Raw genomic sequence first — 72,089 nt, 5'->3', positions numbered from 1 at the left:
TTTATTATCCTTTGAGACACTACTGAATTTTCCAATGCTTAGGATATGTTATGTGCTTACTTGACAACAAATTTGATTAGAAATAAGAAACATAGTTTATAAATGATGCGTATTACAATTACAAATTGCATGCAAGACACTACTAAGATAGCCGAAAAAACTAAATCTTAGCTGCGCGTATACAGTTGCTTTGAAATTTGATTCGAGCTGTTTGGAAATCATCAAGCATAACACATAAATCAAGTGGAAAGCAATAAAATCAGAATTAAAATATGGAAATGTTTAATTTAAAATTCCTGGCAAATGTTAAAAAACATCCAAAATTCTCTTCAAATTCCATATATCTTTTATTGTGAAATAAATTTCTTTGAATTTGGTGACCCCCCACAAATTCGTTCATTTTGTAAAAAAACAAGTTATCAGTTGCATTTTTAAAAAAATTATTTCAGGCTTATCTTCAACAGAACAGCATACAATAGAGTATTTTCAAATTTACGAGACAGTATGACTTATGTGAAAATTGATAAACATTTGCTGTCTAATGTGAAAAGTGAATTACGATTTAATATGTTATGTTCATAGCTTGTGTATTTTGATTATCTAACTAAATACAGAATGATCCGTTCTTGCAAACTTCTGCTGGAATAACTGGTAGAATATCTATCCCATTTGAGATGAACAGAAAGCAAGTGTTGTATTCTTATTCAACAATTACAATACTCTTGCATAATACTTACAAGGAATGAAATTGGTTATTTAACTAAAGTGCAGTCAATTTTATTTCTTATTTACATGAATGATGTTATCGCACAATGCTGTGTAGGCTGGTGACCTAGCGATGATGACTCAAAATGCATCTTTGCATTCAGGCATACACTCCTTATAATATAACCATGCACTGGAGTCCTAGCTTCAGGTACATTTTGTTGTGCTATGCAATCTCTCTTTCTAAATTCTAAAAACTTTTCCACTCCTAAATTCCAAAAATTTTGCTACTTGATATTTCTGTAAATTCCAAAATTTGCACACCTGCCATAACTGCACTGGCTGTGGCCTCAGTTATCCAATGTTCCAACAAAATCAAATATTGTAACGTTATTTTAGACCAGACTTTCTTAAACTGTAGATCGCAACCCTCATCTACAGCAGGGGGTCACAAAACATTTTAGTAGTTTTGGTATTTCTTAAACTTAATATAATAATTTTACAATTACCCAATATTTTTACACAATGTATTTGAAAATAGATAAAGATAAGACAATACAGACAAAGAGAAAAAAAAAATGTTTCAATGCATTCATTTTATAATATAAATGTTTATTTTACTTGCTTTGCACGTGACGCTGTCATTTCGTCTGTTACTTAATTAAAATTTTCACATTGTTCTATGTCTTAAAATGAGAAATTAAAGATAATGACCTAAAACTGCAATACTATCTTACAATACAAGTGGGAAAATTGACAGTTTCATTTGCGCGTGTGTCAGATTTTCGCAATGCTTATGGGGTCGCACAAAATTTTCATAAATATTTTGGGGTCGTGGAAAAAATCTATGATAAAAAAGGGTCACGACTGTAAAAAAGTTTAAGAAGCTCTGTTTTAGACCAATCAGTTTCCTGACGCCAACCCATTTTTTTTTTTTTTTTTTTTGCCTGTTTTGTTTCTCAGCCGAATTATGTTTCTGTGGGAATTTTTCTATATTTTTACTGTTTCAGCTAAATGGAAAAACACACTAAAATGTTTCAAATGACTAATTAGACTAAAATTACGGGAAGAGAATCAAATATCCCCCACATTATTATTATCTCTATTTATCTCCTGTTTTGATTCTGAGTTATGTTTTTTGATAGAAGTTTTCCATATTACATATTTCAGTTCAACAAAAAATCAACTTTTAAAATATTGAGGAAAAGCATGTACTAAAATGTTTCAAAATGAAAATTTGGGATAAATAAATATATAAATTAGATTTTTCTAGGAGTGTAGGAGTTCTTATATATAGTATATAAAGAAATTTAGAAACAACTTTTCACAAAGACTAAAAAATTGAAGTTCAAATGGTCTTCATAAAATCCTATAAATGTGGAACAAGAATAATTTAAAATGTAAAAATTAACACGTTGACTGCCGCATGCATTTTACGTGATTTGCGCATGACGCCAACTTGAAATTTTTATTATGCGATATATATTATGTTGAAATATTATCTACAGAACAAAATGTTATATAATTGTGCTTCATACTGGGGGGCACCAGCGACCTCCAAACATCTGTAGACCATTTTTGTGATTTATAATTTAAATTTTTATGATTTATTATTCTTCAAACCATTATAGTAACAATGGTACTATTTAAAAATTTATCAGTATCAATATTTATTTTAATTATGTATTTTACTATTGGTTACGTTGCCAGTGGCACCCACGGCGATGTAGCCAAGTCGAGTGCAGGTCACCGGTGACCCCCACAGCAGTCAACATGTTAAAATAAACCATCACACGAAAAACCTAAAAGTAGTATAAAAGAACAAGAAAGGTGAAGAATCCAACGAACTTTAACATAATATCGTCAAGATGATGTATGTCGAATTTAATTACATTTCCCCTTCTGAAACAAAATCCTTGCTTTTCTGTATCCAGAATTAGCTGATGAAACATTTCAATATATTTTTTATTTTAATAGTTCACGAAAAAATTCTAGTCCTCCTCAAAATGAAGGAAAATCATTGAAAATATCTTCTGATTTAAAAATATTTTTCTAATCTAAAAAGAATCTTAAAAAAAAAAAGAAAAGAAAAGAAAAAAGAAAGAAAGAAAACATGCCCTTAAAAACGTAGAAAAAATTAAAATCCTGCAGTGGAAAATCTTTGAAAGTTCAATATAATTTTAACACAAAACTTCACTAGAACCTCTTATCAAACAGCAGTAGCAAAGGAAAATGGGGTGTGGGGGGAAGTAAAATCATTAAAAATATCTTCCAATTTAAAAAAGATTTTACTAGTCTAAACATGATTTTATCAAGTTAATTTGAATTTCAATTTTTATTCTTTCTGAACAATTGGTTCTAATTTTCTTTCTTTATATATTTACTGATCAATTTTTAGCAGCATAATGCACAAAAATTTGTGGAAGGATTATAAATTTTTCTTTTAAAAAATTATTTGTATATAAAATGATATTTATTAAAAAATTATTTGTATATAAATTATTTTAAAAAATTATTTGTATAGTCCAAACACGTATACAGTGGAATACGTTAACGTGAAAACGCTTAAGGCGAAATATCGGTTAACACGAAATAATGCAACGGTCCCGACAAACTACTATGTATTTTCACGCATTTTGTTTCTCTTAACACGAAACAAAAATCCTTTCTGGATAGATATCCTTTCTGGAAATGAACAAAATACAGAAAACACTGCCATCGCTAGTGAGATTTCAGCGGGGGTGTGAAATGAAAGAGAGGTGGTTTCACATGTTTTGCAGAAAAGAGGCTAATTTGGCTTTGAAATACCCTCGAAATAGCCTGTGACACGAGCCAGTTTTGTTTATCTACGGTATTTTCGCCTTCCACTTCTACAAACGCCACACAAACATCTCATCTCTCATCAGTTAACTTTGGAATTCAGTGATGAGTACATGGCAGTGTGAGTAAAAATTAGTGAGTTTGGCTTATATGTTGCACTGCATAGAATTCAGCGACTCCAAGGATGAATGAAAATTATTTTCATTACACACAATTCTCAAAAGTATCAGATTCTTCGGCGCCGAAAGAAATGGAGAAGTAGGATATTGAAACTGAGCTGACACTTAATGAAATGTTTGAGAAAGTTTATTAATGAACTGTCCTACTGTACTATCGGAAGAACAGAAGCATGAAAATAACTACTAATGTATATCTGCCCTTGTTTAGCCATGTACAATGCTATTCTTGAAGATTTAAAATCACTGGACCCGGGCACTTTGAACGGGTGTCTACCCGGTGGCATTTGGTTGGCGGAACTGCCAACCAGATGGTCCAGGCGTTGGGTTTGGGCGCCTTGTGCAAGCCTCCCATGTGGCCTCTCTGGCTTTACTCTGTATAAGGGCGGACGTGGCCCTATATGCTAATTAACTTAATAGTAAAGGGGTGGTGGCCACGTCCTCCGTCACTATCACTATCACTGTACTATCGGAAGAATTCGTTGCAGTAGTTTATGATAATGTGTGTACAGCCCCAATTATGGCAGACAAAGTTATTTTGGAGTTTGTTCATAGCTAAAAAGATATCATTGATGCAGATTCTGATAACGAAAATAAAATGAATGCAGTTCCTGTTCCCACGTCATTCGAAATGAGGAATATCATAAAAAGTATGGACAGTTACTTAGAAGCACATTCCAATGGTGAAATGAATAACAAAATGTTTGACATTGAACAATTTGATGCTAAAAAAGACAATGCAAAGAAAAATATCAGATTATTTTCCCAAAACTCAATAAATGTTTTGTTTTTCAAAAACTTGAAAATTTTGTATTAAATTCCATTAAGTTCTTGTGGATGTTTTTTGTTTCATTGGTTTTTATTAAATACATGCATGTATACATATCTATGTAAATAAAATGTACTCTAATAAGCTTAATTTTGTTGAATATATGCTTTTTTTTTTCTTTTCAATATTCTTTAACACGAAAAAATATTTCAGTCCCCTCAGTTTTGTGTTAAATGATTTTCACTGTATATCTGTTGCACATAAATCCCTTTCTTGCATAAAATATAAATATATGTATAGAATAACTAAATAAATTGTAAAGGAAGTATAATTAGCAACTATGAAACCTTAAAAAAGTACATAGTATGAAATTTATAATGGCAAACATTAAAAATAGATGAAAGTAAATAAAATTTAAATTATAGAATGTACTTTATAAAATTAATAATAAGTGGTTAAAAATATTTTTTAATTACTTCAAACATGGAAGTTATTTGGCAAAGATTGTTGGATATAAAATTACTACTTCAAATTTTCAGATTACTATTGTTCATATTTAAAATCTCAACTTGCAGTCTTAATCCACATAACAACCATTGTAAAAATCACTCGTTATCATATTCCAAAGATCAGCAGCATACATTTTTTTTCAAAATTGTGCATAATATTAAATATTGGCTTTTGATAGTCAAGTTGATACAAATAAGATGAACTGTTTTTATGATTTTAGACTAGTAGTTATTCTTCCATTCACTAATTACAATATTTCATTTTTTATATGCTCGGCTATCCAAAATTTCAAGAGCTTTCCGAATATTTTTTTTTTTTTTTGTTGAGTTTTTACTATACACACATTTCAGTATTTACATCGTCACAATTGCACAGACACATATTTGAAGTGAATTTACTTTTACAGCTAAACACAGGAACTGGAAAACAAAAAAGTACTTATTCGGAGATTGTATTTCTTTTTCGTTCATGAAAATCGAAGTTCATTACATAAACATGCATTCACACTGCACAAGCATGTATGGAAATTATTAATACATTTAGTAATCCTGATAATTGATTACGCATTTAGTAAATAAATCAGAAAATATTTTAATGTATAACAAATGAATAAAGTAGTTAAGCTTTTATAAAACAGCATAATACTACAGTTATGAAGATATTTAATATTATAAAGTTAGGTAATTTAGTAAATTTCAGTTGTTCACCAAAGCAATGAATTATGAAGTTCCTTGTATATCTTTATAAATAAACTTTACTGCTGTTTTAAGCAATTAAACAACTGTTCAAGTTATTTTAATAATTTTGAAATATATACACTAAAAGAAACAATAAAATGTATTAATCTATTTGTCAACCTTGATTTTGGCACGAAAGTCTGCAGAATGCTTCGTAGTTTTTAAGGACATAGAGGCACTGCAATTCTTTCATGTTCCTTGATCTGAAGTTTTCTGCAACTTTATATATATATATATATATATTTAAATTGCTGTATTGGCACACATACAATTTTTGTATAGTGGCTTCAGATGTGGATAAGTTTTTCGAACACTTTCGTTCGTTTTACTGGCGTCGCTGAATTTTGTGATGAAATGCAGCACATTTATTGCCGAGTGTCACCTTCCAAATTTTTCATACTGTTAATGTATACATCAGCAGTGAATTATTCTCCTCTTTCCTCAAATACACTACGGCGATAAACAATAACCATTCACTAAAGATTTTGCGTAAATTCCACCTCATAATAATTTAAATTGTGAAAGTCTCACAATTAGCACCTAAACACACTATTCAGCAGCACAATTCTTTCGAAAGCGCGCCGTAGTAGTCAAAAGTGGGGTAGGCGTCTTGCCAGGTGAAAGTAGTCGATATTTCCGTGACGTCAAAAATTCGAAAAGTGGGGTAGGGTTTGGAAATACGCACCCCGGACCGAACTATTAGTGCTCAGCGACTTTACCGCTCGAGCTCTGGTGGGCTCTTTTTTTCTTTTCATTCGCTGTTTGAAAAACAGGTGTTCACTTTACGATAAAGTAAGCACCTGTTTACTTCAATTAAAATGGGTTAGACGATATGACTCTTCCTACTTTAATCTCACTTAGCTTTTGATTTCTAATATTGATTCAATGTTTTCTGTAGACAAAGTATTCTGATTAGAATAATAGATTTCAAACATGTTCAAAAGGTGTGTATCTGAATATAATTAGGTTTTTATAACATAGGGCACATTTTATTAGTTTCACATAGTTCTAAAGCAATTGAACCACAGCATCGCTGTTTTGAAAGAAAGTAAAAATGTGAGAAATGTATAATGAACATTAATATATACAGGCTTTATTAAAAGTAGTCAGCCTTTTAAAACGTGACCGTCTATGCTTTTAGAGGATTTTTGGAGCTCTGTGCATTTGCTCTGGCATCTTAAAAAAGTGATGTTCAATATCAACGTATGTTTATGTTCTCAAAAATACAGGTCTCTTTCAGAAAGCGACCTCTTAGAAGTCGTCAATAAATGATTCAGTATAGTTATTTTCTAATAGACCATCGAATAAATTTATTTTAACGTCAATTTAAAAATGGCTGCTTGTACTAAGAGTTAAGAGCAATAAGACTCTAATTTTTCTTTCGCAATTAGCTATCATGCCAGCTGAATTGTTTTCTGCATAACCTTTATTGTGTATAATTGAAATATTTAGCTATGCATTCAACAAATATACAACAAATGTAAGACAAATCATTAAAAAAATTAAAATTTTGAACAATAACGATATTTTTTTGTTATACATAAAATATTATTAATGAATGATGAATTTATATCATATTATATATAAATCAAAATTTAAACTCCTATTCCTTTATAATAAATTGAAGAAAAGCTATAAAGAGAATTAATTTTTAAAAACAAAAATTTAAAAAAAAATTTTTTTCGTACACCTAGAATCTAAAAGTGACGAATACTGAATTTTACGACTCATGTGTGTATGGGTGTATTTAATTATGGCAAGGCACACTATGGCTATTTGCCTAAGGGGGGATGTCTTCGTGGAGGACTTTCTAAGGGAAACTGGCTCGTATACACGTTACACATGAGGAAAACCACGAAAACACCCATGTAGCCGAACCGTTCGCGGGATTCGAACCTCGGACCGAACTACCAGTGTTCAGCGACTTTACCGCTCGGCCGCTGGTGGGCCGTTTTACGACTCATATAATAATAAATGCATATTCATATTGTAACAGAAATTTTGTTAGAAGTCTAGCATATGTATAGTTATTTGTGATCTTTTAAAATTGTCGTAACATGATGCACATTTATCATTATCGTGAATCAAAACAGTATGCTTTACATCCTTACAAATATACGTGATAGATTTTAATATTTATTTCTGCATATACTTACGTTTCCCAAAGACACGAAAGCAAGTCAAACAGATTTTTGTTGTATTAAGCAGACTTAAGTTCTCTGTTAGCTAGTGTAACATAATTTCGGATGTTAGTGTAACATAATTTCGGATTCTATGAGCCTTCCAGAACTATTAGCAAAATAGTGGAAACGTCTTTAAATTATGTTTTTATAAGCAAACAGCAGATGTACACTGAGCAGTGATCAACTGATATATTTCTTAAATGATTTGGTTTAGTTGATTATGACAAAACACACTGGGCTATGTCCCTAAAAGGAAAAATGTCTTCGTAGAGCACTTTCTTAGGAAAGCTGGCTCGTATGGTACGTGGTAAGCTGGCTTGTAAGCTGGTACGGGAAAAAAAACCACGAAACGCTTATGAAGCCAACTCGTTTGCCTGAGATCGAACTCAGGTCGGAACTACCAGCGTTCAGCGATTTTACCGCTCGACCGCTGGTGGGCCATTTCTTAAATGAATAAAGGTATACTCATAGCATTATGAAATAACACTGATTGAAATATTTAGTGCTTCACTATTATCTGTAATAAAGTAACATAAAACTTTCTTACCTTTTATAGATTTCTAAATTTCTTTCAAGTTCTTATTCGTACTTAACCTATACATTTGCGAATGTTTTTATCGATTTTATTGTTAAGTGTAAAAAGCAAGTTGACATTTATAATATAGCATTCCTTGTCTCAACAAATAACAGTCTCAACAAGGAGTTTTTGGAGAGGGGATGAATCGGGGAAATTTCACCCTTTCGTCATTAGCGGTTCTGATGAAGGGAATGGGGGAAGCAGCAAACGAAATAACGAATAACGGACAAATAACGAAAGCTAATCTTTAATGCGGTCTCCCAGTTTCTGTATTTGTATTTGGGAAAGTTTTATGGTCATTATGAAAAAGTGAAAATTTGATATGTATTCCGCATGACTGCCTTCTATGACTATTTAAATTATGCTTATTTTTTCTGCACTTCATTTAAACTTATTTCCTCGAATTATTCTAACTCAATTAAGCGATACCCAAAGGCAAGTTACAAATGGCATCAAACATTGCAAATTTTGAAACTAAATTTCCCGGTCAATCTTTGTCCTACGGGACTCAAACTTCTTGTATTTTTATTTTTTCATAACAAGTATAAAACTTTGCCAGATATAAATATAGAAACCAGAAGACGACATTAGAAGTTAGATTTCATAATTTGTCAAAAATTAATTCTTTTTTAAATTTGACATTGACAAAATATGAATATTTTCGTCATTTAAAATACTTCTGTATTTTTGTTGGACCGTATTTAAACTTGCTTCCTCGAGTTATTGACATTAAATTACATTAATTCCATTATCTATCGGAAAATAATTATAGCAAATCATCTATTTACGACATCTCTAAGAGGTCACCTTTTAAGAGATCTCTATTTTTGGGAACATAAACAAACATTGGTAGTGAACATCATCTTTTTAAGACCACCACATGTAAAATCCTCTAAAAGCATGAATGGTTGCATTTAATGAGGACCCATTACTTTTAATAAGGAATGTAACATTAATCTTAATTATACTCGTACATGTTTTTGATGTGTGTGCCAAAATAGTGATAACGTACTTCTGTTGCTTTAGAAATGTGTGAAATTTAAAAAATGGATACTATACAACAAAAATGTTATTATATTCAGATACACACCTTTTGAACACGTCTGAAATTCATTATTCTGCTCAACATAATTTGTCTGCATAAAATATTAAATAATAAAAAATCGAAAGCTAAGTCGAAGTAGAAAGAGTCATCTCTTCTAAACCATTTTAATTGAAGTAAACAGACGTTCGCCTTATCGTAAAGTAAACACCTATTTTTCAAACAGCGGATGAAACGGGAAAGAGGGAATTGGTGGGGGAAGGCAGCGAACGAAATAACACTTTTTCGAGCTGGGGATAAAATGAGATAGGACGAAACGATACTAAGCCAATAAGACAAGATCTGGTATTTTACTTTATTATTTAATTAGTCATCATAAATTAAAAAATTATTTTAATTTTTATTTGTTTTTACATTTTTATTAAATTGTACTTATATGTATTTTATATTTCAGTTGCTAATTATTATGTTACTTTAATTATTCATTATTTTAATCACTATTTTTTATTACTTTAATTATTAAATTTTTAATAAGTAATTTTTTGTTATTTTAATTACTAATTAATGTTATTATTGTAATATTTATTTCCTTTCTTTCTTTATTTTTTATTTTATATTTTCCTGTTTTCCTGACTGCCTACCATACACCCTTCTAACTTTAGAAACTAAGCCCTGACAGCAATAGAAAAATTAATAATGAATCCAATGTACCAAAAAATAATAGCCAAAATAAAGTGAATTATTTCTACCCAAAAATGCGACGCAAAACTCCCTATCGCAGCACTACCCAGTTCCAGTGGGGTAGAATAGCTCACGTGATTCAATGCAATGCGACGTTTCAAGGCCCTTTTTAGGGCCGCAGACCGATAAAAAAGAGTCAGGATACGGATACCGATCGATTTTACCGAAAGTAACGAGTAACGATACGATAGTAACGAGTACTGGTTCACCGAGTAACGAATACATACGGGTACACAATTTCTCGTTACTTCTTTTTCATTCATTCATTACAAATTAAGCCGAAATATTGCATTTGATGCAACGTGTCCGGCTCATGACAAGTACGCCCAAAGGGCACATGACATAAAAGTGTCTGGACCGAGTGATAGGAGGCAATAGGAATTGAAATAAAGAGGGGGTGACCACATGACGCCACAAGCAGAGAATCGAACTTAAAGCCCAAGACCAGGAGAGGCAGCAATGTGTGGAGTGTCAGAGTTAAAGTTGTTCATGATAGGTATGCTACGAAAAAACATGATATATTAGCAAAATACAATTTTATTACATAAGAAAAATACAATAAGTGAGCATATACAATACAAAATACAAAAGAATACGAGTTATAATACGAAAATTTATGTACCATATATACAAAAAAGATGAAGTTGCATGAAAGACTGTTTAAGTAGGAAAATTAGTGTCCCTGGTAAGGAAGGCCGCTAATGGTCTGATTTTGATATCTTCAGGAAACACGGTGTAGTCGAAAACTTTAAAGTAATTCATGTACGAGCAATTTCTCGCCTTATCAAAAAATTTCCGATTTGCATTATGGAGGAAATTCTCGATATTCTCTATTTTTAAATCTCTGTGTAGAGTTTCATTGGAAACATAAAAATGAGCATTCGTGATTTGCCTTAAAAATTTGTTTTGAGTGATCTGTAATTTCTTGATTTCATTTTTCGAATAAGTCGCCCAGGCTGGAGACGCGTAAGAAAAGATAGGCCGAATAATGGCAGTATAAATATGTCTTTTTCTTCGTAGGTCAAGTTTTGAATTTTTTCCGATTAATGGAATAAGATCTCTGATAGCCGCAACTGTTTTGCCTCTTACTTTTTGGATGTGGTCTTTCCATGTGAATTTATTGTTTAAAATAACTCCAAGATAAGTAGCTTTGTTCACAAGCGGAACTTCAACATCAAAGATTTTAATTTTGTTTATAAATGGACTTCTAGAGTGCCTTTTTCCAATAATTATAAGCTGGGATTTTTGTGCATTGATGGCTATGCGCCATTTCGTGCACCATTGCTCAATTTCTGGAATTTTATCCTGCAATTTAGAAATGGCAAGTTCTTGATTGTGAGACTTGTATGCAAGCGCCGTATCATTGGCGTAACATCCTAAATAAAAATTAGAGTCTGTGCAAATTTTAGGGAAATCAGCAACATAGAATATAAAAAGAATTGGTCCCAAAATTGATCCTTGAGCTACACCAGCATTGAGTCTTCTGGGATCAGAGTTGTCGTTACCAATATTGACGAAGAATTTTCTGTGTTTAATAAAAGAATAAATGAGTAAAATCAGATCTCTGTCAAAATCCAAGGATATAAGCTTGAGAATAAGCCCCTCATGCCAGACGCGGTCGAAAGCTTTCGCCACGTCTAGCATGAGTAAGGCGACACTCTGATGTTTGAAAAGTGCAGAACCGATGTATTCACATAGTCGGACAAGCTGCTTGGTCGTAGACAATTTCTTACGCCAAACTGTTCAGGAGGTATCTTATCCATGTAAGGCTCGATTCTCTTATAGATAACTCGTTCGTAGATTTTGCCCAGACCGGGCAGTAAGCTAATTGGTCTGTAACCCTCCGGGGAGGTAGCATTTTTACCAGGCTTGGCTAATAAAATTACTTTAGCAGTTTTCCATTTATCTGGGAAATAATTATTTTCAAGACAGGCATTTAAAATGCTGACATATTTCGTGATAACATTAATAGGCAAGTTTTTGATGGCGACGTTGGTGATGTTATCAAAACCGGGAGCTTTTCTATTTTTCATTCTTTTGACAATCTCCTTAACTTCATTAGGTGAAGTATAATTAGTCTTCTTTTTGGGTCCCGGGCCATTAATCCAGTCTTGAATAAAATATCTAGTGTCATATGAAAATAAAGGGTCGCTTGGATCTTGGTTAGGAACAAATTGTTTTTCTAAAATGTCAGCCATTACATTGGCTTTGTCTTTATTAGTGACAGCTATAATATTATCACGTAAATTGGTTTATTGTTCGTTTTTTTGCCTCGAAGATTCCTTGCAAAAGACCAGAATGCATTATTTGGCTCATTGAATGTTTCACTTTTTGCATTCCAAGACTCATCTCTGGTTTATAAATACTTTTCTTTATTTCTCTGTTCAGTTTATTTAACTCTTTTTTGATCCTAGGATCCCAGGCAATATGCCATCTTTTGCGCAGTTTGTTTCTTTGTGAAATCAGGTTTCTAATGTTACTAGGCAATCTAGCACTGTACTTATCAGCAGGAATTTTCTTAGTAGCCCTGTTATATGCACTAAGTATGCTATTATTGAGAACATCAATTGCATAGTCAATATCAAATTTTGTTTTAAGTTGCTTAATAGCCGGAGGGTTTTCAACGAGAAAATTATAATATTTATTCCAGTCCGTAGTGATTTTAAATCTTTCGTCAGTGTTTTTATTTGTACCAAGCGTAGCTAAAACCGGCACATGATCTGAAGTTAATTCAACTTTCACATCAAGATAAATCGGGATTGAAGTGGTGGTAAGAAGAACATCCAGGATGTCTCCTTTTCGAGGGTCATCAGGAAGATAGGAATATTCAGTAGGAGCATAAAAATAAATAGGATAATTATTAATAAATTCTAGTAAAATTTCTCCATTTCTGTTGGTGCGTCTGCAACCCCACTCTACATTCTTCGCGTTGAGATCGCCAGCTAAGATGATGTTCTGAATTAGGCAGCAATTGAGCGAGTTTATGCTCATCAATAGGAATGTGTGGAGGGTTATACAATGCAATGAAATAAATTATGCCATAATTTGTAATAAAACAGAAGCTGTAACAGCTTCGTAGCCGTTTCCTCTATCTTCGCTAATCAGGCATGATTGTAAGGAGTGCTTAACGTAAATAGCGGCCCCCCCCACCACGGTGACTCAGTCTGTCACACCTGTAACAGTTGTAATTTGCGATCTTAATATTCACACAAGGTGTCGCAAACGTTTCGGTGACAAGAGCAACATCAATATCGTAGGTTAGTAAGAAATTATGAAATTCCTGGATTCTATTTAAGATGCTATGAGCATTCCAAATCATGATTTGGATAGGAGCTCTATTAATTCTGCGCGGGCCCATTATCAGTATTGTTGGGTTGATTGCTTTCATGATGATTTCTGTTCAAGTCCTTAACTTGTTGTGTGAGCTGGAAAAAACCAGCGGATTTTATTGCTGAAACCAGTTCAGCGAGATCAGTGAAAACTTTTTTGGCCTCAGTAATTGTATCTGTGTAGATACCAGTCGAAAGAGCAGCTGCGAAAGATTTACCTTCAACTATTCTGTTAGAAAAAGTTTTAGGCTTTTCAGTTTTATTTTTTGGAAATTTTTCACATCCTTTGAAACTAGATGTGTGGTTGCCACCGCAATTTACACAAACTAAAGGAACATCTTTCTTATTTTTGTCCGGACAGTCTTTTACATAATGATTTTTACTACACCTGACACATTTCGGTTCATAGTTACAACCCGCCTGAGTGTGGCCAAAACCCTGGCATCGAAAACATTGCAATGGTCCCTGTCGGCCTCTGTATTCAACAATTTTGACTCTGAGGTCGCATAAATAGCGTTCATGATATATTTGTTTAGAGTTTTCATTTTTAGGTAGGGTAACAAGGAAAAGTGGAAGTTTCTGAACTTCACTGCCTCTACGTCGTGACATTTGCTTTATTTCAATTATTTGATAATTTAATTCAGTTAAACTTTCCTTAATTTCCTCAATTTCAGTCGTGAGAAGTAGTCCATTAATTACTACCTTGAAATTTTTATCCTCTGGCAAAATGTACGAATGATGCTCCACTTTCATCTCTTTTAAGATCCTAACAATTCCCTTATAACTGTCAGGATCAGAAGTAATAATTTTAACATCATCCTTAATATTCTGTCCGATGAATTTATATTTGTGTTGATGGAATAATCCTGTTAACGCTTTATATTTGAATTTGGTTTCTTTGAGAATTATCGGAGGGAGTTTTTTCTTTTTAGGTGTTTTGACCTGTGTGTTGTTATCATTTGTGGAATTTTGCTGATCATCAGCATTAGAAGTATCCATTTCAATGTTATCAGAGATAGTGTGTTGTTCAGGAATGACTGATTCTTGACTAGTATTCATTGAATTTTCCTGCGGTACGATCGTACCATTGTTATCTTTCTGAGTAATAACTGGTGAAATGATTTGCGTGAAATTATCTAATTTAATCTTTTTAAAACCCTGTCTGGGATTTCTTGTTCGGACTGTTTTGTCTCCAAAACGTTGTGGATAGTCTTCGTCAGAGCTAGAATCTTTATCTAATGTTTTTTCACCATCAGTAACAATTGTGTTATCATGAATACTAATTGGGCTACGTGCCCTCTCATTTTCTTCCTAATTTTTACTTGTGGTTGGAATTTGAGGTTGTGTCTTATCTTGACTTAAAACTGAGTCAGTTTTACTTTGAGTAAGTAGTGCATTGACAATTTCAAGTGAGCTTAACAAAAAATTTAAGAATTTTGTTTCAATTTCTGTGAGTTCACCTTTATCCAATTTGAGTTGTTCCAACTCATGTATTTGTAATTTGTAACTTTCTACGAGCCTCTCCATGGTCGCGCTAAGCCAAAGCAAAACGCAGAGAAATCCAGAAATCCAGCGCCCATAAGGCAGTAGTCCTACACCCCGGAATGGAGCCCTGGCTCGACAGCCTTCTCCACAGACGGATGTGTAGGCGGAAAACACACGAGGCCCCTGACAGTCACCTGAAGTGAAATCTTGGAGGTAACTACGTGCGTTATAAAATCCAAAAAATTCGCGCAGAACAGAGAAAATTTATCTGATTAATTTAAATCGCGCAGTAAAGCGAAATTTATCGTAATATGGCAAAAAACAAGTAACCAGCAATTAGGCTATTTGGCAAGACACGCGGTATTAAATTTCATAATTAAAACTCAAAAGGCCAAAAATAATCGAAAATAATAAATTAGTGAAAGCGTATCAGCATTTCACAAATCATACAAACCATAAATAGCATTAAAAAATGCTGATGCAGTCAGATAAGCAATTCACGTGTTCGCACAGGCAAACCACGTTGAACGGACGTACTCCAGAGACAGATATTTTTCACATAGACTATATCTGCAATAAAGCCAATGCCGCCTTTATGGCTATCTATCCGATTATTGGAAGGAAATCAAAACTTAATCTCAACACGAAAAGGACTCTTTTCCTTACTTTAATTAGACCGATTCTTCTGCTTGGGCTACGGCAAACAAAACAACTAGGAAAAAACTCAGCGTTCTCCAAAACAAAATCCTTCGGGCCATGACAAACGCCCCATGGTTCATTCGAAATAATCAACTCTACGAAGATCTCAACATACCAGAATTTCAGGATGCTATCCTGAGATCTGCACATAACTTCTTCGAAAGTATAGCAAATTCACAACATGAAAACATAAAATAACTTGTAAATTACGACCCTACGTAAGAAAATACGGTGAAAAGACCGCGAACGATCCACCATAATTCTAAATGGTGATTGTACATATTGTATATAAATTTTAATTTTCTCTTCTTCATTTTAATCAAGATTTTTTGCATTGCATCATATGATTGTTTCGAAGCAGCAGCATCGACGGTCAGTACTTGGGAGGGTGACCACCCAAGCACGCCGCGTTCTGTTTTTTTACTTCAAAGACGGACTTTCTTCAAAGCCAGGACTTTGATTTACTTAGCCGTTGGACTTTGCTAAATAATATTTTTCATTCTGAATTATGTGCTTTTTACACTAAAAACTACTCTTTCGATGTTCGTGTGTCATTTCAATCCTACAGCTTAGTGTCACGTGAGGACACGCCCCTCTATGAAGAATGAAATTCGCCTGTTATTCTACAGTGTGTTTTCTTATTTTGCATTTAATTTTCTATGAAGATGAATGTATTTTATCTGAAGTACCTGTTTATTAGCCTCATAGACTCCTGAACAATCTTTAAAAAATGCTTTATCGAATGCTTTTGCAATTCACATCCCACAAATCAGAATCAAGACTTCTGATCACGTGACTTTAACTACTCCCATGTATCTCTGCTAGTGCTGTAGAAGTAACGTACGTTAAGCACTCCTTGCAATCATGCCTGATTAGCGAAGATAGAGGAAACGGCTACGAAGCTGTTACAGCTTCTGTTTTATTACCAAATTATGGCATAATTTATTTCATTGCATTGTATAACCCTCCACACATTCCTATTGATGAGCATAAACTCGCTCAATTGCTGCCTAATTCAGAACATATCATCTTAGCTGGCGATCTCAACGCGAAGAATGTAGAGTGGGGTTGCAGACGCACCAACAGAAATGGAGAACTTTTACTAGAATTTATTAATAATTATCCTATTTATTTTTATGCTCCTACTGAATATTCCTATCTTCCTGATGACCCTCGAAAAGGAGACATCCTGGATGTTCTTCTTACCACCACTTCAATCCCGATTTATCTTGATGTGAAAGTTGAATTAACTTCAGATCATGTGCCGGTTTTAGCTACGCTTGGTACAAATAAAAACACTGACGAAAGATTTAAAATCACTACGGACTGGAATAAATATTATAATTTTCTCGTTGAAAACCCTCCGGCTATTAAGCAACTTAAAACAAAATTTGATATTGACTATGCAATTGATGTTCTCAATAATAGCATACTTAGTGCATATAACAGGGCTACTAAGAAAATTCCTGCTGATAAGTACAGTGCTAGATTGCCTAGTAACATTAGAAACCTGATTTCACAAAGAAACAAACTGCGCAAAAGATGGCATATTGCCTGGGATCCTAGGATCAAAAAAGAGTTAAATAAACTGAACAGAGAAATAAAGAAAAGTATTTATAAACCAGAGATGAGTCTTGGAATGCAAAAAGTGAAACATTCAATGAGCCAAATAATGCATTCTGGTCTTTTGCAAGGAATCTTCGAGGCAAAAAAACGAACAATAAACCAATTTACGTGATAATATTATAGCTGTCACTAATAAAGACAAAGCCAATGTAATGGCTGACATTTTAGAAAAACAATTTGTTCCTAACCAAGATCCAAGCGACCCTTTATTTTCATATGACACTAGATATTTTATTCAAGACTGGATTAATGGCCCGGGACCCAAAAAGAAGACTAATTATACTTCACCTAATGAAGTTAAGGAGATTGTCAAAAGAATGAAAAATAGAAAAGCTCCCGGTTTTGATAACATCACCAACGTCGCCATCAAAAACTTGCCTATTAATGTTATCACGAAATATGTCAGCATTTTAAATGCCTGTCTTGAAAATAATTATTTCCCAGATAAATGGAAAACTGCTAAAGTAATTTTATTAGCCAAGCCTGGTAAAAATGCTACCTCCCCGGAGGGTTACAGACCAATTAGCTTACTGCCCGGTCTGGGCAAAATCTACGAACGAGTTATCTATAAGAGAATCGAGCCTTACATGGATAAGATACCTCCTGAACAGTTTGGCGTAAGAAATTGTCTACGACCAAGCAGCTTGTCCGACTATGTGAATACATCGGTTCTGCACTTTTCAAACATCAGAGTGTCGCCTTACTCATGCTAGACGTGGCGAAAGCTTTCGACCGCGTCTGGCATGAGGGGCTTATTCTCAAGCTTATATCCTTGGATTTTGACAGAGATCTGATTTTACTCATTTATTCTTTTATTAAACACAGAAAATTCTTCGTCAATATTGGTAACGACAACTCTGATCCCAGAAGACTCAATGCTGGTGTAGCTCAAGGATCAATTTTGGGACCAATTCTTTTTATATTCTATGTTGCTGATTTCCCTAAAATTTGCACAGACTCTAATTTTTATTTAGGATGTTACGCCAATGATACGGCGCTTGCATACAAGTCTCACAATCAAGAACTTGCCATTTCTAAATTGCAGGATAAAATTCCAGAAATTGAGCAATGGTGCACGAAATGGCGCATAGCCATCAATGCACAAAAATCCCAGCTTATAATTATTGGAAAAAGGCACTCTAGAAGTCCATTTATAAACAAAATTAAAATCTTTGATGTTGAAGTTCCGCTTGTGAACAAAGCTACTTATCTTGGAGTTATTTTAAACAATAAATTCACATGGAAAGACCACATCCAAAAAGTAAGAGGCAAAACAGTTGCGGCTATCAAAGATCTTATTCCATTAATCGGAAAAAATTCAAAACTTGACCTACGAAGAAAAAGACATATTTATACTGCCATTATTCGGCCTATCTTTTCTTACGCGTCTCCAGCCTGGGCGACTTATTCGAAAAATGAAATCAAGAAGTTACAGATCACTCAAAACAAATTTTTAAGGCAAATCACGAATGCTCATTTTTATGTTTCCAATGAAACTCTGCACAGAGACTTAAAAATAGAGAATATCGAGAATTTTCTCCATAATGCAAATCGGAAATTTTTTGATAAGGCGAGAAATTGCTCGTACATGAATCATTTTAAGGTTTTCGACTACACCGTGTTTCCAGAAGATATTAAATTCAGACCATTAGCGGCCTTCCTTACCAGGAACACTAATTTTCCTACTTAAACTATCTTTCATGCAACTTCATCTTTTGTATATATTGTACATAAATTGTCGTATTGTAACTCGTATTCTATTGTATTTTGTATTGTATTTGCTCACTTATTGTATTTATCGTATGTAATAAAAAATTGTTTTTTGCTAATTTATCATGATTTATCGTAACATACCTATCAGGAAGAACTTTAACCCTGACACTCCACACATTGCTGCCTCTCCTGGTCTTGGGCTTTAAGTTCGATTCTCTGCTTGTGGCGTCATGTAGTCACCCCCTCTTTTTTCATTTCCTATTGCCTTCTATCACTCGGTCCAGACACTTTTTATGTCATGTGCCCTATGGGCGTACTTGTCATGAGCCGGACACGTTGCATCACATGCAATATTTCGGTATAATTTGTAATGAATGAATGAATGAATCGGGTTATTGTCCATTTTTATATTCAGATTGATGGGATAGTTTTTCTTATAACGGCGGTATAAGACAATGCAGCATTTGGATGGATTAAGGTTAATCTTCCAGAATTTGCACCAGTTGGAGATACATTGAACATGGGAATCAAGTTTGTCTATGGCATATTGTGGGTTTATGGAATTAGAAAGAATGACTGTATCGTCGGCGTATTTGAGAATCTTGGCTGAAATGGGATTAGGCATATCATATGCATAAATATTAAAGTTAGTTGGTGAGAGAACAGATCCTTGTGGAAGTCCCCTGTAGATATTTTTGATATTAGAGAGAGCATCTCCACATCTTACTTGAAACGTTCTGTCATCTAAGTAGGAGATAATGATTTTAATGAGATTTATAGGAACTTGCAGTTTGGAAAGCTTATAGATAAGGCCAGCATGCCACACTCGATCGGAAGCTTTCTCGAAATCAAGGTAGCATGCTGCCACAGTATTTTTCTTTTGAAATTCGACGGCAACATATTCAATTAAGTTGAGAATCTGATGCGAAGTAGAATGACCTTTTTTGAAACCGAATTGTTGGTTGTCTATTTGATTTAAATTATTTGTTTGATCATTAAGTCTTCTCAGGATAATCCTTTCGAAGATTTTGCTTATGGCAGGGAGTAGACTAATTGGCCTATAACTTGTTACTTCTTTTGGATTTTCCCCAGGTTTTAGTAGCATAATTACAAGAGAGTGTTTCCAAATTTTTGGAAAATAGGAGAGTCGAATACAGGCGTTGAAAATATTACAAAGCAAAGTGATGCAGTTAAAAGGAAGAGCTTGAATTGCTTCATTATTAATATTGTCGAAGCCCCGCGCTTTTTTCTTTTTAAGTTTTTTGATGATTCCTATGATTTCATCAATGGAGGTGAAATTAATAAAGATCCTGGTACGTTGAAGTTTAATTTCTTCAGCTTTATTATTAATGGTGTAGTCTTGAGGAGTATCTTCCGTATGTTGTTCAAAGATTTTACTAAGGTTATCTGCCATAACTTCGGCTATTTCTGCTTCCGAATATGCCATATTTCCTTGGTAATTAATGGGATATCTATAATTAGAATTTTTATTACGGAGAGAGTTTGCGATTTTCCAAACTGTATTAGGTTGGATGTCAATATTTTCAAGAAGTGAATCCCATTTTTCAGATCTGTGGTTTTTGATTTCTTGGGAAATCCTGCGGGTAAGATAATTGACTTCTCTTTTATCGCGAGGGTCTCTAGAGAGATGCCAAAATTTCCTTTTTCTATTTCTTAGCTTGATAAGGTATATTATATTTTGTGGAAGGTTGAAATAGCTATTATTTCTTTGAATATAGGCAGCAGAGTTCATTGCATGCTGGATATTGTCAGTCAGGTCTTCGATGCAGTTATCAATTTCTTCTGAGGTATTCATAATATTGCTATTTGAGATATTTATGAGCTTGTTTTTAAAAATATTCGAATTAATATTAAATCTAGGCTTTATGAGAGGTGGGTAAAATCCATAGAAGTCGAAATTAATAGGCAGATGGTCCGAAGAGAGCTCCTCAGTCACTTCAAGATAAGGAGTAGATTGAATATTTTTGAGGATGAGGATATCAAGGATATCCGCACGACCATCAAAGTGATATCTCGTAGGTAAATCAGGAGCTATAATCCGGATGTCATGGTTGAGAGCATAATTTTTAAGCGTAGAACCATTGCGATTATTTACATTACAGTTCCAGCTGCGATCTTTGGAGTTCAGGTCACCCGCTATGAGAGTGGGGTACCTAAAATCTGTCAGTCGGTCCAGATCTGCAGGGAGGAGGTTGTTGCTTGGTGAATTATAAGCCGAGATGAATAGGTATGGTTCGTTAAAGCCAGAATAAACAAGTGCAGCTGTGTTTTCAATATTTTGCATACTGATTTTAAGAGGAGTGAATTTAATATGGTTTTTTATGATGATGGCAGTGCCTCTTTTCTATTAGTGATTTTGCTGCTTTGAATTTAGTGAAATAATTTTTTGCTTGTTGCATTTGAATTTTTATCCAAGAAAAGAAACTTGGAGCTTCCTGATTTTCATTGTTGGAGCTATTGTTATTGCTATTGCTTGAACTATTGTTATTATTATTAGGAATGGGTGAGATTTGTGGTTTCTCCGGTAATTTGGGGAATTCATTCTCATTTAGTTGGAATGTATGCAGATTATTCCTTTTTTCTTTTTCGGCCTTTTCGGCAGCTATCTTTTTCTTTATATTGTCTGGATTTTTAACACAACCACGGTAGGAAGAGACATGTTCTTGTCCGCAAAGGACGCAGGTAGGCTTTTCTGTTTCTTTATTTTGTTTGCAGAGGTATGTCTCATGCATTTGTGCGCATTTTAAGCATCTAGGTGTGTAATGACACAGATCCCGTGTGTGTCCGTAGCGTTGGCATTTGTGACATTGCACGGGACCTGACCGTGCTTTGTATCTCGCCATTTGGATGTTGAGTCCTCTAAGTTTCTGTATATCAAAGATTTTCTTGCCTTCTTCGCATCTTTTCACATCTACGAGGAAAACCGGGAGTTTGACTAACTCTCCGTTTCTAACAGACGTGATTTGTCTTATTTTTTCAATGGGGATATTCATATCAAGAATTTCTTTCTTTAAAATTTCAATATCTGTGTTTGCCGGTAGTCGTTTTATGACTGCTTTTATTGGTCGTTTTGAATTGAGTTTGAAAGTATGAAAAGGAATTGCTTTTTCCTTTAGATATTCAGTTATTCTATAATGATCTGGGGTGAAGACACGAATGGTGAGCCTTCCTCCTTTTAGGTCTCCTGTGTAGTTTTTGATAAGAATTCAGATTTTATTCTATCCCAATTTCCAGTGAAATCTGCTAGGACAATTGGTGGGATATGTCCTGCCGTCTTTTTTGGCGCATCATTTGTGTTGTCTTCTTCCATGTTAGTTTCTAGATTGAGAATTTCAAATTTGTTTTCCTGAGGGGGGTAAACAACTTCAGGTTTATTTAGCTTTTGGGTTTTTCTCGGTGACGTGAAACCTTCACTGTCAATTTCCATTTTCTTTTTACGATTTTTTCCGCTAAGGGTGCGTTTATGTCTGTTCACGTCGTCGTCCTTCTTGGATTTTGACGGGGTTTTAAGAAAGTTTGCTTGATTAGATGTTTCGTTTGGTTGTTTAGCAGAGCCGTTCTCTGATTTAGTATTTTTTAACTCATCCATGGGTGTTTCATTTATGTAGGTAAGATATTCTATTTGTTCGTGGAGCTGGTTAATTCGGGGGTCAGCTTTAGGAATATTCGCATTAGTTAAACTTTCAGCCTCTAGAACTAAAGAATTGATTCTTAATGTGAGATTGTCATAATCTATTTCACCGCAGTTACTCCCACGTATCTGCTCTAAGTATCTGTGCAGTTTGTTCTCCTCAATATTGCTCATCTCGGGCAGCTATTAACCTAACCAATGGCTCGGTAATGCATGCTCTAGATCAACAAGAGAGAAAAGAAAACTTACCAAACATTCAGCGTGAGCAGGTAATCCAAAAGTAATCCAAAATTGGTAATCCGATACAAGAGCGATCCCGAAAGAAAGCAGAGCGCAGAGAAATCCGACGACTGAATGACTGACATTACCAGCGGAAAAGCGTCCAAACGAGTATGCTTGCGAAGAGTACGTTTAACCAATAGAATTATTTTGTGCAAAAATCACATGGCGCTGTAATATAGCGTCAACGGAGCTGTATCTTGTTACTTCGCTGTGCTTCTATATGTTTGCAGCAAGTTGCCCAAATCAGATGGTTTTTTGATAGCTGAAACTTTACTTCATTAAGCAGAGGCAAAACCACAAAAAAAAAAAAAAAAAAAAAAAAAAAAAAAATAACGAGAATGGTTCCGAAAGATTTATTTAGAGTGACCTGTTCAAAGAGATTTTTTTTTCTTTACTGTCTCGTTTGCGAAATGAATATCCAGAATTATTAAATTTCTACTATTAGCTCACACTCTCTGTATATCTTGTTCAAATTTTCAGTCGTTAATAAAATACTTTTTTTCCATCCACTCAAGTTCAAATACAATTTTTTAAATTTGTAGTGGATGACACTTGATGTTATACAGCTTTTTCACATATTAAATTTTTTTAAATTTTTAATTAAAAAAATTCTGTTTGCATTTTTATTTTATTTATTTATTTGTATTTTTTAAATTTTTCTTTGTCGACCAAAGTAGGAATTGACTTTTTTTTTTTTTTTTTTTTTTTTTGTTGTTGTTGTTGTTTTTTTGTTGTCAAAAGTCGTTAATCCGTACTCGTTGGGACTTCGGCGATTCCTTATTATCGATTTTTCCGATTTATATTTCATCAGTTTAAATCTGGTAAGATTGCATGCAGAAATTATAAAATTAAAAGTATGAAACCGTAATTTATGAAATAAAGAACAATTATGATCTAAAGGGTACCAAAATTTACAAAAAAAAGCTTAATATTTATTTGTTTAATTTATTAAACATTTCTTTCAGTGTAAGTTGTTTAAGTTGCTTCGTTTTTTATGTGATAATACATTCTCTTTAATTCTAAAAACAGACATAATTTCTTGTTCAGTTACAAAGTTCTGCTGTTCAAGTCCTATAATTGCTGTGTCTACCGACTAATTTGTCAATCGAAATTTTTTTGTTTTCAATAACCTCTGTCACTTTCTTCGCTATCGGAAGTGAATTATAATGATGACGAGTTTGATTTAAATTATATCAAAGACGGAGTACATCGAGATGAAGTACTACATTTAGTAAGGAATTTTTAATTCCTTACTAAATAAAATAAAAATAAGCCAAATAAAATAAAACATCTTCCCTGAAGATAAAGATAGTGCTGACAGATCAACTTCCAATTCATTGCGTGCCACGGCGTTAAAGATAAACAAATGTTAAAGTTTAGATAAACAAAGGATATGCCTTTATCCATTTTTTGTAGCAATTCCACTTTTTGTTTAATGAACTTCGAAACATACTTTCGCTTTGTAGATCCTTTACATATTAATAAATATATATCAGAAATTCTATTTGACATAATCGAAAGTTCAAGCTTACTTTTATAAAATTGCTCTAACAGTCTGCAAAAAATAATAAGCCGGATCCAATTCGAAGATTAAGGAACAACACAATCTTCAACATTAACTGAAATAGATAATTAGATAATTTTAACTTAGCTTATACCGTCCGTTATACATTAAACGCGCACTCGTAAACGTATTTTGCGCACGCGCACAAGCATATTCGCAGCCGTAAAGGTCTTACGCGCATGCATCAACGCGACGCATGCGCAAAAAGTTTGTAGCTTTAAGGTCCGGATTATAGATCATTCTGGATTATGGGTGTCCGAATTAACAACTTTTGACTGTACTTGTTTTTTAAGTACTTCAGGATGATTATCGACCAGTTTGACAGACTTACAGATTTTATATTGTATGAAAATTAGGATTTATAAAATTGGTTTGGAATACAGCATATAAAGAGAATTAAACTACTTAATTCTCTTTATATACACCATCCACCATATAATAAAACCATCTTCATATTTTTTAAACTCCGCCTCCCTTGGTATTTTGTTTTTCTTTTTATTTATTTTTAAATTTAGAATGAGGTTCAAACTTTGGACAGTTTATGAGAAATTATGTGCATGATAAAATATGCAATAAAGTAAATATAAAGAGATAATTTATAGATGATATATGATAAAGAGATGCAGATATATTATTACATAAGGGTTTCTATTTGTAATGCACATTTTAAAACTAAATTGAAAACAATAATAATAATGAATAAAATAAGAAATGAAAACAATAATAATTAATAAGTGAAATAAGAATATAATGATTCATTATTAAATATAAGAAACACGTTTCCAAATGAGAAAAGCTAACGGATTTACATCCTGTCTACGGGTGAGGTTCGAACTCGCCACCTTTCCATTTGCCAAGCAGCACGCTGACCACTCAGCTATCTGTGATAGCAGTGTTTGTGAAAAATAATGTAACAAGTAGAAGTCACTGCAAGGTAATTTAATTAATCTTCAATAAATGATTGCTGTATGACACAAGTTGTAACTTTCCTCCAAAATTTTGTAATTGTATTTTATTGAATACTCTTTCACAGTCAACTGCTTTATTTTAGAAGTTGTTATATTGCTGAAGTTAGTTTTTGGTGTATTTAATATTGGGATATTTATAGAGCTTTTTATTACACATGATATGGCCAATATTTATAATAATTAAGGAGAATTTTGTAAGGCAAAAACTTTGATTTTGTAGAAACTGTAATTTATTTAGGTTCCTATTACTTACGGTGTTATAAACAGGTGAAGCATATGTGTATACTGGTTGGATCATTGCTTTATCAGTATGCAGTTTTTCCCTTTAACGAGAATTTGAAATTTATACCAATATGTATGGTTTGAGAAATCTGAAGATGGTGTGAACAATGCTGGTTATTTTATTGCTGTATACAATTATGATATTTCTAAGCAAAAACACATCTCTGTGTGGTTCTGATGCCATATTCCATCCATCCATCCATGTTGCTATGGCCGGTGTGCAGCTAGTGGATGCCGCTTTACCGGCTCCTGATGAGTGGTGGCACCTGAAATCAGTCGTTCTTACAGTTAAGTGGTGGTAACTAAAGGTCAAGAGAAAAGGGGGTGACCCTGCGTCACAGAATGAGAACCAGACTTATTGGAGAACGCGGTGGTGGGGAAGCATTATCTATTCCTGATAATTTCCTACAAATGTGCAAGATTAAGGAGAAATACATAATATAAAACATTTGAATAAATCAATAAAGTAGTGAATAAACATAAATACTTGCGTAAAGTAATTCTGGGATATATAAGGATAAAACATGCATAATGTATAGGGTTCCTGAAAATAAAGAAAATTAAATATAATACATATGTACAACACAATTAAAGTAATACATGGCAAACAATAAACTATAAAAAGCTGGAGTAAATGCAAAATCTGGATTAATATAAAAGGATACGATAGCAAAATAAATATATACAGAAATGTACAGTAATGTCAAGTTGGGAAATTTTGGTTGTACTGATGGGCCGCCCAGGGCCTCAGGTCTCTATCTTCAGGTAAAGGAGCATAGTTAAAAACTTGAAAGTGATTCATAAATGGGCAGTTGAGAGCTTTATTGAAAAATTTATCATTCGTCTTCAAGATGAAATCTTTAATGTAGTCAATCTTTAAGTCCTTATGCAGGGTGGCATTTGAAACATAGAAATGTGCATTCGTGATAAGTCTTAAAAACTTGTTTTGTATTATTTGAATTTGTTTAATATCCTTTTCTTTGATAGCAGCCCAGGCAGGCGACGCATAACAAAGGGTGGTCCTGATGATTGCTGTATAAATATGCTTTTTACTTTTGAGATTAAGCTCGGAGAACTTTCCCAGCAGAGGCATGAGGTTTTTCATGTTGCCGTAGGCCTTGCCTTTAATTATATTGATGTGGTCAGTCCAGGTAAGTCGATAATTAATAGTGATTCCAAGGTATTTGGCTTTATTGACAATGGGTATATTTTTATCAAAGAGTTTAAGATTGTTAGTGATGATTTGATGCGTCTTTCTATTTCTGCTGATAATGAGTAGTTGAGATTTCTCAGCATTAATTACGATACGCCATTGTTTGCACCATTGCTCGATGGAGGGCATGATATTTTGGAGTTTTAAAATTGCAGCATTGGGGCTAAGGGATTTTACTGCAAGAGCAGTATCATCCGCATAGCAGCCAAGGAATCTATTGATTTCGTAGTCAGGATTTGGAAAGTCGGAGACATAAAAAAGATAAAGGATGGGTCCTAAAATAGAGCCTTGGGCCACAGAGGCACGGATGTATTTGAAGCTTGAATTATCTTGTCCGAAGGAGACGTAGAATTTTCTATTTTTGATAAAGGAATAAATTAACTTGGTCATTTCCGGTGAGAAATTGAGCTTGATTAGTTTGAAAATAAGCCCCTCATGCCAGACGCAGTCAAAAGCTTTGGCCACGTCGAGCATGAGTAGTGCAACTTTCTGATGGTTGTGTAGAGCACTGCCGATAAATTCAACTAATCGAACAAGCTGTTTGGTGGTGGATAATGTTTTTCTAAATCCAAACTGTTCAGGAGGAAGTCTGCTAATATATTGTTGCATTCTATTGAGAATGATTCTTTCTAGGATCTTTCCAAGTCCGGGCAGTAGGCTGATAGGTCGGTAGCCGTCGAGAGAAGTGGTGTCTTTGCCTGGTTTAGGGATGAGTATAATTTTTGCTATTTTCCATTTCATGGGAAAGTAGGACTTGTCCAATGAAGTATTATAAATACTGATGAGCTTAGAGATAGTGCTGAGTGGTAGATTCTTAATTGCGATGTTATTAATTTCATCATATCCTGGAGCTTTTCTATTTTTGAGACGTTTAATGATATCGATGACCTCTTTCGGATTAATAAAATCAGTATTGAGTCTTGCGGTGGGGCTATTGATATAATCCTGAACAAAGTACCTTACATCATATGTGAAGGTAGGGTCTGAAGGAGACTCATTCGGGATAAATTGATTTTCAAAGTGCTCCGCCATAAGAGTAGCTTTGTCTTTGTTAGTAATTGCAATCTTGTCATCTTTTTTGATGGGCTTATTACAGGTGGGAGTAATTCTGAGGCGCTTGGCAAAGCGCCAGAATTCATTTCCGGGTTCATTGAATTTTTGGATTTTATTTTGCCATAGCTCAGTCTTGTAGTTAGTAATATTTTTCTTGATTAATCGGCTAATTTTATTAAGTTCGGATTTAATTTGAGGGTCCCAGGACCGGTTCCAGCGTTTCCTGAGCTTATTTCTTTCTTTAATTAGTGTTCTAATACTATGGGGGAGAATCTCCTGGAATTTGTTGGCTGGAATCTTCTGTGTGGCAGAGTTGTAGGCTTCCTTGATACTGTTAGTGAGCATATCAATGGCAACTTCGATGTCATAAGTAGTTTTGAGGCTATTGAGTTTAGGTGGATTATTTTCAAGAATTTCATAGAATTGTTTCCAGTCAGTTTTATTGATGGATTTTTCATTAGCAATTTTGTTGGTGCCAAGGGTAGCAATAACAGGAATATGATCAGAGGTGAGGTCTATAGTAGAATCAATAAAGATAGGTATGGAAATATTGGTGAGGAGAATGTCGAGAATATCTCCTTCTCTCACATTCTCAGGGAGGTCTGGAGTGTATAAATAAACAGGATAGTTAGTAATGAAATTTTTGAGCGTATTGCTATTGCTGTTGGTCCGCCGGCAGGCCCATTCAGTATTTTTCGCATTGAGGTCTCCAGCCAGAATATTATTATCATTAGTACAAAGGATGTTCTTCAGAATTTCTTCGTCGAGAGGGTTATGGGGTGGATTATAAAGAGAACTGAAGTAGATGATGCCGTATGAAGGCAGTAAAACAGAAACCGTAACTAATTCGTGATTATTAGATCTATCTTTCTTTATGAGGCAGGATTGTATAGAGCTTTTGACAAAAATGGCAGCCCCTCCACCTTTGTGGCTAAGCCTGTCACACCGGTAGTTTGGAATATTTATTCTTTTGCTGGGATTTGCATGCGTTTCAGTAATTAATGCAATATCAATATCTTTAGTTAGAAGAAAATTTTGAAGTTCCGGAATTTTATTGAGGATGTTATTAGCATTCCAGATCATAACTTGTATGGGTGCTTTAATAATAGAGTTAAGACCCATTATTTAGATTGGTATTAGTTTTCTTCTCCTCATTGGTAGTATTTATCTGCTTGATTTGTTGTGTGATTTGCAGGAATCCTGCGCTTTTGATGATGGCAACTAATTCAGCAAGGTCAGAGAAAATCTTTTTTGCTTCGCTGATAGTTTCGTTGTAAGTACCAGAAGCTAGTGTTTGCGCATAAGACTTACCTTCGATGATTCGGCTTTGGTATGTTTTCTGCTTTTCCTGTTTAGGTTTGGGGAACTTTACACACCCTTTGAAACTAGAAGTATGGTTCTGGCCGCAGTTAGCACAGAGCAGGGGTTTATCCTTATTGTTTTTGTCAGGGCAGTCTCTAGATTCGTGCGAGCCTACACATCTGACGCAACGGGGTTGGTAGTTACATCCAATCTGTGTATGGTTAAAGCCCTGACATTTAAAACATTGTAAGGGACCTTGTCTGCCTCTGTACTCCTCAACGTTAATTCTGAGTCCGCATAAGTATTTAGTTTGGTAAATCTCCTTGGAGGCTTCGTCTTTAGGTAGAGTTATTAAAAATAAGGGAAGTTTAGTAACTTCACCATTCCTTCTTTTAGTTAGCTGCTTGATTTCTTCAGGTTTGAAATTTAGTTCCTCGAGTTCTTCCTTGATCTCTTCAGTCTCCGTACTCCTAAGGAGTCCTTTGATTACAACTTTAAGTTTTCTATCCTGGGGGAGAATGTAGGAGTGGTGTTCCACCCCCAGGTCTTTAAGAATTTTAACCATAGCCCTATAGGTGTCAGGGTCTGTGGTAGTAATTTTAATTCCAGCAGGAATACTATTACCTATAAATTTGAAGTGCTTTTGATTAAAAATATTCCTAATTTTACTATATGAGAATTTGTTTTCTCGAAGTATGATTGGAGGGAGTTTATTTGATTTGGCTTCCTGATTTTTGTTGTTAGAATTGGTCGAAGTATTATCAAGATTGATAGTAGCATCTTCCTGATTGGAAGTGTCCATGATCGGATTATCCGCTTGTTCTCTGATGGTTTCAGTAATAGATTGTTTGGCATTGCCGTTAGTATTTTTTGTTCCTTGGTTTTTATTATCAATTTGCTGTGAAGAATTTGTATGCTTCATGCTAAGTTTTAGTTTCTTTGCAGCAAGGTGCGAATTACGAATTCTAACAGTTTGGTCGCCTCTGCGCTTACATGTTATATCTTCGTCCCGAAGATATATCTTTGTCTAAAGTTATTTCATCATCGGTGTTATTTGACGAATTATCGTGTAGCTTGATAGGGCTACGGCCTCTATCGTTATCTGAAAGAGAATTATTATCAATATGTGCATCAAGATTATGATGTGTGTTAATGTGCTCTTGGCATTTTTTAAGATTCTCCTCATTGAGAATCTTAATCATGCCCAGTGAGCTAATTAGAAAGGAATGAAATTTCTCCTCAAAATCGGTAAAAGATCCATTGAGTTGCTTAGATTTTTCTAATTCTCTGATTTGTATGTTGTAAAACTCTATAAGTTTTTCAATTGTCTGGTTCGCATCCATTTCGACGCCTTGAATCCATAAAATCCTGCGCCCCAGCAAGAAAAAGAGCCTGCGCCCCGGAACCGGACCCGCACGACGGCGTTCCGGCAGACGGATGAGCAGGTGGAAATCTATCAGGCCCCTGACTCACTCCTAACTAAGTGAGCTTGGGGGTAACTAGATAGATTAACAACCAAATCAAATAAAAAACGCGCCGCAGATACGCTGTCAAGGATAAGCAGTGGCATAAAAAGTCACAACAATTATAGGCATAATCCGGCAAGACGCGGTGGCTACTGAGCATTCAGGATGCCATATTGAAATGGGTAAACAAGAAGGTTTTCTGATTATGACACGTGATAAGAACTCAGTCGGCTATTGGCTGTTTGTTCACGTTACGGACGTAAAAGCTGAACAGGAGCGAACTCAGTTTTACGTCTTCTCCGTCACGTGAATTTACACCAGCGTCAAAAAAGTTGCATCAACTACGCCGCGAGCGTACTCGTGTGGATGGGCCTTAATTGCTCTGTCGTGAATGCCGACTAACTTGTCAATCGAAATTTTTCCGTTTTCAATAACATTCTCTGTTACTTTCTTCGCTATCGGAAGCGAGGATGGGTGAAGGCTTTACTGGCTTTACATGCATGCGTAGCGGAAGTGTGCATCAAACGCGCATGCATAAGTTTGTGGCTTTGAGGTCCGGATTATAGATCATTCAGGATAATGGACGTCCGCATTAGAGACTTTGTACTGTATAAAAATAATATAAAATAATGATGTATATAAAAATAATGATTGCGTTGCATGTTACAACTGGTTAAAATATTCAGTTTGTATGTTTGCATATGTAATTCATGGACTTCCCCCCTTCTCATTACAGCATCCATTTATAGTGCAACTTCATTATGCTTTTCAAACACAGCAGAAATTATATTTGATCTTAGAATTTTTAAATGGTGGAGAACTGTTCTCTCTTCTTGAAAAGGAAAACATTCTTCTTGAGAATCATGCTTGGTAAGCTTAAATGTTATGCTAGTAAATGCTATTTTAGAAGGAAAATGAAGATCTTAAATTTTAAATATTTCTATTTTATTTATAGTTCATCTGCTTGAAATTGGAATTACCATTTATTGGGTTGCTTTGAATGTATCTGAATAGAGGTTTTTAATAAATCACCAATTACATTATGTATATTCTGTGAATTATATTTTTTGAATTCAGAAATATGAATACATGACAGGGACTTAGGCTTGGATAATCAGGAGTTCAATGAAAGTGGCATTTGGATATGTTATATATCTGAAAGACTGATTAATTCCTTACTGTATGCCTATATTTTTTGCTGCTTAATGAAAGCTATGTAAAGCCAAATTTGGTTATATATGTGCTAATTTTTTTTTTAGAAATTTTTAATTTTCAGAAATAAAATATATGATAATAATAAAAAAAAAACTCTTAATGTATTTTTAAAATTTTTGTGTTACAGTAAATATATGCAACAATTATACAGGATAAAAATGTTTAATTTTTCATATAATCATAACATGTTTATATTATATGTTAAATGTTTGGTACTTTTCCATTATGCACCGGCTACGCTTTATGGCACCTGTGACAGAGGAAGCCGAACGCGCTATTGAGACCCAGTGATAGCACCATCCGAGGACCAAACCATTTATATAAATGCTTAATTTAACACATTTAATTGTGTACAGTACAAAGTCCAATATCCGGACTCGGGACTTCGGTGATTCAGGATTTGGGATTTTTTCGGATATTAGATTATCAATTTAAATCTAGTAATTAACTAGTAACTAACCTGGCATGCAGAAATTATTCAATTAAAAATACGAAATCATGATTTATGAAATAAAGAGTGTTTATGATCCTGAGCAGGTGTTCTCAACTGCTGGTGGTATGCAAGAGAAAAATAGGTGCTACACAAAGAAGCAAAGTATTTTTAACTATTAAATTCAAAAATTAAAACCCCAACATCCTGATTGAGTTGTTTTCTAACACTTCTAAATTTATGCGATCTGAACTTTATACAAGAGTGGTGGCAGTAGTAGAATTTTGTAGTAGTGGTACTAAAGGTTTTCAGTTTTTGTTTAGATGGTATGCATTACTTAAAATATTGAGAACCGCTGATCTAGAGTGTATCCAAATTTAGCAAAAAAAAAAAAAAAAAAAAAAAAAAAAGGCTTAATATTTATTTGTTTACTTTATTAAACATTTCTTTCAATATAAGTTGTTTAAATTGCTTCGTTTTTTATGCTAATTCTTTTTCTTTAATTCTGTAAACAGACATAATTTCTTGCTGAGTTACAAAGTTCCACTGTTCAAGTCCTGTAATTACTGTGCCAGAATTCCAACTAACTGGTCAATCGATATTTTTTCATTTTCAATAACCTCTCTGTCACTTTCTTCACTATCGATAGAGGTATTTTCTGGATCTAGAACCATACTACAGATTTAATTACATGCAGTCCATTAATTAATTGATGATTGGGGCTTTGTCATCAAACTTCTATTGGCATCAAACTCCTGTTATATCATCTACATCTATTATCACTTCTCCACATTTCTCTACAAAATCCGTTAATCGGAAAACTTCCTCTTTGGTTTGCGATATCCAAAAACCTTCAAATTCACGACTATCATATTCATCATCTTCACCATGATATATGGTAGCTGGCCATAAATCATGCCACGTATTTTTTAAAAGTATCTGGAGACACATCCTTCCACAATCTTGCGATGCTCCACATAGCAGATTTTATGCTAAAATGTTTCAAAAATTCTTGAATAGTCTTGCCATTGTTCAAGAAATTTAACATGGATTTACAAAATGCTACTTTATATTTGCATTTCAATGCAAGCACTATTCAGATATCCATAGACTGAATGACAGACCTACAGTTTGAAGGAAAGAATAATACAGATACATTATCTTTCACTAAAACTTTTAGTGAAGTGCGAGCCGAACAGTTGTCTACAATCAGGAAAATTTTTGCGTCATCAAGTAAATCAATCAAATTCAAATGTTTCCGAACTTCGGGTATAAAATCATTTTCAAGCCAATCATTCATTAATGCTTGTGTCATGCATGCTGTTTTATTTGCACGATTTATAAAGGGGAAAGTCGTTGCTCCTTCAAATGCTCGAGGTCACGTATTCTTTTCTGATTACGAAAAGTTTGCACTTGTGCTTTCCTGCAGTATTCTGGAGATAATTTTTCACTAGTAAGGAGTTCAATGAATTCATCTGCAAGTAGCTCAGCAGCTTCAGTATCAGCTGAAGCTTTTTCACCTGAAATTTTTAATTGTCTTATACCACGTTGATTTTTAAATTTGGTTAACCAACCTGTTGAATAAGTGCACTCAGTTTTAAGTTCATTTCTTCATGGAGAATTTGGCTTGAGCCATTAGCATTGGATCCGTCAATGGCAGGCCTTTGCTGTGACGCTGTCTGACCCATTCAATTGTCATGTTGTCATGATCGTAACTTTTAGCATAATGAACAATTTTTCTGTTATTCATTGCGAGTGAGGTGTCGGAATCCACAAAAAATTCAAAAAGTTCTTTCTTCTTAGGTCTTATACAGTTGATTTTCCAGTGCCATACTCCTCGCATAATTTTGAGACGGATATGCCTTTATCCACATTTTGCAGCAATTTCACTTTTTGTTTAATGGACATCGAAACATGCGTTTGCTTTGTAGAACCTTTTGAAGCTCCAGAATTAGAAACTCTTTTTGACATAATCAAAAGTTCGAGCTTTAATTTTCATAAAATTGCTGTAACAATAACAGTCTTCAAAAAATAATAAACTGGATCAAATTAGAAAATTAAGTAGTAGTGCAGTCTGCTACATTAACTGAAATTCTTTAGAATCAGTAAAGATAATTTTAGCCAAGCTTAATAGCATTCGCTGTACGTTATTGGCCATGTATAAGATTGGCAATAAAAGACAAGTTGTTATGCTAAACTTTATCTTGCATCTATAGAGTACTGAATTAAGCCTGAAGAGTATTAGTTTAGTTATTTATTATACCTACGGCTGTTTCTTGCACATGCTTAAGGCTAATCCGAGTCCTGAATAAATAAACTCCCACATATACTTAAGGCTTATGTAGGGCCGCCACTAGATACCAGAGGATGCAGTCTCTGCGGGTCCTAAATTCTGCTACAAATTGCCTCCCTAAGTTCTAAATTTTTACCACCCCTAAACTTTGGATCCCAGTCCTTTGCCTAAATTATAGAAAAATTTTCATCCCTTAATTTTGCCACTCTGTGCTTCTCCAAATCCCCAAAATTTTGTCTTGCCTAAATTCTGCCACCCAGTGTGGCCATATGAGCTCTGATGCTGGCTCTGGGTTTGTGTGAATAACATATCAGTTATTCTTAATTCAAATAGCACTAAATGTAATGTTTTGGCCTATGAGTTTCATTAACAAAATCTATTTTTAGCATATGAAAATAAATTTTTCTTGAATTTTTCATCAACATTTCTCAGCACATTTAATTGTAATCTTCGTCAAGGGTAATGTCAGCATAAATGGTTGCTATACTCTTATTATTCAATTATTAATATATATATATAAATAAAGTTTAGACATCACTGCATGAGTCATTATTCAAATTATCATGTATTGATAAAAATGCGTTGATGAAAGTAAAGTATAATAAATAATGATTCTAAAATACTAATAGGTATAAAAACAAAAATCTATGTAGAATGCTTTTTGGTTTGAGATGTATATCAAGTAAATACACAGCTACATAGCCAAATTATTGATCTCACAAATTTATGCTTAAAGTTGTTCCGCTAATAATGGGGAATTTATTGCCCCATTCAATAATGGGGAAGTTTTTTAGTGCCTAAGTGAAATTAAGAATCAGAACTCTCCATGTTTTATTATAAGAGAAAAAATCAAATGCGCATGGGTAAAGGATAAGGGGAAAAAAATGTGACTTTGAGCTCTGGATTTTGGATCATTTCAGATAGTGGTTGCCCGGATCTCGGACTTTGTGTTGTATTTACAATTTTAAAAAAACGTCAAAATGTTTGCCTGGTGCATAACAGCAAAGTACCAAATATTGAGTAAATTTTTTTCAGATATAGAAATTCATATTTTAAATTTATGTATGAGTTCTGAATGATGCCAAGAAACCTCATATGTGATAATGGCACGAAATATGTTAGATGAAGATTAAAAATTATATTTAAATTACACTAAATGGTGTGCAGGATTTGTGTATAAGCTACACAAGCTATATCTTAGAACCCCTGCTTTCTTGCCCCCCTCAAAAAAATTTATAGGTATTCGAAAATCATTTTTTACACTGACATATAATATCTGAATTCATAAAGAGCCTCATATCTCAACTAGGTTAGGGCCTTATCAAGTCTAAATCTGGAATTGCTAAAGGTACATTGCTGAAAGAGAAATCAAGTGATCTTGAAATGATCACTGCCTGTATACTTTTTCCCCCCTTCAAAGAAATAACACAGAAAGAATGGGATATGATTTCTGTAAAATAGCTATTCTGATTCTAAGTGCACTTTTTATTGCAAAATTAAAGGAAATATGGGAACTCCATAAAATATTATATGTATGTGGGAAGGATAGTATTGTCATGAATTAAAAAATTCTTAAATTTCTAGCTAGGAATGATTATTTACTTTTTAATTTCTTTTGCTTTTTAACTGTTTTTTTATGTGTGTGTGAAATAATGCAATGAAAAATTATACGTTTTTTTTTTTTTTTTTTTTTTTTGTTTTGAAATTAACATAGATTTCTTCTATATATCTTATAAATTATACTAGAAATGTTATAGCCTGTTAATTACTTAAATGCATTTGACATGTGAATAACAATAAATCATCTTTTTGTGTAATGAAACTTAAAATATATATTTGCAGTTTTTATTTGAGTGAAATATTACTAGCTCTGGGATATTTACATAAGGAAGGTATTATCTATCGTGATTTAAAACCAGAAAATGTGCTGTTAGATGCTAAGGGTAAATATCTTTTCTTTCCTGTTAACAAATTTTAAAAGTAACATCAGATACCTTATAATGCATGGAATTATTTTTGTTTGTTAAATAAGTCATTTTTGATTTGCATTAATTTTGCTTTTAATTAATTAATTATTAGTATTATTTTTTTACTACATTAATTTTACTTGAATTTTCTGAACTGATAATGTGAAAAAAAATTGCTTCATAATTTATTTTATATCTCAAAGGTCATGTAAAATTGACTGACTTTAACTTAGCCAAAGAATTTATGGATGCTGGTTCAGTAACTAAGACTTTTTGTGGAACGGTTGATTTTATGTAAGTACTTGGTTCTGGATATATTTTTTTAAATTCCTATTTTATTGAATGCCTTTTCAGTGTTTCAAAAAAAGTTTTGAAATTGGGAGTTGCTTTGTTAAATAAATGATAAATTAGTTCAGAAGAAGGTTTTTAAATGTTTTAATAAAGTTCATCAATATGATAAGTAAATTATCAGACTCATAATGAAAAACTATCATTTTGCTTTACCTGAATAGACTGCCCTTCAATTAAATTAAAATTCATTCTCATAATTTTAACAGAATAAAGCTTTAATATTTAATTAAATCTGGAAATGGTTTTGCCTCATTTTTATTAAAAATCAAAATAACTTATTAAAAAGTTTTGGAGCAGCAAAGTTCTGTTTATGCTTACTGCAAGTACATTATTCTTTACTTCAGCTGTGGTGCTGTTTTTTGTTAATTGTAAAAAAAAAGCCACATTTACATTTTCCTTTTGACTGACTTGTATTTTCTTCATCCCAGGGCTCCTGAAATATTAACTCGAAGTGGCCATGGATTAGCAGCTGATTGGTGGAGTTTTGGTGCAGTCATGTATAATATGTTGACTGGTTCAGTAAGTTTGAGTCTGAAATATATTGGTTTTAGTGTAATATTAATTTCTGATGCAATAAAACATCATTTATATGAAAAATTTTCATCCAATTATATTTATAAAATTATAGGATAATCTAGAAAGGGCCATTAAGTTATTAGGAAATTTATATCTCAGATTATTTAGTGGGTATTAATGCTGTCATGATAGAAAGTGCAGTTCCTTTTACTATATAATGCAAATTCACTGAAATAAAATTTTTTAAAAGGTTATTGATTTTTGGATTATCCTGTTGTGTACAAGTTTTTATTTTAGCAGTTGTGCTTTTTTTATTGTAACTGATTGACATTCCTTCATTATGTAATTTACATATAACTGATAAATTCCTTAGCAAAACTATTAAGATAATACAGAGTGATTTTAAGTGATTCACTGGGTTTTAAAAATCTGTTTTTTAAAAATATCTTACCATGAAACAATGAATGATAAATGCAAATAAGCATTAAGGATCCACAATTTTTTTTTTCATATCTTCACAAATTTTCAATGTAACCTTCTCTGGTCACATGACACAGATCTATGTGGCATTTAAGTTTGGTCCATGCCTAAACTACTAATATCCATAAATGTATTGGTCATACAGTGATCAATGAAGTTTCCAGCGGGGGATATATAAACAGATCTTTAACATACCTCCCAAAGGAAGAAATCACACAGAGTGGGGGTTTATAGAGACCATGGGCAACAGCATTAAATAATCTTCTGCACATTGCCCAGTCCAGCAATGTGGGAGTTCTTCATTGAGGTAGTATGCAGATTGTAAAATTTAGATGTAAATTTGTCTATTTAATGTTTATTTTTGTGTATTATTCACTACTCTATGCGCAAATTTCTTGAAATACAATGTTTTAAAACCTGAGGAATTATTCATTATCACCCTGTAATAATAAATAACATTAGACTGTATGAAAAACTGTGAATTCATTAATGGTATTTTTGATTGCAAATTTTGCAAAATTTTGGTAAAGTCTATGCACAGGATAAATATTGATCACAGTTACAGAATGATTCACGTTTGAGTGACAGAAATCAGTAGGTCTTGAGAAAGAACGCATGGGGGCTGAGTATCAATTCTTCTTTGATTTTAGGGGACTTATATTTTCTTCCATTTTGGTTGATATGCCACAACGAATACTGTTTGCTGCAAGTAGTCAAACATTGAGAAGATTGATATAAAATGCTATCTCAAGGCATTGTTTCTTGCAGGAAAATGCAAAGCTTATACCTTAATTAAAGTCCTTTAATTTAGCCTATCCGTTTTAAGCTGCATTCAACTAGTCCGTTGGGGCGAAAAGTGGCAATACGGGAAGAAACGCTTTCTGCGTATGTCAGTTCACACCAGCGCAGCAACTTTCGCTTTAAAAGTTGCCATATGCTTGTACTAGATAGCGCTTCATATTGAAAACTTGGGGGAAAAGGGGGGAATTTTTGTGTGGTATTTTGACTTTTTACGATTACATTTTAAAATTAAAATGGATTTAATTTCAGCTCAATTAAAATTTATTTTACTTAACTTATTACTTACCTTACATTGTGTAAGAGAAGCAGAATGCAGTGTTTATATTAATATGTAAGAGACGACTGCAGCAAGGAGATGCAAATAATTTAATTGAAGAAATGCGCTTGAATGAAACAAAATTTCTGTTAGTTACTTTCGCATGACACCTCACTGATTTGATGAATTTCTAGCCCTCACTGAACTATTTATCCAAAAGCAGAACACTAATTTTTGTCAAAATATCACAGAAAAGAATCATTTGGAAGATAGGAATAGGATATCCCAGAAAAGGATCCTTGTATATATCAAACGCTGAATATATCTAATTTAATTAATTTATTAATTTTGTTGAATGATAGTTTAAAAAATCTAATTGCATGATTCTATTTTGGAGAGTAAATTTTTCATGGGTAGAATACCATAAATGTTTTTGCATGATGTATGAACTTCCCTGAAATGTTTCCTTAAACTTCCCTCAATTGGTTTAAATAATGCAATAAAAAAAGTATATTTTGTTTAAATATATGTAGGATTTACAGCATTACTAAATTAAATATCACACTTAAAAAAAGTGGTTATTTTTAACACCTTGTACAATTTTAAGATCATTTTTGTTATATAATGTTTATTGAATTTTTATCCTGCTTATTTCATTCCTTGTATTTAAATTCTTTTTTTTTTTTTTTTTTTAATAGCATCCACATTTGAAAACATGTTGATTCTTTTCTGTTAATGGGACACCACTTAGCATCAAACATAAATCTTGATGTGAAATATAAGTAATGTAACTAATAATAGCAACCCTAAAAGTACAAAAAACTTTATGAAATGTATAGTTATTTTATTCAATACAAAATCTGAGATCTGGACTCATTGCGACTCTGGCAGTTCCAGATTTTAGATCATCAATTTAAATCTAGTAAGATGATATGTAGATATTTTAAAATTAAAAGTACAAAATGATAAAATATTTAAGAGCTCTTAAAAAAATCAAATTTGCCCCCCCCCCAAAAAAAGGCTCTCAAGGTAATCGATAATTCCCACTAAATTGTTAGTTTAAATGTTTCAGAAACCTCTGTCACATTCTTCATTATTGGTAGCAATGTTTCCTAAATTTAGAACCCTATTATGAATTTCGCTGTTCTTTAGTTGATCAATTATTAGAGCATTGTTATCGCAATAGAATATTTTTTTTGTATCATTTTCATTTGTTGCAAATTTTACACATTTCTTCACATTAAATTGAAAATTTTGCTTTTTGTTTGCGATGTCTTAAAATCGTCAAATTCACAGTTACCATCATAAGGCTCAGCTAGCACTCGCTGTACACTATTGGGAATGTATCACGAGATTGGGGACTAAAGACATGTTGCTCGGCTAAATTTTGTATTGTGTATATCACACGCTGAGCAAGTTAAACCAGAATTATATTAGTTTAGTTATTTATTATACTTATATTTATATTCTGCACATACTTTTAAGGCCAAGTCCTGAATAAATAAATTTCCAGATATATTTAAAGCTTATTGGAACAAAAAAATCAGTTATCATTAATTCAAATAACACTAACTGTAATCTTTTGGTTTTATATAAATATCTTTTAAAAGATCTATTTTTTGCATATGGAGAAAATTTCTGTTGAATTTCTTCTTGTCAGTGTATTCAATGCTTCATAGCACAATTGTCTGAAATGTATAATTATTGCCAAGCATGTCAACATAAATGACTACCATTCTGTTTGGTATTCAATTATTAGTATTTGAGGGGAAAAAATTATTTTAGACTTTGTTGCATGAATCATTTCTCAGGCTGCCATGAGTTGCCACGATGATGAATGCAAAAAATAATTTTAAAAAATTCTCCAGGTTTGTGCCAGGCTTATAAGTTATTCAGTATGTGTAAAATCAGTGATGAGTTTTGGTAGAATGTCTTGATTTGAGATGCATGCCAAGCAAAAGGGCTGCTACAGAGCCAAATTATTGATCTTACAGATTTGCGTTAATAAATGATATTATTTTTTCAACAAGGAGGAGTTTTGTTTAGTGCTAAAGGGAAATTTAGGATTAGAACTCTCCACATGCTTTTTTATGAAAAAAAAAAAAAAAAAAGTGTTATGCACGCATCAAGCATTAAGCATATGCTAAAATGAGATTATCTCTCAGAACTTAATTCTCACTTTTCCCAACAACAAACAAACAAACAAACAAACAAAAATTGCTTAATGTCTGGAGGTTTGGATATTAGACCCTTCCGGAAATTGTGCATCCAGATTTTGGACTTTGCATTGTGTGTAATGAATATAGTTTAATGGGTGCTGTACCATGGCTGTGCATAATTCTTTGACTTTTCTTTTGAGTGAAAACAGATCACTGTATACACAAGGTGAATAAAACTGTTGCTTAAAAAAATATCAGAGAATTGCAGAAATTTGGTGAAGAATGGCTATCTGCATTTTAATACAAAAGCAGCTGAAAATCTAGCATGGAAAAATTACTGGATTGATGTTCATTCTTTCCTCTTGTTTTCAATGACTTTATTGCTAATGTGATGTAAATAGGCTACCAACATTTGGAACATTGACACATATTTGACAACTGGCTTCCCATTAACAGAAAAGCACAGAAATGTTACATTAGCAATAATTGTGCTGATTTTTTTCTAGCCATCCTACACAGCTAAGAATCAGAAGGCAAAAGTTGAAAAGGTAAGATTTTAATTTTAAAATATTTGTTCTGTAAAACATTTGCCATGTTCCAGGAATCTCTATGTTTAAATTTCTGAGGGAGAAGAAAAGCATTGTTAGGAGTAGTGAAAAATATAATTTAGGTTTATAAATATGTTTTATGTAATATTGCCTATATTATTACTTTAGAAAGGTCAGTAGAAATCACAAAAATGTAGTACTTTATTTCATATAGAATGTCCATTTCTTTATCTAATGCAAAGTCAGTTTCTTTGCATCTAATTAGCATTTTAATCTTTCTTTGGAAATAATTTCAAAAATTCCTGTCAGATTAATTATTTCTTTTGTTATATAAATGCTTTACAAAAAACAACAATAACAAAAAAATTGTTTTTGAACATGTATGTACTATTAAAACAACAAAACTTTTAATGCTTATTTTTCAAAAGGGTTTTTAAAAATGTTATTAAATCTAAGATAAATATGGCTAAATTAAATAAAATAGCGGTTTTTAAACTTGGTTTTAATTACACATGAACTAGAAGAATGATAACAAATATGTGTATGATATTTATGTTTCAGTTCTTCATTGTGTAAATGCGTTCATATGTTTCCTCAATATTTTTTAATGAAATACTTTTAAATTTTTGCAGATTTTAAATAAAAAATTGAGGTTTCCACGTTATGTTACAGAAGTTGCTACAGATTTGATGAGAAAGGTAAAAAGTTTTTGAAATTTTTATAATTTACTTATTATAATGAAAGGTTTCTTTCTTTAACTGTAAGTTTTCTCGTTTTAAGAAGAGATTTGGAGGAAAGCTGTTATCACTTTCATTAGTAATATACATACACTGACCAGCTGAAACATTATCACTGCCTTAACATTAAAACTGAGTGCACTGTGAGCACACATTTGCCCGAGTAATGTAGTTGACATGTGAAAAAGTGGGAATGTTATTTAATGGATGCTGGAGATATTGATGCATTATTCTGTTAACTACATGCAATGAAAAAGATGCTGATTTAAGTGACTTTGATAAATAGCCCAATTGTGATCACCCAAAAGCTAGAAAAGGTTATCTCTAAAATAGCACTGCTCTTTGATGTTTGCTTGCTGCAATTAATGTCGATGAAAAGTGGAAGGAGTCTGATGAAACATTCGTAAATTTTGATGCTATGGATGTTCATGCCAGATCAGTAAATACAGATGCCAGAGACTGCTATTTTATGATGTGAAATAAATTATTACTGGACTGAATATAATGCAGATCCAAGTACAAGTATATCTGAGCACACAGTTCATTGAACTCTGTTGGATATGGACTTGCACAGTTAATACTGTTCTCCTGTGTCTTTGTTAACCCAATATTACCAACATTTATGATAACAACCAGCCTGTGAACATCATGATTGGACCATTTGACAGTGGAAAAGAGTTGGCTCTCAGATGAATCATGATATTTTTACACCACTTAAATGGTTGTGTCAGGGTATGCAATCTTCCAGGTGAATAGTTGATCAACATGTGTATCACAGGGCATAAACAAGTTGGTGATAGGGATATTATACTTTAGGAGATATTTTGAAGGGTATTCCTAGGCTTGATAGATGTGTAAAACATGCCATGATAACTGTATACTACATGGAGAGATATGCCTCTCATGGCAGCTGTTCTTTTCCCCTAGAAATAAACTTTTTATACCAAAAAATATTTTTTTTTTGTCACAGGGCTGGAACTGGAGTAATTTAAGGAACATGCTGATGAATTTCAGTTGATGTCCTGACCTCCTAACTTGCCAACTATTAATCTTGTTGAGCACATCCTGCTAGCTTAAAGCTCTCCAACCATCATCTCATAATATACGAGATTTGTGGGAAAAATCAGATTTGCATTTGCAGCTCTTATACAGATTGTTGAACTGTCCTTGGTTACTTCCTTCCAAAAACTTGCTAAGAAATCCATGGCACAATGGGTTGCAGCTGTTTTAAATGTCAAAAATGAAGCAAAACTGTCTTAGCAGGGAGATAATAATGTTTTGGCTGATTAGAATATACTACTACTAGAACATTTTGAATAAAATATCTTATTTTTATCATCATGTTTATGGAACTGTGTTGATGGTAAAAACAAATAGATTCAATTCTAACAATAGTTCTCTTTATTATTATTTATTTGTGTATTATCCCCCTGTTCATCTAAAATTTAAACCTCGTAGAGTTCTTTGTTGAGCAAAATTTTAAGAAGTTGAATCTGACTGACGAATGAGCCACATGCAACTCTTCAGCCTTTTAAATGTGGCTCATGTTGTAACAAGTTCTGGTTTTATTCTTTAAGTATCTTTCCAACTGTATATTCAGTTATATGTATAGTATAATTTTAAATCATTTCAAACTGTATGCCACTTTTGCTACTCACTATCACTATAACGGGGGGGGGGGGAAATCGCAGTCAACCATCTCAAAAACAAGCACCTATTGTTTCAAATGATTTTGGTCTTTTTTTTTAAGGTGATTATCTTAGTAAGGTGATGTTCAAGTGCTAATGTTTGTCTCTGTTTAAAAAAAAAAAAAATAATGGTTACTTTTGAAGGTGGTTACTATAAAAGCTTCCATTAATATAGCAATAAAAGCAATATGCTATATGCATAAAAGAGTACATCATTAATATAGCAATATGCTATATTACTGATGTACCTCAGTGTTCACTGAATGGATGAATGAATATATTTAGTTGTAGCATTTGTTATAAGCAAATGTCTTTCATGATTCCTTTTACATTTAGTGAATTAACTAAATGATTCAGGTTAGCTTTTATCTCTTTATGTTGGTTCTCATTTTTGTTATATATATGTAATATTAAAAGCACAAAGGAAAAACGGAACACTGTCGATGCGTGATTAGACCCATATTGAAGAAGAATTTTGATTGCGTAGTATTTAGAGAACTTGGCAGTCGAGGCAGTTTTAATTCCGTTTTTATTTCCAATTGATATTTGTGGACACAATCACTTGGCACTCTAGTCGTGCCTTTCCACAGAAGATTTACATTTTTGATATTGTTGGGATAGAAAGCAAGCCAGCGAAATCACATCTTAGCACAGTAGCGAGCAAAAGCTGAAGTGCGTAGTTATGAAAGATGGAAGCACGCGAAGAGAAAAGTTTTGGTTTACAACGACAGTTTCAGTTCTTAATTATAGAGTGATCTAGAAATGACACAATGCAGAGAAGTTATTACGATTTTAGAATAGAGAGGAAGAATTGATGTTTATAGTTATATTATAATTCTGATTCATATATTTTTATCTTACATATTCCCCCCTTCAAAAAGAAAAAGGCGTAGTGACAGAGAAGCCTTTTTAAAGAGAAAGAGTTAAAGCACTAGCAAATGTTTAAAAAAAAAAAAAAAAAAAACACAAATTTTTGTTCTGTAAAGTATAATTTATCTGTAAAGTATAATTTTTTTAAAATAAATTTTTAACTTTTAGAGTCCTATTGAATTTTTCAGCATTTCAGTCCAAAAGTCTTTTTGTTTGAGAATTCACATAATCATAATTCTTCAGGGAAGGTTCTTGTTATTACAGAATATCACAAAATAAACTTTTACATAATCATTACTTATAATTAAATGTAATGCACATAAATATTCATGATATTAATTTTCATATTGATAAATTACATTTTGATACCATATAATAATAGGAGTAAGCTTCAGAAATTATGGCTTCACCGTTATCATCTTTCATTTACAATTCCCGATTTTACCAAACTGGAAGCCTCGCAATACTTCTAAACAAACATATCCATCAATAGGGCTGTCCTCTTGAGCTAACCAGTGTGTTCTATGCACTGGTGGCCCAGGGTGCCTAGACAGTTACTTGAAAAGGCCTCCGTTCCTTGCATTAAGGTAACTGGCCTTTGAGAACTGCATTAATACATTCCATAATAAAAAATATAATAATAATAATAATATAAAAAATTTACATGCATTCATAAAATGAGACCCTCCAACATTATCTTGCATGAAGAGGGTAAAAGGAACAACTGTACAGAGATAATTACAGGCCTCTGTTGAAGGAACCAGTACACCCTCATCATACTATACTTAACACACAATAACCCATAAATTTTAACATGCATTTACCATAATTTCATATTACTTATCTGTATTAATTTCACTTATTTTTAACATCTTTATTTTTAGAATAATTATAAAATTCGTATTCAAAATTCTCAACAAATTTTCAAAAACATAAAAACTTATCTTAATATCCTTCCCTATGAATAATTTAAATAGCTTAAAATTAGTTACTTAATTTGCTCACACATAATTATGAAAAATTAGAAAAATTAATGAACAAAAATTTTAGATTTTCTCAAAACAAATTGCAGAAATTTTAACCAATGTTGAAATGAAAACTATAGAATTTGCAGCACATTAAATAATTTAGTTCCTGAGCTAGGCTCACACGAATGTAATAATTTTTGAGCTGTTGAAAAAGCAGAAGTGCAAATAATTTTCTGTCGCACATATTTGCAAACACTAACTCAGATCGACCTTGAACCCGCTGTAATGCTGAATTCCTAAACGGTAATTCACTGATGATTTAAAGCACTTTTTTTCTAAATATTGTAGAGATCAGCGAAGCAAATTAAATATTCCTTTTTACTAGGCATTCGAACTTCTCAATTTATCGAGAGATCACTTTCAATCTGTAAACACTACGCGTGATTTTTTTTTGAAGCACTTGCACCACAGCAGAAGAATGATCTGTTATTTTTTAAACACTGAAAAAACAAATTCGATGATTCACTTCTTTCACATTATCTTGGATTTATCACAAAACGATGATTTGAAGAGCTGAATTAAATTTTCCATTGAGGTTTCAGGCTGCAGGAAACTAACCTTACCGGCTTAATTGTCATATTAAAAGCACAAGGAAAGGAAATGACGGAACACTGTAGATGCATGATTAGACCCATATCGAAGAAGAATTTTGATTGCGTAGTATTTAGAGAACTTGGCAGTCAAGGCAGTTTTAATTCCAATTGATATTTGTGGCCACAATCACTCGGCACTCTAGTCGTGCCTTTCCACAGAAGATTTACATTTTTGATATTGTTGGGATAGAAAGCAAGCCAGCGAAATCACATCTTAGCACAGTAGCAAGCAAAAGCTGAAGTGCGTAGTTATGAAAGATGGAAGCACGCGAAGAGAAAAGTTTTGGTTTACAACGACAGTTTCAGTTCTTAATTATAGAGTGATCTAGAAATGATGCAATGCAGAGAAGTTATTATGATTTTAGAATAGAGAAGAAGAATTAATGTTTATAGTTATATTATAATTCTGATTCATATACTTTTATCTTACATATATATATATATATACACTGAAGTGACAAAAGTCATGGGATAGCAATATGCAAATATACAGATGGCAGTAGTATCGCATAGAAAATGTATAAATGTGAAGTGCTTTGGCAGGGCTTTCATTTGTGTTCAAGTTATTCACGTGAAGAGGCTTTGACGTGATTATGGGCGCATGACGAGAATTAACAGACTTTGAACGTGGAATGGTAGTTGGAGCTAGATGCATGGGTCATTCCATTTCGGATATCGTTAGAGAATTCAACATTCCGAGATCCACAGTGTCAAGAGTGTGCCGAGAGTATCTAATTTCAGGCATAACATCCCACCATGGACAGCACAGTGTCCGACCACCTGCACTTAACGACCGAGACCAGCAACATCTGCGTAGAGTTGTTAATGTTAACAGACAAGCAGCACTGCGTCAAATAACCGCAGAAATCAATGTGGGACGTACGAGGGACGTGTCCGATAGGATACTGTGGCGAAATTTGTCTTCCTTGGGCTATGCCCAAGTGCCTTTACTCGAGTCTTACTCGACTCTTACTTACTCGACTCGAGTGCCTTTACTACTGACAGCACGACATCGCCTGTAGCGACTCTCGTGGGCTTGTGAGCATATCGGTTGGTCCCTAAACGAATGGAAAACCGTGGCTTGGTCAGATGAGTCATGATTTCAGTTGGTAAGAGCTGATGGTAGGGTTCAAGTGTGGCGCAGACTCCACGAAGCCATGGACCCAAGTTGTCAACAAGGCACTGTTCAAGCTGGTGGTAGTTGCATAATGGTCTGGGCTGTTTTTACATGGCATGGACTCGGTCCTCTGGTGCAACTGAACCAATCATTGACTGGAAATGGATACCTTCAGCTACTTGGAGATCACTTACAGCCATTCATGGACTTCACGTACTCAAACAATGATGGGATTTTTATGGATGACAGTTCACCATGTCACCGGGCTACAATTGTTCGCGATTGGTTAGAAGAACATTCTGGTCAATTCCAGCGAATGATCTGGCCACCTAGATCGCCCGACATGAATCCCATCGAACATTTATGGGACATTATCGAGAGGTCAGTTCGTGCCCAAAACCCTGCACCGTCAACACTTTCACAATTATGGGCATCTATATAGGCAGCATGGCTCAATATTCCTGCAGGGGACTTCCAAGGACTTGTTGAGTCCATGCCACATCAAGTTGCTGCACTTCGCTGGGCAAAAGGAGGACCCACAAAATATTAGGAGGTATCCCATGACTTTTGTCACTTCAGTGTATATATATAATGTTGTATGATCTTAAATTCACTTAGTGCAAAATCAAGTTATTCTACTACTTGCGCAATAGCTGCAAAGTAAGTTAATAATAATTTATTTACTAAAGAAATATTGATTATATTATCTCCTAAGATTAATTTTAGTAGAATTATCTAAAACGAGTGAATCCATAGTTAGTAAGTTTAATTTCAAAAATTGTTTTAAAGTAACTTGAATGTAAATTGTTAAAATCATGTTCATGGTTAGACTAGTTCAACTTTTGCAGTCTGGAATTTACACTAATATTATGGTCGAGGATTTACGTTAATATATTGAGTTTGGACTTTTTCTTTATTCTGCTATTGCCAGCTTCCTTCCTTTTGCTCTGTGGGCCTTCCTGAAATCAAAATTCCTAAATCAAAAGAATTAGCAAATGTTGAGGTCAACAAAGTATCTGTATTTTCAGATGAAATTATCAGCCAGCTTTGGAAAGTGATTAAGTGTTTGCTCAGAGGCATGCTTTTGATAGTTATGTCCACTTGGAGATGATTGAATTTGTCTTTCTGAATGTATTAATTGCCACTCAAATTGCAAATTGCTTAGTGATGCAGATTGCTATATCGACGAGCCTGGGTTCAAATCCTGCGCAAGGCGTGGATATTTGTCAGCGCATATTATATGTGTGGCAATGGAACACTCAAAATACACTACAAGCTCAAAGCCCTCATGAAAGACTGATTTTAGGGAAACAGAAAATGAAGATCCTCGAACTACCCTTAGGGAATTCTCCCTCAAAATTTGGAGACCTGTACCTGTCTCACTTCTACCTGTACCTGGTTGTACTAATCATTTGACAATGTCTGTCGTTATTTCAGGGTTGCTACACTACCTGGAAAAAGTCAGGGAATTCGAAAATTGGCCAAAAATGTCAGGGAAAAAATCAGGAACTTTTAAATATTTTAGTCAAAATCTGGAAATGTCGGGGAATTTCATACTGCGATCCCCAAAAAAGTGATTTTCGTGTCAATCACTTTTTTGGGGACACATCAGGACACGATATCTTTCTTGGCATACCATGTATCACATGTGCGTCATTCGGACAGCTGGCGTGTAGCCAATTTTCATAGAGCCAATCAGATTGTCTTTAAGAAAGACAAAGCGAGTTTCCAGTATCTTTGATTTCCAGTAACTTCGAAAATCCAGAGATTCCCATGTGCAGTGCATGTTGAATGTAAAAGTAAATTCACTTCCCCCCAATTCTCGTATATAAAACAAAATCCTTATTTGTCATTTTGCAGAAAAATAAAATAAAAAAATCATCGGTCATCTAGGCTAACCGTTTACTATATACATGTGTGATATTTTGGTAGTCATGAAGCTTGGCATCAGAGTTCAGACATGGCTTTTTAAAGAGTGGTAATGGATATCCAAAGACGACTCAAATTGATTTAGCTTTTAATTATCCATTTTTATTTAATCCAATTAGCAAATCATTTTCCTTTTATATGAAACTCTCTAAATTCCATATCTATAGTGATTTTAACTAAGTATGATTGAATTTAAACTTTATGCATCATCACTAATTCTAACAAAGGAAGGAAAGATGGATAGGGCAGTGCAGAGTCTTGTAGCAGCAATATTAGGAAGCAGTCTGTCATACTCAGTATTTATAGTAGTGATTATGTAATAGGCTAGCAAATTCTAGAAGGTACTGGTCTAAAGAAAAGATGCTGAATTGCAGAAAGTTAATTAAAGGTTGCTGGTTCCCAAAGAGCAAAGCCATCATATTTTTTATATTTTACACACGTATATATATATTCACTGAAATACCATCGATTTTTGTAATTCAGTTTTTAATCTTTAAGTAATTAACTTTATAATAATGCCCTTTGTACCATTTAATGTGACTTCTTCCCTCTAAATTTATTTATTATTAGTTAGTAATACTTTTAAATTTCGGGCAATTTTCTCTTGCATACTTGTGAAACTAATTTCACCAGTAATATGACATGCCATCACGAAATTTAGTTCACATTTTTACTTCCTTGTACGAAGTAAAAAGGAAGTATTGTAATCGCGAAAAGTTTCAGGCAGCATATTTCAACGAAAATATCCATTTTGACCGCTATCGAATGCAATTTAACGATGTTTTTGCGTCATATCTGTACGTAAGGACAGAATAAAATACTCTTTTCCTTCAAAAAAATTATAAAACTCCTTTAAAATTAATTCTGAAGAGAATTTTTCGTGGCGTCTGTACGAACGTATCTCGCATAACTCAAAAACGAGTAGCCTCAGAACGTTGAAATTTTGTATATAGTACTGCTATAACATGTAGATATGCACCTCGTATTTTGGTTGCAATCAGCAGCACCAAACGTATATAAATATATTTTTATATATATCCACTCTATTACCCGGCTCGGTAATCTCAGTTTCTTTACTCTTATATGTTTGTAAATTGTACATTTTTTGCTTTAAAAATGATTGAATTATGTTGTTCTTATCTTCCGGTTAAGGTTTTTATGCCTTTCATAATTCTTTAAGCAATATTTGTACAATTATCAACAATTTTAAAGCTGTTTAAAAGCGGTTAAGTTTTAAACAACACGGTGGACATATTTGTTTACATTTGAAACAGCAGAATTGTAGATTTGTTGCCAATCTAGAAAGACTAAGCTTCGCAACAACAAAAATAACGTCTTCATTTATTATTGCGAATTAAATCATGCTTAATCTTTTCTGGAATTTTTTCGAGGAAATAAGTGTTTAAGATTTACTTCGTAATTTTTAATACAGATATTTTGAGTTTTTATGTATTTTTGCCTTGTCGCGAAGTGAGAACTAAATTAATTGAATGAGAAATACTAAATCGTCTGTGAAAAAACTGTTTTTTTTTTTTTTTTTTTTCCTCTGTTTTGTTTGCTTAATTTCTTTCATACATTGTTCTAGCTTTATTATAGTATTTGAATAGAACACGTGGCAACAATAAGATAATTCTTCAAATGATATAAATTTTGTGCATTCAGAGTGTCGTTATAGTAAACAAATATAGTGAATTTTAAAGAGTGCATTTATTCTATTGTGGTTTATGCGCTGTCGACGAAGTAGATTTAATTCAATCCAATCAATTTAAATGAAATTGAAGAAAAAAATGCGTATAATTTAATATTCCGTACAAGGAAGTCATGTGGTGTACACATCAGATTTTTTTTACTTAAGATGCTGGTAAATAAATATAAAATACTTGAATGTTTTTAAAAATAACATTAAATAGATTTTTTTTCCTTTAGCTGCAAAATGTCTGCAGCAAAGACATTTTTAAATCCCGATGGGCAGATTATAATCTCAATCCTCTGAGGATTAGACAACTCCTATTTAGGGATTATGTATATAAGTCTAAAAGTATATATATTAAGTAACTGGCAAATGTTTGCGTTTTCAAGTGGTACCATAAATAATTTGCCCTCAGCACAGCCAATGCATATTACGTGGATAGCCTGGAAAAGTCAAGAAATTTCATTCTTTTGTTTCAGTGGCAACCCTGTTATTTGTATTTGATCAAACAATGTAATTCAGATGCGGATTAATAAAAGAATATTGTACAGTGTGATAAGTTTAGATTTATTAGGAGCCATTTCATTGAAGTCTGAAACTGAAATCATGAGTTAATATTTTTATTGATGATTGAATATTCATGAAGTTTGTTTTGAAAATAAGCAGCTAATGCCACAAAGAACATCATATTTAGAATATATTTTCATTTTATAATCTGCTTTTTTATTAATCATTACTGCCTCAATAAAATTGGTCCTTGTTCAGTCAACATTTATTAATTAATTTGTTTTGCATGACAAATTTTAAAAGGTTCAACTTATATAATAAAACAAATGTATTATACATGCTGTAATGACTAAATTTTGCTGTTAATTTTACATATGTTGATTAATTATAGTGTCAGATGTATTTACCCAGAAAAAAAATATTACAGAATGTTAAAAATATTCCCTTTCATCATAATGATAAAAGTTATTTTAAACTTTTGTATTTCTGTATTATATTTTTAGCTGCTTAAGCATCCATATATGAAGAGACTTGGGAGTGGTCCTGAAGATGCTGAAGAGATCAAACGCCATCAGTTCTTCAGCCATGTAAATTGGGATGATGTTCTTGCCAAAAGAGTGCAACCTCTCTTTGAACGACCAGTGGTAAGCATTGCTTAAATCTATAAGACCTGCATATTCTAAAATATACAGGCTCTTTTCTAATTAGCCGGACACATATTGGGGTGGGAGAACGACAATGGTGAGAATAAATTTTCACTAGTGTTGCAGTCCTATGAAAATGGTGCAATAGTGTAAACAAACACCAAATAAAATTAGGTTTTCATGATGGCCATTGCTATCTAAAACAACATATACAAATGGCCATAATCATATCATCATAATAATAATCAGTCATAAATAATACCACATTACAAAATAACACTGAGAAACGATAAGTCATCAATTGGCCAAATTTATGTAAAGATGCAATTCTCCCGCTCCCGCCAAAATTCTGGAAAACAAAAATTGTTTATCTTTTTAAATACAGATTATTTGTTGGTGTTTTGTGCTGGTAAATTATGTTATCAAGGGTCATTTATTACAAAAGTAACAGTTACAAAAAGATCTAAAGGATTTATAAATCTGAGTTTGCCAAATTATATGCCAAACTAACCATACCTGGCATTTTATTGTTTGTGACCAGCTAGCAAGAAAATACATATACACAGTGTTACTTTTTGATAATACATCATTACAGTAAAAGCTCGACTATCTGGAAAGCACGGAAAATGCCGAAATTTGGATATGGGAAAAATTCGAATAATTTAGCACACGAAAATTACTATTCGAAGTAGAAAAGCCAAATAAACGGGGGAGAAAAAAGAAGGATTCCTATAAAATTATAAAGAGTCATTTTATTTGTTATCAACTTAAATATCAAATTTCTACATTTAGATTATGTGAGATTTTGAAAGAAAGGGATTTCAGACATAAACATCAAAGTAAAAACATCATATTCAATTACAATACTCCATCAACTGTGAAATTTAGCAGAGATCTCACCAAACTAGTCATTCCAGCAGAAGTTTGAAGGAACAGATAACTCTTTATTTAGTTAATCAACATATGCAAGTTATAGACATAACATATAAAAAGCTTAAATTGCTTGCCATAATTTTTCACCACATTACACAGCCAGTGCTTATCCATTTAAGTCACATTTTTCTTGATGCCAGGATCCCATAAACTTGAAAATACTCAACTACATACTATTCTGTTGAAGAAAAGTCCCAAGTGTTAGTTATTTTTTTCAAAATGCACTTGAAAAACTCATAAATAGCAGTTAGCTTATATCATTTTATACAAAAATTAAACTGACTTATCAAGAATTACTCAGGCTTATGATACAGACAATGCGTTACATCAAATAACATTAACGGTGCTAAATGGCTCTGTTCGGCAACAGTTTTCATTTGATTCAAATCGTTGTCCTATGTGCACTTTATAACAAAGTTACAAGTATCTTTTTTTCTTTGTGCCTAATTTTATGTAGGCATCCAGAAAGTAAGTTTCCCTATTTAAAAAAAATAGAACTCTCACTTTCAGGAACATATTTATTGGCAACAAGTACAGCAATGTTTCAGCTATTTTCAACAAAGTCACCACCAGAATTTAGACAGTTGTCTTATCATAGGATCAACTTTTGTATCCCTCTGTCGCAGAACTCTGTAGTCTGTGAATGGAACCAGTGTGTGACAGATGTCTTCAGCTCTTCGTTGTTGCCAAAATGCTGACCATAGGACAGGAATTTCTTGAGGTGCAAGAAAATGTGAAAATTGCTGGGAGCAAGATCAGGGCTGTATGGTGGATGATTAAACAACTCCCAGCAAAATTCCATAAAAACAGCTGCTGTGCGTCGAGCTCTGTATGTGGACGAGCAATGTAATGGAGGAGCACAACACCTGCAGTAAGCATTCCACGCCTCTTGTTTTGAATGGCACGTCGCAATTTGCGCAGTGTTTCATAGTAACGGTCAGCATTTACTGTTTCACCATGTGGAAGGAACTCAATGAGCAGAATATCCTACCTGTCCCAGAACACTGTGCACATCACTTTCTGTTCCGACAGCATCTGTTTGAATTTCCTCCTGACTGGAGATCCACTGTGCCGCCAGTGCATTGACTGCTGCTTGGTTTCCGGGGTGAAATGCGAAATTCAAGTCTCATCGCCCGTGACGATCTTGTTGAAATGTCTAGGAACTTGTCGCCGTCATCATGATACCGTTGCAGAAATGTCAGTGCTTCTCCTAAGTGTTCAATTTTGTGTTCAAGTGTCAGGTTTTTTGGCACCCACCTGGCACATAATTGTTTGAACAGCAGGTGCTTAGCTACAATCTCGTGCAACAAGGATCATGATATCTGCGGAAAATGGCTGCTCAGCTCCGTAACCGGGAAGTGACAATTCTCCATCACGCACTGCCGCTCAAGCTCAACAAGATCATCATTTATGAGGGACGGTCGCCCACTGCGTTCTTCATCATAGGCACTTCGACGATTTTCCAAAAACTGCCTACACCAGTTACACACCATCTGCTTACTCATAATGTTCGGCCCATAGACCTCACAGAGCTGGCGATGAATTGTAATTGGTGTAATGCTTTGTGCATTCAAGAACTTTATCACCAACTGAGCCTCTCAGGTGGTGGGAGAAGGAATAAGAGCTTCCATTTCGGACCACTGCTACCATGCTACGGGCATGAGGTGGGACCTATCCGACCGACTGGCATTTGATTGATACGTCATAGATCTGTTACGCATGCACAGTTAACACAGCTAATTACGTTTACTTTAAAGGGGAAAACATCAGGAAACTTACTTTCTGGATGTGCCTCATATATTGAAAAGATGTTTATAAAATTCGAAATACAGTACAAAGTCCGTAATCCGGACTCATCAGGACTTCGGCGATTCCGGATTAGGGGTTTTTCCGGATTATAGATCATCAATTTAAATCTGGTAAGGTGGCATGCAGAAATTATACAGTTAAAAATATGAAACCGTAATTTATGAAATAAAGAGCAATTATGATCTAAAGGGTATCAAAATTTACAAAAAAAAAAAAAAAAAAAAAAAAGCTTAATATTTATTTGTTTACTTCATTTCTTTCAATGTAAGTTGTTTAAGTTGCTTCATTTTTTTGTGCTAGTACTTTCTCTTTAGTTCTATAAACAGACATAATTTCTTGTTCAGTTACAAAATTCCACTGTTTCAAGTCCTGTAATTGCTGTGTCGAGAATTCTGACTAACTTGTCAATCGAAATTTTTTCATTTTCAGTAACCTCTCTGTCACTTTCTTCACTATCGGAAGCACGCATGCGTAGTGGATGTGCGCATTAAACACGCGTGCGTAAATGCATTACGTAAGTTTGTGGCTTTGAGGTCTGGATTATAGATCATTCCGGATAATGGACGTCTGAATTACGGACTTTATACTGTACAGAGTGCATAATTTTGATATCAGTGTACATTTTCAGTTTCCCAAATTCCTTTATTTATACTTCATTGCAGATTTTCATACATATTGCTGTGTAGAATCATTATATAGGACCTCTTTAGTAGCTGCATTATTAGTCAATGGCGAGAATTAATTATATAGAGTAGACCATTTATTATCTTAAGTCTAGCTATGAAGTTTTCTTATAATGAATATGGAAGTTATATTGTTTCTTTTGTTCAAATTTATTTCTAGAATCAAGAGTAAATATATATTTTCCTTACATGCATTTTGTTATGTAAGTGATAGTGTCTGATCTTTTTTAATTTAAGGCTGTTGATCGCAAAAAATGACATTACCTCTCATTTTAGTGTAAAAGGAAAAAAATTTAAAAAGGAAAAAAATTTACATTACCTCTCATTTTAGTGTAACTGAAGAGAAGGTGGGTGTTTATTACAATCTGAGTGTACAAGAAAATACTGTTGAGCATCTGGTAATATCACAGTAATGTGACAACATTTGAGAAAATAAGGCCAAAGTAATCACTTGATCACTACTCTCAAAGAAAGTTTAAAAGCTTTAAATTTTAACGTCAAAGATTTATTAGTGTTTTGACATCATTTACTGCATTTTCATGCACTTCTACAAAAAAGATTTAATAAGAAAACTAGATTTTAAATTTTATTAAAACTTAAATAAAAATACTTGAAGCGTATTTGTGTTTAGGAGGCGAAATTAAATTTAAAAAAGGCTTATTTCACTTCTTTATTCAGTTATGGCAAATTCTTGAAATTCGAGAAAAACATTGCTTATGAATGTTATAATTTATAATGAATTTTGCTGTAACTTCTAAACAAGAGCCAAGCTTAGAAATAAAATGCATATTCATACTCAGGCGAGATTTTGTACAAAGAATTTATTTCATCTCTGTAGCAGGAAAGAAGGGGATTTGTAGATCAGTGATATTAATCTTTATTTTATTTCATTTTTATTTCTTTAAATGATCTGTTTATTGTGTACTGGTTTATAATCCCATTTAGCTATGCAACATTAATAATTATTTTAGGAAAAAATTTGAGTGATTTCACTAAACTATTTTGTCATCTTATTCTTAGTGCGTAATGAATAGAACAGTAAAACACACCTACAGTCCAAGTCTACAGTTTAACATTCAGTTTGATTAGATTAACATGCCATATTTTTTCTGTTATGTATTTCTTCTTCTTCTGTGATTGACAAGCTCTATAAATTTCATTTTGCGCAATATGAAATAAATGTTCATAATATAAAAGCACGTTTTAAAATTTTTCTAAATTTTTAAAAATTTTTTTAAGTGTTTTGTATTTAAGTGTAACACTTTTTTAAAGTTTTATGCTACTTATTTCATTACTATCTACTTTCTTCAGGCAATTCTTTCTCTGAAAAAAATTTTTTTGGCAATTTTTTTCTATATTTTCCCTATATGGGATTTAGCATTTAAAGGTGGTTGCCATGATAAAAGTTTGATGAATTTTTTGAATTGCAGATTTATATTCTTTGCTATAGGTGATTTAATTGAAAATGAAATACTAAGTAATAAAATTAGTGTTGACAGTAATCTGCATAATTGATTTGTTTCTATTTTTTACAAAAGTCTTTGGTCATCTAAAAGTATAGGTTTATAAAATGGTTTTGGGTTAATAAAGATGGAATGTTTATCGTATTGAGGTAAATGAATCTTATAATCTTATTGAGAATGACTTTCTTTGAATGTATTTATTATTATTATCATAATAATAGTTGAGTGATTTCACTCAACTATTTTGTCATCTTATTCTTAGTGCGTAATGAATAGAACAGTAAAACACACCTACAGTCCAAGTCTACAGTTTAACATTCAGTTTGATTAGATTAACATGCCATATTTTTTCTGTTATGTATTTCTTCTTCTTCTGTGATTGACAAGCTCTATAAATTTCATTTTGTGCAATATGAAATAAATGTTCATAATATAAAAGCACGTTTTAAAATTTTTCTAAAATTTTAAAAATTTTTTTAAGTGTTTTGTATTTAAGTGTAACACTTTTTTAAAGTTTTATGCTACTTATTTCATTACTATCTACTTTCTTCAGGCAATTCTTTCTCTGAAAAAAATTTTTTTGGCAATTTTTTCTATATTTTCCCTATATGGGATTTAGCATTTAAAGGTGGTTGCCATGATAAAAGTTTGATGAATTTTTTGAATTGAAGATTTATATTCTTTGCTATAGGTGATTTAATTGAAAATGAAATACTAAGTAATAAAATTAGTGTTGACAGTAATCTGCATAATTGATTTGTTTCTATTTTTTACAAAAGTCTTTGGTCATCTAAAAGTATAGGTTTATAAAATGGTTTTGGGTTAATAAAGATGGAATGTTTATCGTATTGAGGTAAATGAATCTTATAATCTTATTGAGAATGACTTTCTTTGAATGTATTTATTATTATTATCATAATTCAGATTTTAATTTTTTCCATTTAGCTGAGTGATGATGATGTGTCACAATTTGATAAATTTACAAACATGGCTGCAGATGTCCCAGACATAGCTACAGATGACTGTTCTCTAACTGACAGTCAAAAACATGTATTTTCTGTAAGTAATTGTTTTACGATTTGCACATAATATTTGTAGGCAATCAAGATTTTTGTAAATTAATTTCAGATTTTTGTATTTTCAGGGTTTTTCCTTTTCACGGCACTCATTTTCAGATGACAGGCAAAATGAACCTAATTTTTCATCATTAGTTTTAGAGAACAAGTACAGTATACTTGATTTATCAGTGGCATCTTCATCTAAGAGAAAACACGAGTCATCTTCAAGGCACTGCAAACTGCCACAATATTGTTCAGTTCAGTGCTTTTAATATTATGTAGCTGTAAATCTCTTATTATCAGAGACTTTTACTGTGTTTACTGTTTTTAAAACTCTAATTAATTCTCTTATCTGTAAATCAACATCAATATATCTACCTGCCTTAAACTTGTTATCCATGCCATTTTCAACTCTATATTAATTTTTGCAAGGTAAAACAAAAAGGAATTGTGTGAATGAACCAATAATAATAATATATTTGCTAAACTGTTAATATATTAATAACACTTTATATTAGTAACTTTTAATTATTTATTCATAAATACAGTATTGCATAGCTGTCAATTCTCGCAATATTTCAACTCATCTCCCGGTCTCCCAGTACATCACAGAATCTCCTGGTTTTTAACTTTTAGTTTTAGCAATGAAAATATTTTTCAACAACACAATTAAATGGTGCTAATGAAATTAATTTGTGCAAGTAAAATATGCACAGTTTTAAGTTTAATTTTGAAATGATTCGAAATTTTCATAATTTTAGTTTCATTCTCCAGCCTTGGTGATCTACAACAAAATTTTTGCATTAAATTTGATTTGATCCAAATTGTCTTAATTTATAGTAAACATGTGTAGAATCTTATATGAAGATTCAATCAAATGTTTAATCAGTAACTATTTCTGTTTAATTTTGTTTAACATAAATATAAATTATATTAATAAAAATATCTATACAATAGCTTCAACCGAAAAAAAGCTTTAAATATGACCAATTACAGCCAGACTGGTTACAACAGAGTCTGCTGTATGATAAAGGCAGAGTGTAATGTTCCAAGATGTTTTATATTTTTGTACTATGTAAACAACTCAGGAATTTTTTATACATTTCTGTGATCAATAATATTGCTTATTTCTGTGATAATCCATTTTTGTCCTGTGATAATCTATTTTTGTATATTTCTGTGATCACCTGTCCCTTGAAATATAACAATGTGCTTTTATATTAATAAACTTTTCTTTTCTTTAAAATGTTTCTATTTTTTAAGATTTTAATAAATAAATGTTTTTAATGTAAAGCCATATGTGGTTAAATGAGTTTTAATAATGTAAATTTTGATCTTCAGTGTAAAGGAACAACATGCTGTGAAACACATCTTTCCCATATCTCATTAATAATCATTGATGGATAAAGTAGATATCAGTGGTTTATAGTCTTAAACACTTGCAGTGAGAGAGCAAGCAAACATCATTAAATTTCAACCTACAACAGTCATCGGATTTTTTACCCCTCTATATGTATTCTTTAGTTTTAAAATAAGCATCTGAAGATCACATTTACCATCCTCACATTCACACATAACATGCTGTCATCATCCATCTGCTGAAATACATTTCCCACTGCATAAAAGAGAATAGTTCAAATTATCCTTTATCCAAAACCTCTCTGAACTGAAATAAAATGTAAAGAGTAAATTAAGAGACTTGAATTCTTTCAGTGCCAAATATTACCTACATTAAGATAAGAGCTAACTAGGTGAAAATATTACCTAATTTTAATGTAACGAAGTGTAATACACTGGTATCCAAAATTAAAATTACAAATACATTTTGGCAATAGTTCAAAATAGGTAGAACTAATAGTTTTAAACGGATATGATATATAATTTGAAGAGCATTAAATGTAATACAAGTACATAATGATTGTTAAAAGGTTAAAAAGTTTTTTAAGAAGTGAAAGTAATCAATTTTTAAGTTTATGAAATTTGTTTACAGAATTGTGTTTGGAAATTAAAATCACAATTTTTAAGATTATGTATTAAGATGAAGAATCACTGGCAGGCTCGATGTTGGTCTGTCTCAATTGAAGGATGCTTGATAGTTATATGTGTCTCAAATTGTTGGCCAACTCTCAAATAGAGGTCACTCAATAGTTATAAGTGTCTTGAATAGTTGGCCAGTCTCAGGCTTCTTGATAGTTAAGAGTGTCTTTACTGATGGTATTCAGGTTATGGTATCAGTTCTAAACTATTCTTACTATCACTAGAGGGCATGTTAAAGAGCCACAACTCCTACAGAGAATTGAATTATAAAGATATAATGGTCACAGAGTTTTCTTAGAAACTTGCGGCTGTGTCTCAAATAATAGTATCCAGAGAGACTGTATTCAAATACCTAGCAGAGCGGTACCTTTAAACATAGTGTCCAGCAGTATGTCTTCCCCTTAAGCGATTGTATAAAACAGCCCATCTTTTCTCATACCATTCTTAGCCACAGCTAGATTGTCCTCTACTGTGAAGGGTCAAGGTTTGATACACAGAGTGATTCTCAATTAATCTTTGTCTAGTGAGAGCTGGGACCTGCTATCAACAAATGAATGTATCCTTTCATTTGGAAACTAGACTCTCCCTTTCTGGACTAAGAGAAGTTATATTATGTGTTTAAATTTGTGATGTAAAAATATTCATTCATGTATTAAGAAAAGCAAAAATAATTTTATTTCTTACATATGTAAGTTTCTTTTGCTTTTGTTTTCTGCACATTTTAAAAGAACCTGAAATTCACTAAGTGGGGATAGAGAGATTAAAAAAAACTTTTTTCTTTTTAGTGTTTCTGTTTTGGGCAATTAAATGTTAAAAACAAGTATAGCATTGGAAACAAAAACGTAAAATGTAATACATTTGTGTACCTCTCCAGCTGAAGTTAGTTTTTGGAATAAAACGAACATTTTTGGGAATACCTTTTCAGCAATATTGTTGTATTGATAATTTTGGGAAAAAGATATTGCATATTTATTTATTATTATACTTTAAGCTAGTGAGCCAGTGACCAATTAGTGGAGTTGGGAGAAAATATATGATGAAAGCTAAAAGTACTGTCATTTAACTGTATGAATATTTACTACCATATCCACCAAAAAAATTCTATGCTCTAAAAATTTTAGATTGCCTTAAAAAAGATTTTTCATTTAAAATTTTTTTTAAATTACAGTGTTTGTCTTCATAATCAGATTTCAATTTAAAAACTTGAATTCATTTTAAACCAAGTATTACAAGACCTAATAACTTCAGAATTAAATTTCTAAAAATTCAAGGTGCAAAATAAAATCATTTATTGAAAGCATGCTATTGAAAATTGTTATGACAAATAGTACAAATAAGGTACAATATTACTCTGTCATGGAGACGTGCATTTATTTAATAAAAAAAATTACAGCATAATCATTTAATTGTAGCTGTGCTCTTTTTTTTCTTATTGGATTGCTTGTGTATGATATTTGTAATAAATATTCCTTCCATATGGATGTAGTATAACAATTTCTATATTCCCATTATTCTAGTGAATGTATTGTATGCTTAAGTGATGCAACTAAAAATTAAAAATAAATAAATATTCCCATTATTTGAAATTTATATAGTAAGAATACCTTCAATAATGTCTTTAGATGTTAATTAGCTGTGCAATTTTTCTTTTCTTTCTTTCTTTCTTTCTTTTTCTTTTTCTTTCTTTTTTTTTTTTTTTTTTTTTAACTAGATTAGCTAGTTTACAAGCCTACAATAAATACTTCCCACAAGTGAGGTGATAATATTTTCTGTTTTGCCAGACATGAAATTTGCATAGAGAAAACAATAACATTTTCTTTTGAATCTTGAAAGAGTAGAATATGTTTAGCAACTAATAAAAGCATGAAATAAATTTCAATAATAACAGTTTTGTAGATTCTGATTTGGAACTCTTGTCAATGTGAGTGTTTAGTTTCAGAAAAATTTTGCTATATAATAGCAAAAATTTATTTGGAATATACTGAAGAATTATTTATAACTTGTTGAAATCTTTGATGTTTTAAATTTTGGTAGCGTAGGAACTTCCAGATAATTCTTTTACTCTAATGCAAATTTTAATTAATGCTAATCCATCAGTAAATATAGATATTTGAAAGCTAAGATTCAGTTTTTGTCGGAAGTTTAATTGTGCAGTTCATACAATCGTTAAAATGGGGAAGATAAAATTTGTACTAAAATTATTCATTACAGTTACGACTATTTATTGTCCAAATATGTAAAATTTTGGAACTTAGGTATTTGAATGGTGAGCAATTTAAAACTACGTTGCCGACCCTTGCTAGAGGTATGCCACAAAAGTAAAAATCTTTTAAATTGCCGTATTTGTGTTACAGTCTAGATCTCTAAATGTAGAATTTCATCTTTGTTCCTCTGAAAATTTTACTGAAAGGATGATAGTTTCAATGCAATAGTGATATACAGTGAGCTGTATCAGTTTCTTTTCTTTCCTTCTTTTTTGAATGCAATAGACCGCAGAGAGAGAATTTACGAGAGATGAGTAGTGATAGTGGTGTGAAGTGTGGGACTTGGTAGTTATTATGACATGGGCTCTTAATAGTGCAAGAAAATAAGATAAACTTGGGTAATTACTTTTAGAAAGAATGCATATTTGCTTAAAATTTAAAAGCTATAATTTTAACAACCAAAAACATAAATAAAAATTATCGACCAAAAGACTTATAACTGAGTATATTTCACTACAGAAGTGAACTATGTACACGCACTTTTTTTTTTTAAATAATTAGCATGTGAACTTTGCGTATAAGAACTGATAGAGTCAAACGCCTTAATATATTATTAAAAAAAACAAGGCAAAAAGTGAAGTTTATAAGAAAACCAACTGTCTTCCTCCGGCCCTCCTCCTCCTCTCTATGGTACTAATTACTACTAAGATACTTAATTAATTTCATTAGTAAAATAACTCCCTTAGCATCGATGGCAGTTTCTGTGTAGGAGATTATTAGATTTTCCAGCTTTCGAAAGAAGCTTTTTGGGTACTTACGTATTAACGCCACCGCAGCTGCAGATTTGGCGGTTATTAAGTGCCTCCAATCTACATCTAAAATTTTTGTGACACATCATAAATTAAAACACTTTATTTTAAATCAAAACACTTTCAAAGATAAAAACGCTTTATTTAAAATCAAAGTAGTCAATCGGAATTTGGTGGAAAATGGGCCGATATAGAGTTTAACATAGGATCAAAACAGTCTCTATTTTCTTTGACCTGATGCTATCGCCATATAAACTCTGATAAATAAGATTCTAAATGATGGCTCGCTGTCCCCCTATGTCTTATATTCCTCCATTTAGCACTGCCTCACATTATCTCAACTGTTTGTGTCTGAACTCCTGTATCAGGCAGTGGCGTACATGGAGGTAGGAAAGGAAGGAGGGGCCAGTCCGCACTAGAAGTGAAGCACTACTTTGAAGCTTGGGTCACCAGATGGGGTGTTCTTTGTTTACATTCAGAAGCTCGCTTGACACGGTTCTGATAGTATTTCGACACACGACAGTTCCATACAAATCGAAAAAGGGACACTTTCGCATGAAAGAAACATTCATAGTGTGATGGATAATAGCAATTTGTATAGTTTAGTGACATTTACGCAAAAATCACATCTTGGTTATTTTTCGATAACTAACAACAGGGCGATTTTGATTATGAATTTGTTTTATAAAATTCTAAGCTGTTGAACTACAAAAATATAGATTTTAAGAAAAATGTTATGCTTAAAGAATGAAAAATACCTTACGGTACATTTAAAATTGTATACGTCTTTCGATACCCTTGATAGAGTATTCGCTACTTTTATTTTATTTTCCAAACGCCAAAATGTTTTAAATAAAACAAATTTTTTTTCACATCCATATATTATTGCAAAAAGCATGTATCTGCCTTTGACAAAATTCATAAATATTCATTAAATTATTTAATGTATTTGAAATGAAGAATTTATTCACTTATAAACAACTGTGAAAGTACTGTGAAGAAATCTAATTATTAAATGTATCTAATTTATAATGATTATAAATGTTATCTAAATATATAATAACCTTAATATTGAATTGTAAACATATATTGAAATCCTGTTGACAAATACGTTATAAAACTATTTAAGCAAGAACTGTTCGTATTGGAAAGCAATCTGTTAAAAGGTATTGTAAAGCAAATGCTATGAGATGCACACTTAAGAAAGTAATAAAGAGTTTTGGAATATGTATTGTTGAAATGAAGGGTAAAAAAAAAATCTGTTAAGTATAATTAAAAGAATTATTCCCCTTACATTTTATAATAACTCAGTTACAAGTTTTAAGTAATACTTAAAAAAAAAAAAAAAAAAAACTTATTTTATTCCCTTTCAGAAATGTTCAGAGAAAGTCAAGTACTATTTAAAGTATTTCGCTAATTCCTAATAATTTTCTAATTTAAAATGAACTGAATAGAGCATTAATTATAAATTGACTTACATTTTTCGATTTAAAAGATGCCTCAGAAGCCAAAAAATCATGTCATATTTAAGAAAGTATTTTAGGAAGAAGCTCTATGAATAGAAAAGAAATAATGCATAATTTTAATATTAATAATACAATAAACTTTGATCTTAATTTTTGTACCTTAACCGAATCAAATCGAATTAATTTTTTTTTCTAATGTAATTAACGAAAACTTGTGAAAATATTTCATTCAAATTAAACCATTCTAAGAAAACTGTCCTGTGAAAAGCATGGCATTTAATTCCGATCAGAATGAAATGTTGTTTAAAAATATGTTGTTTTCATATACTTAGGACTCTGAAGTGTTGTAGAAAAAGAAAATATATACATTTTATGTATATTTACGACGTAATTACAAAATATTTACATCCGAACGAGTCATATCCCATTGAACTCAATGGTAAATGACCCAATGTTTTGGTCACCACGTAGGGATCGCCGGTGCTTCAGAGCAGGGTACGGGAGAAACTTGTTTAGGGCAACTCCATCTTACTTCCTACCTCCATGGTGGCGTAGCGGGGGGGGGGGCAAGGGGGTGCATGATGCCCCGGGCGCCGCTCGTAGACGGGCGTCAAATGGTCTCCAAACAAATTTTCCGGAAAATTTCATTTTTTATTTTAATGGATTATTGGAAAATATATTTAAAATTAATAACTGTTGTAATATAATTAATTATTTATTTTCTTGATTTGTCTGATAAAATATTTGCAGTACATCAACCAAAACGTTCTTTCTGACCACTTTATTTTTCCAAAGTAGAGATATGTTTTTATTTTTTAAACGAAATACACGTATATCTCTCGCTTTTTATTTTAAAATGATAACACGACCTTGTCCGGAATTTCTCAAACATATGCAGTTTTCAAAATTCGATTCCATAATCTGGAAATGACATTTTGGGAAAATCCTAACATTTTCGCTACAATGGATTGTATTTGATTATCCTGTAAAACTCCTGTAAACTTCCTGGCTGCCGATTCAACTAAGTCATCTTCCTGAGACATCATATAGTCACTGCTATGAAGCATTCAACGCATGCCAGTTGTTTTTAATCTATTATTACAAAAAGAATACTGCAGGTCGCTCCTCACTCCTTATATAAAACGCATAGTTTTCGACGTCACAGACTAAATTTGCATATTCCCAACTTTGTAAACGTTATAATTTTGCTTTATAATCTCTTCAATTTCCTTTTGTTCAAAAACGTTATCGATTATATGGTTATTTCATACCGAACCCACAATATCCCCTAATTGTTTTGAGCAGTGAATATGACTGCATGACGTTACTCCGCAGTAGAAAAGAAACGGAACCTAAACCTCCACTACATATCTATAGAGAAAATGTTTTTCCAAACCTAGGAGTCGCACTTCAAATACTATTTCATTATCAAATGCTGCTCAGCAAATTAAAATAAATTTTCACATATTTACAATCAACGATAGGACAAGATCCCCTACGTCTTCTAGCATTTTTAAGTGTGGAAAGAGAAAAATTTGAAAGGATCGACTTCGATGAAGTAAATGATAAATTTGCTTCATCCAAGGTAAGAAAAATGTATACATAGTAATTAATTTATTGATGTATTATATTTTTATTAATAAATATAAGTGCCCGACCAAGTCGAGGTGCACGTGATTGAAGCGAGATGAGGGCAAATTAAAAATTTTTGTTTAAAAATTGGAAGGTCTCTGCAAACAACAATGAACAGATTTTAGAGAACTCCAATTCATACACTTTTTTCTTTGTCACAAAAATATTGACATCAAGTGATTCCTCTTAAAAAAAGCAGAAAATATAGCTCTGAACAGAAGTACATTTTCAGTATTGATCTTTTCTAGAAAACCATTGTGATTAGGAAAGGTATTATCTATCATTTTCTTCTAAATAACGATCAAGGCTGCAGTATGCCATCCTCCCCCAAAAGTTTGCGTAGGTGGTTCGTTAGTGCAAAATTCTGGCGATTTGTTTTATTGCAGCTAAACACTCAAGGGCTATCTGACTAAAGGGAGGGATGCCTTCTTGGAGGACTCTTTAAAGGAAACTGGCTCGCATATACGTTACACATGGAGAAAATCAAGAAAACACCCATGCAGCTAGCCCACTCTCCGAGATTCGAACCACGGGCCGAACTATCAGTGTTCAGTGATTTTACCGCTTGGCTGCTGATGGGCAAATATAGTAAAAAGCATATTTTAACATATAACAGAACATTATTGAAATTCTGGCTTTTCCAAGTTTTGTTTTTTGGATTTCTCTATGCCAAACATTAAATGCCCTGCTAAACCTCTATTACAAAGAGTAAGAAGGGAAACTAATAAAAGACTCAGTCAACGAATGCTTCAGCATGGAATTGCTAATGTTATGAGACTAAAGTTTGTCTTATATGTCTTAACTAAAGTTCTCTTCATAGGGTTCAGTTATGATTTTAGATATGTATCTAGGAAGTCTGTCTGATGACGTAGGAATACAGATTTGTGGTTTCTGAATGTCTGAGATCAGTAACGGCCTTCACAGTATCATCTATTTTTACACACCTTACTTTTTCATTCGTAAGAAAAGCTAGAGATGGAAACAAGGTCAAGTCTCTCACTCTTAAAGAAACCTTGGAATTCTAAATATGTCCGACACTCGTATTCGTTTAAAAGACGCAAATATTGGGAAATATTCAGTATTAAATGGATCACTCTAGATTCTAAATGTATAAAATGATAGATGTAATGGCATACAGATAACAAAATCAGTGTTGTGAAGTAGCCTTTTAAATTGGTAGATATGGGTTTGCTATCGATCGTTATGGAGGCATACGCAGTCACATACTTAGTAGCTCTGTTTACATATTTAAGTTCTTATCCTTACTTCCTCAAAGAGGATTGTCGTCATTAAAATCATCGGTTAGAACAAATGATGCAGATAAGTGCTATCTTAAGCGTTTTCGGTTGATATGAGTTCATTAGAAGGCAGGTAAAATCGATACCAGATATATAATATCAGTCTGTACAGGTTGAAGACAGTAGTGAGCCAAACACATAGATGTTCCAGAAGGAAAGCATTTTTTCGTCGGACATCGAAATGCACAATGTACTGGCAGTCAGCCTGTCCAGTTCTGTAGGAATTGATAGGTAGTGTATCTGTGGAGCCTGCCTTAGCAACCATACAGAATATAGTAAATTAAAAAAAATCGGGAATTTACAATGAATAAAATCCATTTATTTTTCAAATAATTCTTATACCTGAGTAGTACCGTCTTCGCGAGATGTCAGAAGACAGAGAGGGACGGTGAGGATGTCGAAAGGATTTGGAGTAGACATCTCATTTCGGAAACTGCACCACTATGAAATGGAAAGCAAAGGCGATGAACATAGGTCAATGAGAAAAAGGGAGTAGGCAAAGAGGTAATTAGGATGCGTGTAAAACGGTACAAAATTCTTAGACTGATCCGTACTACCTTTTGAAAAGGGACTTGCTGTGTCACACAATCACATGTGATGCTGATGCAGTTCAACTACCTGAGCAGTTTAGGGTAGATAAATACAGATTTCGGAAGCTTTTTGTAGGTCTTATGAGATAGTCCATGAGAATCACATGCAAAACCACATTAAAACCTCTATCTTGGATAATTGGCCAGAAATGACTTCTAGCTTCTAAAACTTAAATTATGACTGATTCTAAATTGTTATGGACTAATTTGTCTCTTTATGAAAACAAGAGGCATAAAGTAATAATATCAGACGAAACATGTTACTAAGAATTTCACTAAAACAGAGGGCTGGAAATTCGGATGAGGCGACAAAGGTGCTCAGTTCTTTCCACCTGCACGTTGGAGGTTTTATGAGACTTTCACAGGCTGAATGATTAAGACTACTGAATACTAGTAGTATCACCCAAGTTCGAACCCATGTGAACGATGGTTGCATGATAGGTTTTCACAGTATTTACATCTGCAACATGAATTTGATCCAGTTTTCTTTAGAAAGTCCTCATTTCCCCTCAGCAGATAGGACTAGTATGCTTTCCCGTATTCAAATAAGCTATCCTATTCGTCAGGAGGTCTGTCATCTCTTTTACATTATATAGATGGATCAGTGAATGCTCATGAATATTTCTGAATACACACAAGTATTTTTCTGTAAGTACATGACCGGACTGACATGTTTATAAGATTACATTTCTGTGGTAAGTAAATAAATATTAATTGTTGCAAATTTCTATAAATATTTAAATTCATTTTATTCTTATATAGATATATTTCTTACATGCAATTGTAGATATTTCAATTCTGAGTTCAAAAATATTTAAACTGTAAAAATAGCTTAAACAGAACCTCCTTGAAAGATATGCTTGAAAGATTCCTATGCGGCCATGTGGTCGTAATTCCTCCCCAAAGCATTAAACCGTGGAAACGGTATATTTCACGGACAAGAGAATGGAAGTTGTGTGTTCCTTTCTCTTTCCAGATCAATACACTTATTAAGTATGAACAAGTACGCTTCTAACGCGTCTTGCTGCTGACTTGCTTGCTTTTGAAGCCCTATGACCAATTTTGTTACAGAACTCGTGCTGCACCATATACACTGGTCATCAAAATTAAAGGATAATGAGGAAAAAATATGCTCACGAAGTTAATGTTGCAACTAGTGCCCGATGCTATAATTATTTACGTTAATTAACAGTGGCGTAGCTAAGGTGGGGCAAGGGGGCATCCAGGGGGCGGCAAATTGATGATATACATTTCAGAAAGAAATATTTTCCATTCTTGGAATACAGAAAGGGGCGCAGAATCTTTAGGTGTCCCCGGAAGCTGAAAACCTTAGCTACGCCTCTATTAATTAAATACAATTGAACACAAAATTGCACTTCCGCGCATACGTTAGCGCCAGAAATATGCAAATTCGGTGACTGAGAATGTGGTGCGCAATGGATGCATGTTGGAATTCCGGTCTGTTGTACTGTTTAAATTGAATATGGTTCCTGAGAGTAATCAGTATTCAATAGTTATGGCTCAAAGCATCATTTAAGTGAAGGTCAAAAGTGGCGAAAAATTGCTATAATCGAGAGAAGTCAAATACAAATGGAAGTCGCAAAAGATTTGAATCTGAAGCTGCTTTTTTAAGCAATGAATCGGTTGACAGACAGCCTTGGTCAACGGCGACCAAGAGCAACAAGTGCATCAGAAGAGCGTTTTATATCCTTGTTGGCGCGAAGAAACTGCAAGGGATTTGGTTTTAGAGCTTCATGCTGCCATAGGAACTCGAATTAGCCGTTCTGCTGCTGCACGAAGGCTTAACGAGGTTGGACTGTATGCAAGAAAACCAATGGTTTGTGTCCCATTCACTCCATCTTCCAGATGGGCCCGTTTAAACTGGTACCGTCGTCATGTTTAGTGGAGCCAAAACGACTGATCCCAAGTATTGTTTACTGAGAAGTCCACACATAGTCTAAACAGTGATTCTAGACGTGTGTTGATCTGGAAAGAGAAAGGAACACACAACTTCCCTTCTCTTGTCCGTGAAATATACCGTTTCCACGGTTTAATGCTTTGGGGAGGAATTACGACCATTGGCCGTATAGGAATTTTTCAAGCATATCTTTCAAGGATGTTCTGTAACCGCTCGGAGATATGTTGACGAGCTATTGAAACCCCAAGTTAGACAGTTTAGGAGTGCTATTGGCCCAGAAGTTTTGCTAATGGATGAACATTTTTGGCCTCGTCGAGTATATGTGGTGTAAGAATACTTGTAAACAGAAGATATCACTCAAATGTATTGACCACTTTACTCACCCGACTTGAGCATGTGGGATGCCTTAGCACGCCGAATTCGTCCGCGGACCTTCCAAGAGCTGACAAATCCACTTTTAGATCACTGGCGTGCAATTCTACAAGACTAAAGTGTATGAAATCAAGATGTCAGATATGCCCTAGGTGACCATACACCATATTAAAAAAAATATTTTCTGCAAGAGGGGCTTAATTTTCCCATCAATTTGGTTTGAATTTAAATATTTTTCGAATAATCAACTGCCAAATATTGTAATTTATGTTAACTAATGCTTTTGTACAAATTTCTATTAATAATTTTTCATTAAGTATCAGCTACTTTTATTTCTGTCATTATCCTTAAATTTTGATGACAATGTAAATACGGCTCTGAAAGACGGGACGAATTAGTTGTTAATCAGCTGTAAGACTTTGAGGTTTAAAATAATGTTAGCGTTTTATAGTTGATTCATGAGTGATTTGGGAATATATAATATTTCTTATGCACTAAGGGGGATAGCTTAATGTCCACATTCTCCTTCAGCTATTTAATTTCTTGCCGCTCATCTGAAGTTACTGTTTAAAGAGACAACCATATGTATTCATAGGTATATGACAAATGAGATTCTCATATGTATTATGGCATATGAGACAGATGAGTATTGCCATATGTATATGACAAAGATCAGTTTCTTACAGAGTTTTACAGACTAGAAGACTGGCCTGACAAGTAGTTAAAGCCACAAACTATTGTAATTTTTCCTGAAGTTTATTCTGGTAGCTGGAAAAAACTGCTTGCATGCATTTCTGTAGATTTTATCTTGTGTAATGATGTATCAGCTAGTTTTTCTTAGAAAAATCTTCATAAAGCCATTCTGCTTGATAAACAAATAACAGTATATTTTGTCATACTAAAAAAAAAAAAAAAAAAAAAAAAAAAAAAAAACTAGACTAATCAGTTTTTTCCTTTCGGACCCAGAAGTAAAAGCTGGGATCATAGTGTTTCCTACATACAACATGAATATGAGACAGTTTCTTTTAGAAATTCCTCCACGTTCTCAACAATTTTAGTACAGAAATTATCTTTAAAGTAAAAACCCCGAAATTAATCTCTAAG

General features: G+C 33.0%; 1 protein-coding gene across 1 annotated transcript; it reads left to right on the top strand.

The window, feature by feature from the left end:
* The first annotated feature begins 31,072 nt into the window (after window positions 1–31,072).
* Window positions 31,073–59,905, top strand: LOC118201655 (ribosomal protein S6 kinase beta-2-like). Its single transcript, XM_085816401.1, has 10 exons — window positions 31,073–31,153; window positions 31,631–31,764; window positions 36,675–36,775; window positions 37,003–37,093; window positions 37,579–37,669; window positions 41,869–41,910; window positions 42,543–42,608; window positions 52,573–52,713; window positions 58,547–58,660; window positions 58,746–59,905. The coding sequence occupies exons 1-10, from the start codon at window positions 31,073–31,075 to the stop codon at window positions 58,929–58,931; spliced, it is 1,047 nt and encodes a 348-aa protein (XP_085672527.1). The 3' UTR covers window positions 58,932–59,905.
* The last annotated feature ends 12,184 nt before the right edge of the window (window positions 59,906–72,089 follow it).

Source organism: Stegodyphus dumicola, chromosome 5, assembly GCF_044657685.1.
Source record: "Stegodyphus dumicola isolate Sdum_Otavi_A_Nest chromosome 5, ASM4465768v1".
Taxonomy (NCBI): domain Eukaryota; kingdom Metazoa; phylum Arthropoda; class Arachnida; order Araneae; family Eresidae; genus Stegodyphus; species Stegodyphus dumicola.
The sequence above is the reverse complement of the archived record's forward strand: the minus strand, read 5'-3'. Positions and strand labels throughout refer to the sequence as shown.

Excerpts from the sequence above, each read along its gene's own strand:
- LOC118201655 (XM_085816401.1), top strand. The coding sequence starts at position 31,073 with ATGGGTAAACAAGAAGGTTTTCTGATTATGACACGTGATAAGAACTCA. Across the intron at positions 36,776-37,002 it reads TGTGCTGTTAGATGCTAAGG|GTCATGTAAAATTGACTGAC; the intron begins GTAAATATCTTT and ends TATATCTCAAAG. Across the intron at positions 52,714-58,546 it reads CTCTCTTTGAACGACCAGTG|CTGAGTGATGATGATGTGTC; the intron begins GTAAGCATTGCT and ends TTTTCCATTTAG.